The sequence below is a fragment of the Akebia trifoliata genome, chromosome 10 (assembly GCF_017979445.1).
Source record: "Akebia trifoliata isolate Shusen 1 chromosome 10, ASM1797944v1, whole genome shotgun sequence".
Taxonomy (NCBI): domain Eukaryota; kingdom Viridiplantae; phylum Streptophyta; class Magnoliopsida; order Ranunculales; family Lardizabalaceae; genus Akebia; species Akebia trifoliata.
The window spans coordinates 21,139,251-21,211,339 of NC_141384.1; the positions used below are offsets into that span (position 1 = coordinate 21,139,251).

Consider the following 72,089-nt stretch of genomic DNA (forward strand, 5'->3'; position numbering starts at 1 on the left):
AAATTAAAATGCAAAACTTTGACTCGGCTAAGTTTTCATTGACTCGATTGAGATTTTCAAAATATTTGACAAGTCATATTGGATCTCGGACAAACTTCAAAACTATATATGTTTCTAGGGCTGTCAACCAATCGGATTCCAATCTAACAACAGCAGGGTTAGGTCCTTATTGGATGACACTAGGGCTGCAACTTGGTTGGATTCGAGGGTAGACCCAAGCTCAACTCAAGTGGCAGAGTCCTCAACCAGATTTCAACTCAACTCGTGCATTAAGTTTTAGCTCATTAACCTAGCTCAACCTTAGCTTGAACTTCTAAACTTGAGTTGAGTTCGGGTTAGTCGTAGTTAGATAATTTTGAAAGAGTTCACTCGTTGAATAAGAAATAAAATCCATATGAATAAAACTTTTATATCTTAAACAATAATTATAAAACACTTTAAAAATGGGTTGCCACAACTCTCAACATGAGCTCAACTCTAATTAAGATTAGTTTAGTTATTCTTACTCAAATTCAACTCATGTTCTACGTAACTCATTCCATGCTCGCCCGTCAATCAGGTTGAGTTTCAGTCAAATTGCTCAAGTTGTAGCCCTTGATGACCTCCGATGACTTATTGGGGATCATGTCCAAATGTGAACTGGTAATAATTCTTTTAGGTTGGATAGGATCAAATTGGATTACATAGAGAATATGTTTATTTAATATTTATACAAAACATATAAATATAATGAACCCAATGATTGTCTTCCCCTAATGTTAATCCCCCATAAAAAGTGGTTCAAATTCAACTTCACACACATCTGAAGAAAAACTTTTGATTTTATTATTTTCTCACCTCCCTTTCCAATAATATATCTTCAACTTTATTTCCTTTCCTTTTCTACCCCTTCCGAATAGTACCCTCTCCAACTTTATTCTCTTTCGTTTTCTCCCCCTTTATTAATAATACTCTTCTCTTTTCTTTTCTCCCATTTTTCCAATAATACTTTCCAATTTTATTGCCTTTACCTTCTACCCCTTTTCTAATAATCCCCGACAACTTTATTGGCTTTTTTAATTATATCCCCTTAACCCCAAAGAAGATGACCATGCCATAGTGTCACGGTGATATTGGAACGACACTGGAGAGGCCATGCGGCATGTTAGTTCGCGGCCTGATTAACGCAAGCCTTTAGCGTGTCGAGCGTGACACAGAGCTTTGGTGCTTCTACAAAATGCACAAATGCGACATAAGCTGAGGGGTCCCCACACACAACATATTCCTCTTGGGTATTGAACCAAGAATCTCATGGCACACCCGTTTCATGTGGTACGAGATAGCCAATGTCCCCCATAGGGACTCTTGAGCATACCAAGCACATGACGCGCGTATGGCGTATATTGTGGGTATAACGATGATACGAAGGGAACCTCGAAGCCCTACAGGTCCCATAGTTTAGCTCTCTTACTAACATTGTCTCAAGGTATTCCCTAGCGCACATGAGAACTCAAGAAGACCCCTTACAGGATCTCCCTAAGCCATCCCGGGGTTTGAACCCGAGAATGCCCATGGATGGCTTGTGATGCCATGTGAAGGGGTTGGGCAAGTGCCCCTCCTTAAAGAGTATGGTAAGTCTTTTCCCTAACTCCATAAGGAAACATCAAAACATCGGGTGGATCGTACTAAGCCCTATGGAGGCCCAAGCCACTCGAAGTATGTTTGGCCATGACACTCTCCCCCACTTGATCTGTCAAAATCCTTGTCGAAACTAACTCATTTCTTGGTTAGGAAAGTTGGTGACAAGAGATCTTCTGGTCACCTAGTGGATACTCCTCCTTTATTGCACCTCTTTAAGCACTAAATAATCTTCACTCATCACCAAGGTTAAGATGCCCAAACAGTTTTTCCAAATGCAATCCGGAACACCAACTCCATTGTATTCTAGGCTTGACTAACAATCAGTTTTCCGTCTAACTGGTCACCCTTTTCCATCGGTTGTTGAGGAGTAAAATGAGTGGGCTTGAAAATGGGATGGCTCCTTAACAAAATGTGTTTCCTTATGTTGAATGCCTCTTCCTTGAGGACTCAAAGTGGTTCCTCCCTCAATTAAACCAAAGCAACTGGTTTTCATACACACCTCACAAGGCGATTGCCCATAGGTTTTAAGGATACTTCACAAGATGTGGCTTTTATCGCCTACCAAAATGGACATTCGATATTCTCGCTCATAAGGGTTGGTAGTGATCCAACTTTTAGTAACACCTATGGGGATCTCTCGCAAGAGATAGTTTGCAAGCTTAGATGATTTTCCTCAACTTGTACCCTTACCTCCACAGAGGTTTCAAGTGATGAGCTCAAACAGCTATGGCTTCCTAAGAAACACCTCATTTTAGAATCCTCACGCATGCCCTAAACTCATTCAAAGATTTCACATTCAACTTCACACACAATAACTAAACATTGATAAGAGCTGTACCACCCCCCCCCCAAAAAAAAAAAAAAAAAAAAAAGAACAAAAATTCAAATTAAATTTTAAATAAATGCTTCTCATGTTATCCTATTAAAAATTACACAAAATATCACCCCAATTAAAAGCTTACGTTTTTTAGTAGGCTAATCTTTCTATGAAGACCCGTGATCTCTTCGTCCAAATCTGTGTGCATAGGATCGATCCGCAACTAGATTTCACCAGAATTAGATACTGTTCTCGTGCTAAGACCTTCTCTGAAAAGATATAAAATTGAAAAAAAAAAAGAAAAAAGAAAGAAAGAAAGGATATTTAGGGGAAAAAATTGGAAATATAATGAATTGATTTGATAATTCTTTTTCGTTTTTTCACTAAAAAAAAGAGAATTAGAATAGCTGGATCTGTATGGAGCAGCCCCATACGGAACACTGGATTTGTGAGATTTCACCATTAGATGATGATCAACAAAACTTCAAATAGGAGAAATCCTAAGTTGAAGAAGCGGACCACAAAAGGTTATTTTTAACGGAAATAAACGGACGAATTAAAATGAGAAAACCATTCGCATGAAATTTACAGAAATCGATCGACCAATCAATCAAGAGAGAGACTTGCACGGTAATGGCTCAATCTAGAGTTCAATCGAGAGAGCGACTAAGAGAGAGAGATGAGTTTGATCGAAGGAGCGACTGAGATAGAGAAAGAAATTCGATCGAGGGAGTGCGAGAGAGAGAGGTGTTTGAACGAATTCATTCCAATAGAAAGAGATGGATATTGCGACGTTTAAAATAGGATTAAAACGGTTTTGAAAAGTAAAATGGTTTAATACCGTTTTTAAATAAAAACAGCTTAATGTTGTTTTAAACGTCTGTTTTTCTTTTGCAATTTTTTTGGTAATGAAATCTTATTCAGATAGGACAATCCAAATCTCAAACCCAGGAAAAGCAAATATTCAATTGTGTCAGGCTATCGGGTTAACCATAACCTATTTTTATCGCTACACCAATGATTATAGTGTTCTAAACCTGAATTCCATTAAGTATCCATGTCATTTTTATTTTTTTTCCTTGCTTCTTCATGATTTGTTTCTTTTGTAATATGTATGGTAATGGAGTTGGTTATTGAATTTCAGGTTATAGGCCATGGGATCCCAAGTGCTTTACTGGATGAATTGCATAATATTGCAAAGGAGTTCTTTGATCTTCCAATGGAAGAGAAGCAAAGGTACTCAAGATTTAGTGGTGATGGCACATGGGATGGCTTGGAAGGATATGGGAATGATAGAATTGTTTCAGAAGATCAAGTTCTTGATTGGACTGATCGCCTATATCTCTTAGTAAAACCAGTAGACCAGAGGAAGCTCAAAGTTTGGCCTGAAAATCCGAATAGCTTCAGGTATCTCTATCTTAACATTAGTTGATTAATACAACAAAGCCTTACGTTAAACAAATCATGTTCTTCAATTCTAATCTGTTCAAATCCAAGTCTTTTTGTTATTGAGAGAATGTATATGCTTTCACCACATCCATCGAAGTTATTTTGTGTCTTCCTCATGTTCTTTTAGGACTTTCAACACTAATATTTCTTCAAACTGGAGTTTTCATCAGTCTCCATTGAACATATGACCCAATCATTTCGACTGACTTGCACTTAGTTTATCTATCACCTATTGGAGTTACTCCTACATTTTCATGGATGCATTTGTTTCTAATTTCCTTTCCTAGTCTTTCCACTTTTGGGTCTTTCTCATTGACTATTCTAAACAAATAGCAATTTAATGAAATGAATTTTATCCAATATATTGAGGTGTGCGTGATGGCTATTATTAGATATTGTGGTTGTTCACATGGTATTCATGCTGGGGTGAGGGAGGTACCATTCTATCGCCAAGGGCGGAGCCAAGATTTTCTTCCAGGGTGGGCAAACTATAGTAGTTAACTCAATTGATAATATCGGTAATAACCTTACTAATTTTTTTCAGCGAGAATAACCAAAGGAAGTGAAAATATATTGATTTTTTGTATAGTACAATCGAGAAGGGAATTAAGGATCTCAATAAACAAAATAAATAACAAAAAAAAAAAAAAAAACTCTTCACATGATTCGTTAGAGAAAATAATGTGAAATCATGAACCCCTTTTTGTAGTTAATTGAAAAAGCATAAACCCTCAATGGTAAATAGCTAAAACATCATCTTTCTTTTTTTTTCTTTTTTCAAAACTAGATTTGGTTTCGGATAGGCTAATTAATAAGGGCAACCCACACTATAGCCGAATTGTTTTGTCTTATATGGGTTAAAAGTTTTGGAATGAGCTGATTTTTTGTGAGGATGATCTCTATGATGAGGAGATCATCCTCACCAAAAATCAGCACATTCCAAAATTTCTAATCCCATCAAAACAAGTTCAAGAATTATAAATTGTCTATTTTTTTCGTAAACCAATTTTGATGGGGTTTGAAGTTTTGGGATGGATTGATTTTTGGTGAGGATAATATCCAGACCATAGAGATCATCCTCACAAAAAATCAGCTCAATCCAAAACTTTTAACCCATATGAGACAAAAAACAATTGGCTATGGTGTGGGTTCACTTATTAATTTGTGGGGTGCTTTTATAATTACCCTTCTCATATTACCCACTACCTCTCTCTTATAATTCCAGTGAAGGCTGTCAAATGTTGCATGTCATTAGACATAGGAGTATTTTGAATATTTACAAAAATATGGAGTGTTAGTATATTTCAAGCTCGTTTGGTGAGCCCAATTGATGATTGGACTGAATTATTTTTCAAAATTTAAATTGGTTGGATTGATTTCTATTCCCTACAATAATGAACCCATTCTGTTACAAAATCTGGTTTGACCAAGCAGGGTCATGGATGATACCCTTAGTAATAAAAAAACAAAAAAATTAAAATTCAGGACGGGCAAGTGCCCACCCTGCCTCTCTGGCTCATACTTGCATGGTCTCCTATGACAAGAACTGATAGTTCGATGTTCCTAACAATTCATTATGTCTAGGAAGAATATGATTGGCAGAAAAGGCATGTAGATCACTTGTGATCAATCCCTCATGAGTCATGACGATTTTGTGTTGAAGGTCTCTTAGGAAGGACTTACCAAACAGTAGACATGAACACATACATGTACGCTATATAGAAGTCTCTTTTTGATAGTTATTTACATGGAAAACTTACAACACAGGGACAAAATATGTTGTATACACACCATGCACACAAAATAGATTTTTTTTTGAAAGATCAACAGTATTAAGGTAGACCCAGACTGGCTACAACCTCAGGAAGAGAGAACCACTCATGTCCTGAGCTAAACAAGAAACAAAATTCGAAGGAAAGGAACCACTCTCAATCGCAAAATAGATGGTTTATATATAGGTGATGGAATGATTATCTCCTCCTTTTGCTCTTTGGATCGTAATCCAAACAAAACTTCTTCTCATAATACCAACAAACAAATAACAACACAGCCTCATCCCTAAGATTTGGGATTAGCTAAGTGATTAATCATGTTCCTCCATACCACTATGTCCAAACCCACAAGTCTTATGTTGAGAGTAAGTACATATCTGCTTTAACTCTCTCCGTTCACGTTCTTTGGGTCTTCCTCTCGCTGTTGTAGGACCTTCATCAGCTTGAATATTTCTTCCAATTGGGATTGTAATCGACCTTTGTTGAACAAAATTTCTAATCTTAATCTGTAGGAAAAATTCTTCGACTCTTTAACTTTGGTGAAATAATAGTTGTGTATATATATACTACTACATTTGGATGAAATCCCATCAGATTCAGAAAAAATTCCTTACGACCAACAACAATAATGTTATTGCAGGGATATCTTGCATGAATATACCACTAGTTCAAGTCTAATAGCTGAGGTTATTCTTAAAGCCATGGCAAAGTCGGTAGGTTTAGAGGAAAATTCCTTCATTAGCCAATTTGGGGAACAATCTCCTATGTATGCAAGGTTTAATTACTATCCTCCTTGTTCAAGGCCTAATCTAGTTTATGGAATCAAAGCCCATTCTGATGGAGCAGGAATTACCATCCTCTTGCAAGATAAAGAAGTGGAAGGTCTTCAAGTTTTCAAGGATGGTAAATGGATCAAGGTTCCAATCATTCCTCATGCTCTACTCGTCAATGTTGCAGATCAAATGGAGGTATATATATATATATATATTATTTATTTATTTTTATTCTTAAATTCTTGGTTAAAAAGGGTATTTTGTGGGTATTAATATTTGAGAAAATATCATAAATGATACTGGCAGATAATGAGCAATGGGATATTCAAGAGCCCGGTGCATAGGGTGGTAACGAATTCGAGAAAGGAGAGGTTTTCTTTGGCTATGTTCTATTCAGCAGAATTTGATAACGAGATTGAACCTGTAGTTGAGTTGATCGATGAAACCAGGCCAAGGTTGTTCAGGAAGGTGAAGGTGAAGGACTATCTTGCTGTCTTTTTCCCAAGTTACTTGCAAGGAAAAAGATCAATCAATTGGGCTAAAGCTTAATTTTTTGTCTGATCGATTCGGCTAAAGCTACTTGTTTGTAGAGATATTATGAAAAACCATATGGAGCATACATGGAGATAATTTCTTCATGGTGAACACCATCTTTATAAAAAATCAAGTCATTCTGCCAGATTGGACTATATAATTTTACCATCAACTATCCTTATTAAACGAGAATGGAAAATTCAAGTAATTTGACTTTATGTTTAATGTTATTTTGATCTCCACATTTGATGTAATCCATGTGCTTTTATTGTGGATTGTTTATTTTGATTCTTAACTTGAATTCCACAGTTGATACACTTAAAGATATTTTAGAAAATGTGTAAATGAAATGTTTGTTATGCTTAATATCTTTTATTTGATATGTATTGTTGGGAAAAATAAATTCTACAAACATAATATTCATGGATCTAGGATTTGATCTTGATCAAAATATAATAATCGAATCGAAAAGCAATAAATATTAAAATACTTAGATTCGCTTTTCCGATAATCCGCAAAGAATATTTTGATCTTGATCTGCGAAGAATAAATGTATTACCCCAACTCTGCCTACACCTTTGGTGATGGGAACTTTTATCTCAATAAATAGAATAATTTGTGTAGAAAGAGGGGGGGACGACCACCTATTTATACCCATCATAGAATTCTAGTATTAGGTAAATACCACTTCAGATTTGATAGGATGTTCACTAACCCATCATATTTGATGTTGGTAACCAATGTCAAATCACAAGCATGATTTACAATTTTACCCTTAATGTTTTGAACAAATTACAATCCAGTATTTATATAAAAATTTATATATGTGAAAGGGCCACAAAATAATTTTATTAATGAAAATAATAATAATAATATTCCAACAATCTCCTACTTGGTCTTCACATATACCTTTTGTTTAAAACGACTCTCCGGATTGTTACCTTTTGAATAATCGAGTACACTCTTTTAAAAAACAGTTGTTCAAAACAATTCAGCTAATCTTTAACTGTCACCTTCATTCAAAGATATCACTAATGATGAATCATAGATGTAACAAAGTGTTCATTTGTTAGTCCTAAGATAGTTCAATGGTCTTAAAACTAGTACCATCAATAAATTCAGGAGTTTACCTTTATGTGAACTTTCTTTGTGGTATTAGGGCAATGTGCACTCCTCAATGTAGCATGTATGTACATTCCCGAAGTGTCCAGCTTTATATTCATCGTATGTCATTTTGATATCTTACTAGCAACCAGCCATGTGATATTCCATCACCTTTCTATCCAGAATGAAGACTTCATCAACGTGATGCCAAGTATTGATAGAGTATAAATAAATCAAAACAAGCATAAAATAAACTTAATACTTAAATAACTTGAACAAATGACTGATAACTCCCATACGAGTTTCATGTTCCTTGAAAATCTTTTACGGGAGTCCTTTTGTTAGAGGGTCAGCTATTATATTACTAGAATCTATCTTGACAATTTTGATCAATCCTCCATAAATCTTTTCATATACTAAAAGGTACTTTATTTCAATGTGCTTGTTTCTTCTGGTCACTCTTTCATTCTTTGCAAAATCAGTAATAACTTTATTATCACAATAGATAACAATAGGTCTATCAATGGAATTCACAATCTTTAATTCACCGATAAAATTCTTCAACCAAACTGCTTAACAGGTTGCTTCATAACATCCAATAAACTATAAATACATAGTCGAATTTGTCAGAATGGTCTGTTTTGAGCTTCTCCATGCGATAATTCCTTGCCCAAGCAAAAAATATAACTTGAAGTAGACTTCAAGCTATCACGACATCCAACATGATCTGCATCAGAATTACCAACAACTCGAAGCTCACTCGATCTTCTATATACTAACATAAAGTTTTGTGTTCTCTACAAATATCGAAGTACTTTCTTTATTGCTCTCTAATAAGCAATACCGGGGTTCTGCTGATATCTTCCAAGCATACTAACGATGTAACTGATATCAAGTCGGATACAAATCATTGCATACATAAGACTATCGACTACTGAGGCATATTCTGATGCATCAAACTATATCTTCTCAAACTTGTTCTTGGGACTCTGATCTTGGTTGAATACATCTCCTTTTACCACAGGAGCCTCACCAGTGGCATATTTATCCATACCAAATCTTTTGAGCACATTTTCAATGTATACCCTTTATGACAAACCCAAAAACCCAGCTTATTTATATTTATGAATTTTAATCCCTAGAACATATTGAGCATCCTCCATATCTTTCATGTCAAAATTTTTTGACAAAAAATATTTTGTGTCACACAAGAGATGAACATCATTGCTTGCCGACAATATATCATCAACGTAAAGCACAAGTACGATGAATCAATTCCCACTCATCTTGAGATATATGTACTTGTCGACGATATTTTCTTTAAATCCGTTACCGATACCACTTGATCAAATTTCAAGTACCATTGTCTTGATGCTTGTTTCAATCCATAGATTGATCTTTTCAACTTGTAAACAAGATGTTTTTTTTATCAAATTTAAAACCATAAGGTTGTGCCATGTAAATCTCTCCATCCAGTTCACTATTCAGAAAAGTAGTTTTTAAATCCATCTAATGTAAATTTAAATCATAGCGTGCCACTATCGCTAAGATAATCCTCAGTGAATCTTTAGAAGAAACTAGAGAATAAGTTTCACTGAAATCAATACCTAACTTTTGCTTGAAACCCTTTATCACAAATCTTGCTTTATACCTCTCAACCTTACCTTCTGAATCTCTTTTAGTTTTGAAAATCCATTTGCATTCTACTATCTTACAACCTTCTGGAAGTATCGTTAGTTCCCATACTTCATTCTTTTTCATAGATTTCAATTCTTCTTTCATTGCTTTCTGCCAGAATTGAGATTCATTTGAATCCATCGCTTCTTTGAATATAGAATGATCATCTACATCACCTTTGATAACATCTCCTTCCTGAAAGTACACCTCATAATCATCTGTAATAGTGGGTCTGCGTTCTCAGGTAGATCTCTTAATGAGAATGATTGGTTGTGGAACTAAGACCACCACCACTTGAAGATTGGGTTCTGGTTGGATTGTTACATCTTCTTCTACAACGATTGTATGAACAGGTGAAACCACCAAATGAGGTAAATGTTGCGGAATAAAACATATTGGTGGATCTAGGGCTGTCAACAAATAGTGTTATATCCGATCGGATGGTGCTATATCTAAATTCGAATCCGATCGGATATCACTAATAACTATTCGAATTTGCATCCGAAAGAATTATCAGATATCCGAAAATATTCGATTCGAATTTAAATAATAAAAAATCTTTGATTTTTTACAATTAATTTACAGGCAAAATAAAGTTAAATAAAGTAAAAATTACTTGAAAAAATAAGATTTTTTCTGGCAAGGAACACCCAATTCATTGCTAATTGTATCAATGCATCCTTTAAAGTTATACCATTGATGGCATTATTTGGGAAGTGCTTGGTATACTGAAGTGAAAGTATACCAACACAGACGACGAGCTCCCAAACCTTCTTCCCTCTAATATCTACCATTGGTCTTGAATCTCAAGCTTATGGTTTCTAATTCTAGTTGGATTGAAGCTCAGGCTTGCCATGGAAATTATTTGCAGAGTATTTGAGCAGTTTGAGTTGAGAGAAGGAGAGGGGAAGAAAGGTTATCCACCACATGTCTTGCCTTGTCTCGTCTTACAGAGAGAGAGAGAGAGAGAGAATAAAAAAAAGAAAAGAGATGTCTTGTCTTTATTAGAAAGAGAGAGAGGGGGGATATGTCTTGTCTTTATTTAAGAGAGAGAGAGTGTGTGTGTAAGTGAGTTGTTTTGATGTCTCGTCTTTATGAGTGAGAGAGAGAGAGTGAGTGAGAGAGTGAGAGAGGGAGAGGGGGAAGAGGGGGATATGTCTTGTCTTTATTTAAGAGAAAGAGAGTGTAAGTGAGTTGTCTTTATTATAGAGAGAGAGAGGGATTGTCTTTATATATATATATATATATATATATATATATATATCAACACGTGGCACTTTATTTTTCATATTTTATACTCGAAATGACCGAGTTGAGTTGAGGTTACCACCACATGGTGGGGAGAAAAGGGTGTCTAACACCTTCCCTTTTCTCCAACCAAGTCGCTTACCCCGAATCTCAAGGTTTGATTAGTACCTTATCTATCGCGAGTCACTAAAATGCCAAAATGTTACTTTTCCGAAAAATGTACATCGGGTGACCATTCACACCCTCTTACAATATGAATGATGACGACTCCTAAACTTAGTAGATATGGCAATCGTAATCGCGAAACCACGTATCTACAGCGCCGCTAAAGGTATTACCTATAGCAGTAAAACAAGTTATCCGTCGTTACATTTAGCGATCGAGGAAACAACGTCGGATCTCAGTTCTACTACTCATTCGCCACAATAACTTTTACCGACGGAAAATGTACCCTGTAACGACAGAAAAATCTGTCTCTATATCTCAAAAATGTTGTTGTGACACTAAATTAAATACTCTTGGAATTCACATGGAGATGATTCAAGAATTGATTTCTACCGAGAATAATCTCGATATTCATAATAAATCAATTCACTCCAGCATTTCTAATGTTATCAAAAGAACATTGTTCTCTGATTTTTATTCAAGTAAAGTTTATGAGCTGCCCAATTTAATTTTACTAGTAAATTGAACTATATATTTAATGCGTTTAAATGTTCTAAGGAAAAGAATAAGTTACACCAATGAACTCATGAACCTAAATGAAGTTTGCAATCAATTTTAGATGGCTTGAAGGTTTTAATATAGAAAATTCATTATATGGGAAAGAGGTTATATGATCAATGTTTATCAATAATTGATAGATTATTTTGAATGCATTAATGTATCAATCTAGCTAGAGGTATTTTTATAATTTAAAATTTTATTTAACATGAATTTCGATCAACAATACACACATTTTTTCATTATAGTAGCATACATATGATAAGGACATAACCAATAAACTAAAATAGGAGAGTGTTTCTAATGTCCCCAAATCCTAATATGAATCCCCATAATCCTGTGCTAAAATCCAAGGCACTAAATAACATTATTTATAGATGATAATAACATAACTAGTCTAACATAACTAGTCAACACATGGTTAAGATGATAATATAGTAAAACTGAACTTTAAATGTGACAACATACTCACAAAATATCTGAGTGCATGAGTACTCAAATTTTAAACTCAAACTATAATAATAGAAAGAAATAGCATAACATCACCAATATATGAGAATCCTCTCACTAAAATCAAATAATACCCTCTCACTCAAAAATAAAGCAAAAGACCCTAAACCTAAACTACAACTAGACTAATAGAAATAGTGCTAACTCTTGCTTGGAGTGAACTTTGATTGCCCATGTGTCATACAAGCCGGAATTTCTCTAGAAGCTCCTCAACTAAGGGTAGATCTATAACTGAAATGGTATGTTGAGTAACAAAGGACTTACTCACCAAGTAAACAAATATCTCAAACTGATAATCCCCTAAGTATGAAACAATCATTCTAAAGGATTTGAAACGCATCTAGGGTTTTTCTTTGTAAACAGGAATAAAGTTATATGTAATAATGACGCAAACATAAGTAAATCCACAATTTGTAAATAATTCAATTAATCCAGATGGCATTTCTAACATAACTAAATACAAATATTGGTAGTATAGTAGATAAGAGTGTTGAGAATCACAACTGAATACCTCTCAATCAGGATTCACTTGTCCCAGACTTCACTAGGTTGGAACCCCATCGTTAATTCTTGATTTTGTAGTTGATCGCTACACTTACCACATTTAGGTAAACATTTATCCTACTAAGGTTGGCCATTTACTATGAGTATAAGGTAATAGTCCTTTCACGAACTATCAATACATTCGACTAGTCTAGACTGTTAATGATCATTGACTAGTCATCTTCATTTAAACCTATCAGACGAACATATGACTCTCATAAGGCATGTCTACTCGTCTAGAAACTACATTTACATTACATAGTTCACTGGTAAAGATAGAACAGAATCTCCCAGATCTCAATTGTGATTCTACTCTCTTATGCATCTCATACTACATATGAATTTACGATCCCAATCATACATCCTAGGAGAGCATGTTAATTCAAAAATGACATGACAGACTATCCCTTCAAGCATTCATAAACTCTTTAACAGATCTCAAAGTAGTTACGTGTATATATATAGGGTCGGGTTATTTTCACAAAATCTTAAACAAAGTTGTCTTATATGACTAAAAAAATTCGAAATATACTATTTTTTGTAAAGATGATCTCCATCCTCACTAAAAATCAGCCAATTCTGAAACTTCTAACCACATGAAAAATGGTTACAAACTAATGGTAAATAATTAACGGTTCACAATTCTTCAACTTATAAATAAGGGTTAGAAATTTTAGAATTGACTAATTTTTTGCGAAGATAATTTTCTCATCATAGAAATCTTCCTCATAAAAAATCAACCCATTCCGAAATTTGTAGCCCATACAAGACAAAATGCTTTGTCTAGAATATTGTCTAAGATTTTGTCAAAATAACATTACCCATATATATGGGAAATGTTCAGCACCCAACCATTTTTGTCTTACATGGGTTAGAAGTTTGGGAATGGGCTGATTTTTGGTGAGGATAATCTCTATGGTGAGGAGATCATCCTTACCAAAAATCAGCCCATTCCAAAACTTCTAACCCCATCACAAATGATTTACAAAAAATGGACGGTCCACGATTTTTCAACTTGTAAACATGGGGTTAGAAGTTTTGGAATGGGCTGATTTTTGGTGAGGATAATCTCCTCACCATAGAGATCATCTTCACCAAAAATCAGCCCATTCCAAAACTTCTAACCCATGTAAGACAAAAATGGTTGGGCAAATGATTGGGTAAATGGTTGGGTGCCGAACGGGACCATATATATATATATATATAGATATATAGGGAAATGTTCAGCACCCAACCATTTTTGTCCTACATGGCTTAGAAGTTTTGAAATGGGCTAATTTTTGTTGAGGATGATCTCTACGGTTAGAAGATCATCCTCTCTAAAAATCAGCTCATTCCAAAACTTCTAACCTCATGTTTACAAGTTGAAAAACCGTGGACCGTCCATTTTTTGTAAACCATTTTTTATGGGGTTAGAAGTTTTGGAATGAGCTGATTTTTGGGAGGATGATCTCCTAACCGTAGAGACCATCCTCACCAAAAATCAGCCTATTCCAAAACTTCTAACCCATGTAAGATAGAAATGGTTGGGCAAATAGTGGGTAAATGGTTGGGTGCTGAACGGACCCATATATATATGGGTCTTGTTCAGCAACAGCAACAAATATTTTGGCAAAACATTTTTCAAAACATGAGTTAGAAGTTTTGGAATGGGCTGATTTTTGGTGAGGATGATCTCCTCACCAGAGATCATCCTCACCAAAAATCAGCCCATTCCAAAACTTCTAACCCCATCACAAATGATTTACAAAAAATGGACGGTCCACGATTTTTCAACTTGTAAACATGGGGTTAGAAGTTTTGGAATGGGCTGATTTTTGGTGAGGATAATCTCCTCACCATAGAGATCATCTTCACCAAAAATCAGCCCATTCCAAAACTTCTAACCCATGTAAGACAAAAATGGTTGGGCAAATGATTGGGTAAATAGTTGGGTGCCGAACGAGACCATATATATATATATATATATATATATATGGGTCCCGTTCGGCACCCTAAGTTTTACCACACACTTTAACAAACGTGTTTTGTCCTACATGGGTAAGAAGTTTCGGAATGGGCTGATTTTTGGTGAGGATGATCTCTATTGTGAGGAGATCATCCTCACCAAAAATCAGATCATTCCAAAACTTCTAACCCCATCAAAAATGATTTACAAAAAATGGACGGTCCACGATTTTTCAACTTGTAAACATGGGGCTAAACATTTCGGAATGGGCCAATTTTTTGGGGAGGATGATCTTCTAATCATAGAGATCATCCTCACCAAAAATCAGCCCATTCCAAAACTTCTAACCCATGTAGGACAAAAAACGTTTGTTAAAGTGTGTGGTAAAACTTAGGGTGCTGAACATTTCCCTATATATATATGGGAGGCATTCGGATGCATGTGTTTTATCAGTTGTTTTAACAAAAGAAACCCGACCGTTGGATATTGTTGAATCGGACGGTCGAGATTGTTGATTTCGTTTAAGTTATAAGTTATGGGCTTTTTACAGCACCATCCCTCATGTTTGGCGTTATTCGTGCCACCTTCCTGAGTGAATTACAATGACAGTTATAAGTTATTATTTTTTATAGCGCCAACCCTCTTTTATATGATTATTAGTGCCACCTCCCCGAGTGAATTACAATGATAGAGAGCTCTCGTCTGTTCTCTCTAAACCTTCGAACCCCTCTCTCTTTCTCGCTCTCGCTCCACTGAAACCTCGAAACCCTCCTCTCTCTCGCTGCAACTCCATCGACGAAAACCTCTCTCTCTCTCTCGCTCCGCTGAAACCCTCGAACCTCCTCACTCTCACTCTCTCTCGTTGAAACCCTCCTCTCTCACGCTGCAACTCCATCGACGAAGCACGAACACGAAAGTGTTCTTGTAACACAGAAGCGATTGCGCAAGCCTACTCGAAGGTATATTGAAGAATCATCAAATCTGAAATCAAGATCATGCCGTGGAAGACTGGAAAGTCCAAGTAAAAGTTCAAGGGATAAACTCATGCGGATTAGATCTCACAATCAGCATCATAGGAAAGGATTTGGAGCAGTGCCGCTGGTTTGTAAGCAGGATTCACTTTGGGAGTCTGGTATTCAGGTACCATTTGGTGTTCGTGTACGGAAGGGGCGCCCAAAGAAACAATCTTCCATTTTGGTAAGAAATTCTCATCAAATCGCTTGCATATTGATAGTGAATCTTTTTCATCATCTTGTACCTTCTTCTCCAGCTGAATGTGGGCTGCTACTATGAATTGACTTATCATTTGGTCTTACATGGTATTTAATTATTTCTTAAATATTTTTGCTGACTTTAGACCATCATATAATGATATGGGTGTGTACACTTGTCTTTGGTTCGCATATTGGTGAGCCGCTTACCTATTAAAGATAACAGAATATGTATGTTTTATCGATGAAAAAACATAAGTTTTAAGCAAATTCCATATGTGTAATATCCTATGTGCTTATGAATGTCACGAGTGAAGTTATGGGCTTTAAAGAAAAATGTGTTATGTTCTTTTATTCCTCGGCCACTTTCATGCAATTTGGAAAGTAATGAGTCTAACAGATGAACCCAAGTCAAAAGAAGAGAGTAAAAAGAGTGAGTGCGATACAAAAGAATGTGGCCACAGTACAAGTTGTGTTGCATTTCCTTATTCTCCTTTCCACCATTTCAATGTCATCTCTAATCAAATCGCATTACTAGTTTCACTGGTTCATGCATCATTACTAGTTTAAATTTCTAAATGATAACTATTTCAAACCCAGTGGTGGCCTTCGTAAAATTGAGAAGCATGCACCATCATTGTCAATGGCTTGTTCCAGTTATTTGGTTCACCAACATGAAATCGGTTTCGTTGCCTGGAGCCACATTTAGAGCATTTTCTTACTATCTCAATCCACCCCATTTTCAGGTTACCTTTTTTCCATTTTAGACCTCTCAAATTGTGCCAAAGTACTTTTTATGTGCAATTATTATTATTATTTTTAATTGGTAAGCTTGGTTTTAATGAGTTTAATAACTTATTATTGGCAGGATTTGAACCCAAACAGTTCCGGTCCTCTTCGACCATGTGCACGAATATACTTGTGATTTTGATAATTTTCTTGTTATTGGTTTACTTGATCTGATTTGAATTTATTATTACTTCACAGAAAATTATAATTCTCACATTGATATATATCTCTGATGCACATTTTGTGAAACCACTCACAATTGATTTTGTCAGGTTTGCTATCAAGATGGGCAAGTTTTATGTTGTCTTTGTAGGGAGAAAGACCGGGATATTTTCCACCTGGGAAGAATGTCACCAATACGTGGATAGATATCCGTCAGCTTGTTACAAATCATTTTCATCGTATGAGGAAGCCACAAGACACTTTGTCGAAAATAGGCGTAATCGTGATATAGTTGAAGAGAAATTCCATGAAGTAGATGATCAATTCCATGACTTGAAGCAAGAATTCTGTGAAGTGGAACATGTGGAATTCAAGAAAAAATCATATGTATTTAAGAGATTACATGTAATTTGTATAATTATTTTCATATTATCTTTAGTCATGGGTATGTATTTTCTTTGAACTTAATAGATTTCAAGAGAATAATTGATTTTGGATCTTAATGAGTGAATGTATATTATATATTGGCTTTAATTATTTATTGCCTTTAGCCTATCTTGCATGTAATTATTTATTGCCTTTAGCCCAACCTTAACACCACCCCTTGTTTGTTTGAGACCAGCTATCCTCTAGCAGATTTCATTACTAATATGCATTCCAACACGTTGAGTCATGTGGTTTCATTACCAAATATCAAGATTACAGATGAATGTTGTAGGATATTTAATGGGTATTTCGGAAACACACTAAAAATGTTTGGAAGAACAGGTTATGATGTGGTTAGTGATTTCCACATGGTTAGTCAAAATTATTGTTAAACGAAATATTCCATGGTTAGTGATTTCCACATGGTTAGTCAAAATTATTGGTTAAATTGCCTGTCAAACCTTGTGCAACATGAGATTAATGATTTGACAAACAATTTTTGGACAATGAAGATGTCTTAGTGAGGATGACCCATTTTATGGTTGGATTGTCTCCAACATGAGATTCATGGACCTTATAGAAGAAATACACACATTGCAAAGCAACTTCGAAGTCGTTGGTTCAACTCCAGCCTACACATCCCATAAATAAATAATAAATAAATAAATAGCAATAACAAGTTTAGACCAACTCTAAACATGAACTTAGTTTTGGACCAAATGTAAAACCTCTACCTGTCCACAAAAATAAACTAGTTTAACTCAAATTCTCAATAAAGACTGGGATTTGGCAACTATTTTGCCTTAAAGGCTTGGCCCATTCATTCCTTCCCAACTCTTTGTAGTTACGTGGCTTCTTCCACACACTGTCTAGCATTTTTAAAGTGCAAATTATGTGAAAGTTGTACAGGTGATCGTAGAATTGCTTAACAGCTTGACAAAATCTCCAAGCAATCAAATGATGTACACTTTACAAATCCCACATAATTGGTTTAAATGTTTTCCAACCTCAACAATGTGCCAAACTACACATTCTCTGTTGGGTTGTGAACGTGATCACTTACAAAAAAATAAGATAAAACAGGGCATGATGATTCTGATGCTTTAAGATAAAGCAGCAGCTGCCATTGGAACCGATCTGTAGCATGCCCTCTTGGCTGCACGCTCCTCTGCAACTGACCTCTTGTTTCTCTGAAATTTGAGTTGGGTGATACCTTGGTTCTTAGGCTTCCCGTACACAATACCTTTGGGAACAGGCCTCTTGCGACCACCGCGTCTAACACGGACACGGTAGATGACATAACCCTGTGAAGGAGCTCCACAATTATTACCACGAAGTAAGTATAACAATCAAAACAAAAGACTTGTAAATTCCAAAGAAAAAAGAACAGTGTCAACTCTTATAACATAGAAAGAATTGAGATACTCATCTCCACAAAAACATTACATGAAAGAAAAGTGAACTTTACAAAAGAGAGCAAGTACAGCTTCCATTATAACATTCATATAAAAGATCAGTGTTATTCAGAATGAAGAATTGAAAGTAGACCAAGATACTGGTTTGAAAGAATGAAGCCATGGTAGAATTGTAGAAGCTCACGCTATAATAACTACCATCAAGTTTACAGCTTCCCATCTTATGGTATTTTCCATCACCTAGGGCTATTGTTCAAGAAATATCACTTCACACTCTACCAAGACAAGGCATGAAAATGAAAATAACACTTGATATGAATACAAATTGCATTTGATTTTGGTATGCAGTGGTAAGGTATTGCAGATGTACCCATAAATGATCAACATGGGGACAACAATAAAAAAAATGAGCTCTTGGAAACACAGATGGACATAACAAATACCAACTTTATTTTATAGATAACAACAAATGCCTACTAGTAGAACTGATGATTGCACCAAACAACGTCAATACAAATTGCATTTCATTGACATCTCAAATACCTTCAAATGGCTAATATCATAGGCGTCAAGTGTTAGTAACTATTGGAGGCTAAACACGAACCTAATGGGCCATGGAGTGCATTCAAGAACAGATCATCTATGACACGAGATTACTTCAAACAAGGGCTGATCTAATATGTATGATTCAAATTGTCATGAGATGAGCAAAGCTCTAGGACCAAGGCCAATTGAACATAAAGGTCCTCCAATCAGGTTTATTGGGTTTGTGAAATCAGAATTTATGTTTGAAACATCACTACGTGATTCATTGAAAAAAGTAGCTTGTGATAGACAACACTGTAAAGAATTCAGATCATACAATCCCAAGATAAGCGTTTCAAACCCAACTCCTTCACATGCATTAAGGCAACACGCCCAATTGATGGTCTCATTTATTCTTAATTACCATGCCTAGACCATTAGTTAGTGATCAAACAATGCAACTGTTTATGAAACTCAAGATGAAAAAATTCGAACAGAACAATTGCAACTGCCTGTTCTTGAAAAGTAGTTTCCTTTTGAACAAATTTAGCATAAATGGTAAAAGTAAGGTTAAGTAATAAGGACCATGGTTTAAAAAATCGGAATGTATCCACTAATATGTATCGGTATCAGTGAAGACCGATATGAAACATTGAATGTTTTGGGTATGTACCGGAATGTATCAGTTTGTATCAATGCTGTACCTTTTATTCCTTCTAAGAATATTGTTCATCATGATTTTCTGATTCAAAAACCTTCTCTCCAACACGCTTCACTATCGTCTTGTCTCTCATTTTTTATGAGTAGTGGTCCTCAAGATTCCTAGGAAAGATTAAAGGTGATGGACGTGGTTCAGGTATCATTGGGCTTTCACTTCTACACTCACTCTTTCTTGTGCTTGTTTATCATTTCACAGGTCTACTTGGTCGAGTCTGACTTGTGCTTGCTGTACACAGGGTATAGAAAAGGTGAAAACAGACAGGGCTGACAAACCATATCAAGATGTGAAAATCTTGAATGTCACTGTTCCTAAGTCTTAAAGATTCTTCCTTTTAAGGGTTGATGCATTAAGTTTATGGTCAGTGCTCCTAATAGTGGGAGGTTCTTGGTTTGAAAGCATTCATTTTTCAGGTGAAGGCAGATTTAAATGTTTTAACTACTGTACCTATGGTTTAAAGTCACTACCTCAAGGTAATAAATTTTGGATCACTTGAACGATTCTTGTTCCTCAATTAAATAGTCTAAATCGATGTCTTCTGTTAATTCAAATGAGTTAACAACCATACCCATGTTTGACAAGTTGAAACACATGGAACGAAAATTAACTGAAGTGATACCTTGGATTATAACAAATTGGTCTGCAAGATGAAGAAAACAAAAATGGTATGCCTCTCATATGCCCGAATACAAGCTTTGATAGGCTCGGGCCATCTCGACCAAACTCATCAAATAGACTGCAAAAATGGCACATAAAATGTCAACACCCATTCTGACATGGCAATAGTCATAACAATTTTATATGTCAAAACATAATATTTGGGATAACCTTTTGAACAAGGAAGGCCTGAAAATGCAATACAAGTAGCAAAAAAACAACAAATTTGAAAACTCATGTCTCTAATCAGATTTACTGAACGAAAAGCAGCAACTTGCTCCAACATGTTTGTTAACTCAATGGCCCTCATGATCGCTTTCCATGTCCTGGCCCAATTCTTGAATATCACCATTATCTATTAAAAAAAAATTATAAATAAGACTGTACAATATAAATAAATGTTTTAAAGTGATATTTTTTCTTACAAAGATAATTTCACTTACCTTGGGTTGTAAAACATGTCCGCTTTTTATATGGATTTATAGGGCATATTCGTTTGTCGTGTCCGAATGCTTTACATGATGCACACTTTCGTTTCTTCTTTTGTTGGCTCAACTCGATACTACTTTTTAATCTACCTGTACATTCAACCTTTCCTTTGCCCTTCTCATCTTTCTTCCTACCCTTTGTTTGCGAGACATTCGGGTCCAAAAGTAACAACTGTGATGCATCAATTACAGCTGGGGATGCATCAACTACAACTTCATGTTCTAACATTTCATCGCATTGAATTTCAGAAAGTTTTTTGGATAGTTCATTTAAGGTATTCGTGAAGATTTCGTATCTCTTCATTGAAGTTGATGCAAAACTAGCTAACGTAGTAGCTTGTTGACACATATTGCCAAATCTCAATGCAATTGGCGGTTCTTTCCCATCGATCATTATTTCTGAATCCATCACCCTAAATTTGTTTGCCCCTTTCCTCCATCTTCCAAGAATAAAGTGTGACGGTATACTATCAATGTCTAGACGGAAAAACACCTTTAGAAAATGCCGACATATTATTCCAACGAACTCAAATTTCTTACATTCACATGCACCCTCGTAAGTATCCAAATTTAACTTCAACACAAACTCCTCGGACTTACCAAACTTAGTTGTCATCCGATACGTATGAAATCTATCATTGATTCCCATTTCTTCAACTTTAAGTCGATTCACTTGGAGCCATTCTTTCCTGAGTTTCTCAAACATATTTTTAGTATACACTGTCGCAGCATGTTTGAGAAGTAACTCGTCATTTTTCACACATCGAAACTTGTGTTCTGATTTAAAATCTTCATCGATCTCATTTGTAACAAGCTTTTTCAATGCTTCCTCATACTTGACTACAAATTCTCTTAGATTTGTCTTCCATGTAATGAACCCATCAAAGAATGCATTAATACTCTCACTACGGCCCGTAGTATTCATGCCAGCAAAAAAACAACCCCGATTATACACAGGCACCCAAGACTCCCGCAAATAAAATAATTGTTCAAGCCATTCATTTCCTTCCAATCCATGTTCTACAATCAAGTTCTTCCAATTCTTTTCAAACTCTTCTCCCGTGTATGACAACCAAATACACCTCTCTAATTTGCTTTTGAAATCACAAGTTTCAAAGTATTTATAAGCCAACTTCTCAGGAAACTTCTTCATGATGTGCCAAATGCAAAGGCGATGACGTGTGTTAGGAAAAACTTTGGCAATCGCATTCCTCATTGCCAAATCTTGATCGGTGATCATCGATATTGGGTGACGTCCTCCCATAGCCTTAAGCCAAGTCTCAAATAACCATAAGAAGGTCGTTTTTGTCTCATCTTGTAGAAGAACACACCCAAATTGTATAGATTGAAAGTGGTGGTTTACTCTAGTAAATGGAGCGAACGGCATATCATATTTATTTGTCCGATAAGTCGTGTCGAATGTCACCACATCACCAAAATATTCATACGACAATCTAGACCTTGCATCCACCCAAAAGAAATTTGTTGCCCTCATCTCATCATCACATTGTATTGCATAAAAGAATTGTGGATTTTCAGCCTGTTTTGTTATGAAGTAATTTAATACTGACTGTGCATCCCCTACCTCCAACTCCCTATGCCTAACATTCCTCAAGTGATTATAACAATCCCTACCATCAAAGCCAATTAGATCTCCACCAAGAATGGTTGGCACTTTAGTGACTTGAATATTTTCTCTTCTGAATGTTTCCACTAAATCCTTAGCTACTGTAGGCATACAACGATTTGATCTCATCTTCATTCTCTTCGATGGTGTGACTACCTTGTGATTATGGCCATCGTCAAAATGGACACTCTCCATTTTGCGGTCCACTTGTAATCGTGTATAACACGCATCATAGCCTTACATCCACATTTAACGGTTGAAGAACTTCTTCTGATTATCTTATTTGCGCTTTCATTCACAATTGTTGCTTCAACATCTTTTTCTTTTGCCTTATATTTGCCTTGATGTGTGCAAACATATGTCATTCCAGTTATCTCATTTGAACCTCGTCGACACTTAGTAGTTGTTTGAATACGAATGGAAAATCCTTCTTGATGCCCGTAATCTTCATAATACTTCTTGGCTTCTTCAATTGAATCAAAGATCATCCCCACATACGGTACATTCAACTTTTCAACATTCTTTATAGGACTCTCGCAATCAACATGTTCTCCATTATCTAATTGGATTCTCGATGAAGATCCCATAGTTTCACCAATAGTCGCTTCCCCACACTTGTCAACGCCAATTGTATCCATGAAATATTTTCACTGATACATTAAATCACAATCAATGCATTAAAGGAAGATTCAAAGTTATGCCAATCATATGCCTTCATTGAAGGTAATGCAAAACTATCTAAAGAATCAAAGTTATTCCAAAATAAACTTGTGATTCAGAAGGCTGAACCTTTTGAACATCTTTCCAATAATACTCATAACCAACTCTACCAAAACCTCCTCCCATCTCTTGACTAATACCATAAACTACCACAACTCCCCAAACAAAACTCCAATGCATTTCCCTATAAAAGCATTCTGAACCAATCCAGGGGTGCACAACTTGAAACCCCAAAATCCCTCTTTGAGTCTCTTCTTCTCCTCAGCCCTCCAATCAAGTGGAAAGCTCTCTTCCTCCTCCACTAGAAAAATTTTCCAAAAAATAACCACCACCCAATTCAAAACTCACTGTTTTCGAAGTGGGTATCTCGATTTCTAATCGAAATTCCTCAAAAATGAGAATTTCTAAACTACCCATCAAACAAACAACTTCAGTTATTTGTGAAGTGGGTGTCTCGATTTCGATTCAATGTGTTCGAAGTGGGTATCTCGATTTCTAATCGAAATTCCTCAAAAATGAAAATTTTTGAACTACCCAACAAACAAAAAAATTCAATTATTCTTGAAGTGATTCATTGTTTTCGAAGTTGGTATCTCGATTTCTAATCGAAATTCCAGAAAAATGATAATTTCTGAACTACCCAACAAACAAAAAAATTCAGTTATACCTGAAGTTGTCTCGATTTCGATTCACTGTTTTCGAAGTGGGTATCTCGATTTCTAATTGAAATTCCTCAAAAATGGAAATTTTAACTACCCAACAAATAAAATTCAGTTATTCCTATTCCTAAAATGGGGGTCTTGATTTCGATTCAATTTGTCAGAAAAATAGGATTTTTTAACTACCCAAAAATCAAAAATCAGAATTTTCTTAAATAGGTATCTAGATTTGAAACAAATGCATCTATATTAATTAAAATAACATGACCAGAATCAAAAAATAAATAACCCAAAAAAAAAATCGAAAAAAAAACCTAAATAATTTAGGATTTTTTTGTCTTCATAAAATCGGAAATCAAATTATACAATTATTTCGCAGAATACTTTTACCACAGTGTTTGAGATTTCAAAATAATAAAAAAAAAATGAATAAAAACAAACTTACAGTTCTATCGAGAGTTCGTTATCCCCAGTGGCTTTTGATCCATCAATAGAATTTACTTTATTTTTTTAACCTATAAAGTTAAGTTAAGTGGGCCTTAGTGATTGTATTACAGTGGATTGGTTTATAGAGTGAACAATTGGGAGGAATTCCATGTTCTTGCAAATTCAATGAAATCATTTATGCTTTGCAAGCATAATAATTCTTTTTGAATTTGGAAGCAAATTCAATGAAATCATTTATGATTTCTAACAAAGCTTAAAATAGGAAAAGTAATCCAACTTTTCAAAATCAAGTATATATTATATAAAAAAAAAATTAAACACCATAATTTTGTAAAGGAAAAAAAATAATTTTGCTCGATTAAGGGCAAAAAAATCATCAAAATCGTAAAATAAACACCATAATACATGTAAATCAATAGAATGAACCAAGAAAATATAGATCCCCAAATTGATAAAGAAATCAATGTATATCAAATGCATTAACAAAAGACATGGATCATAGATGCATCAAAGTGAAGATCAAAATCAAACCTCAGTAGGAGCCGTTCGTGATAGATAACCAAAAAAAAAAATTATCGGAAAAAAAACCTAAATAATTCTGGATTTTTTTGTCTTCATAAAATCAGAAATCAAATTATACAAATAATTTTACCACAGTGTTTGAGATTTCAAAATATAAAAAAAATAAATAAAAACAAACTTATAGTTCTATCGAGAGATCGTTCGTGTTCGTGAAACGAAGTTGCAGCGAGAGTGAGAGAGTGCAACTTAGTAGAAGTCGTTCGTGTTCGTGCTTCGTTGGAGCGAGAGTGAGGAGGTTCGAGGGTTTTAGCGGAGCGAGAGAGAGAGAGAGAGGTTTTTGTCGATGGAGTTGCAGCGAGAGAGAAGAGGGTTTCGAGGGTTTCAACTAAGCTAGAGCGAGAGAGAGAGAGAGAGAGAGGTGTTCGAGGGTTTAGATCGAACAGACGAGTTCTGTGTTCGAGGGTTTGGAGAGAACAGTTCGAGTGTTTAGTGAGAACAGACGAGAGCTGATTGCTGTTTTTCACTCAGGGAGGTGGCACGAATAACGCCAAACATGAGGGATGGCGCTGTAAAAAGCCCATAACTTATAACTTAAACGAAATCAACAATCTCGACCGTCCGATTCAACAATATCCAACGGTCGGGTTTCTTTTGTTAAAACAACTGATAAAACACATGCATCCGAACGCCTCCCTATATATATATATATGGGAAATGTTCAGCACCCTAAGTTTTACCACACACTTTAACAAACGTTTTTTGTCCTACATGGGTTAGAAGTTTTGGAATGGGCTGATTTTTGATGAGGATGATCTCTATGATTAGAAGATCATCCTCCCCAAAAATCAGCCCATTCCGAGATGTTTAGCCCCATGTTTACACGTTAAAAAATCGTGGACCGTCCATTTTTTGTAAATCATTTTTGATGGGGTTAGAAGTTTTGAAATGAGCTGATTTTTGGTGAGGATGATCTCCTCACCATAGCGATCATCCTCACCAAAAATCAGCCCATTCCAAAACTTCTAACCCATGTAAGACAAAACACATTTGTTAAAGTGTGTGATAAAGCTTAGGGTGCTGAACGGGACCCTATATATATATATATATATATGGGTCAGGTTCAAGGGCCATATGAGAAAACATATAAGAAAACTTTCGTTTTTCAAAATAAGGGTTAGAGGTTTTGGATTGAGCTGATTTTTTGCAAGGATGGTCACTATGATGAGAAGATCATCCTCACAAAAAATCAGCTCAATCAGAAACTTCTAAATCCATCAAAAGTGATTTACAAATTAGTGATAAAAATTGGTAAAATATCGACGGTCCACATTCTAAATCACTTTTAATGGGGTTAGAAGCTTCAGATTGGGCTGATTTTTTTTTTTTGGATGATCTTCCCATCATAGAGATCATCCTCACAAAAAATCAGCTCAATCCAAAATTTCTAACCCATAGTTTAAAATTTTATTTACCGTCGAAAGTTTTCTTATATGTTTTCTCATATGGCCCTTGAACCTGACCCTATATATATATATATATATATAGATATATAGGGAAATGTTCAGCACCCAACCATTTTTGTCCTACATGGCTTAGAAGTTTTGAAATGGGCTAATTTTTGTTGAGGATGATCTCTACGGTTAGAAGATCATCCTCTCTAAAAATCAGCTCATTCCAAAACTTCTATCCCCATGTTTACAAGTTGAAAAATCGTGGACCGTCCATTTTTTGTAAACCATTTTTTATGGGGTTAGAAGTTTTGGAATGAGTTGATTTTTGGTGAGGATGATCTCCTAACCGTAGAGATCATCCTCACCAAAAATCAGCCTATTCCAAAACTTCTAACCCATGTAAGATAGAAATGGTTGGGCAAATAGTTGGGTAAATGGTTGGGTGCTGAACGGACCCATATATATATATGGGTCCCGTTCAGCAACAAATATTTTGGCAAAACATTTTTCAAAACATGAGTTAGAAGTTTTGAAATGGGCTGATTTTTCGTGAGGATGATCTCCTTGTAAGGAGATCATCCTTACCAAAAATCAGCCCATTCCAAAACCTCTAACCCATGTTTTGAAAAATGTTTTGCCAAAATGTTTGTTGCTTAACATTTCCCTATATATATATATTCTTTTTGAAAATAAAATAGAAATTAATATTACAAGTATGTGGAATAAAAATCCAATTTCCTACCATGTAACCACCCAACACGACAAACATAAATAAAAATCGCATTCCCATCGCTGATACAAAAAAGTAAATAAACATACAAAATCGCCTTGCAATAACTGAAAATAAATATTAACATTGGATATCCACTAGTCAACACAGACATCCAAAAAGAATCTACACTCTCATTTATGAAACATAGGACATCCTACTTACAATGTTATTCATTGAAACTTTGGCATTCAAATCATTTTCTTTTCAATTAAAGCTTACAATCAATTTTATATATTAAAAAATTAACTTTTTTAAAAAAATTGAGAAAAATAATCAAAAATGTGTTTCTAAGGTGATTCACATAGGGTCGGGTGACCGAACCTAAGAACCACTGAATTTTACATTTTTGTACAAGGGACTCTCGATAGGTTGACCAAACTCAAGAGTTGCTCAGTTTCCATTTCTTCATAGACTGGTTGGTTGAGCGAGGTGGGTTGACTGAGTTTGTTGGATCGACCAAATCTGACAGGAGTGCATTTTGCATTTCTTCATGGGGCGATGGGTGGGTCGACTGAGGTTTGTTGATTAGTCGACCAGACTTTTTGAGTCAATCGAGCTCCTAAAAAAGATTCCTCGAGATGTGCAATAAAATTTATAGTCACTATATTATATTGTTCAACTTGGGAGGGGTTTCAGGAGTTGGTTGTTGCCAACTTAAATGACTCTCTTAATTGTTAAAAGAGTCCATGCAAATTAAATCTCTTTAATGAGAAAATTCATATTTTTCCTCTCTTAATTACACTTTTCTCTCACCTCTTTCTCCAAAGTATAGATCATTCTCTCCTGTTTTTTATATTATTGTTGTTTTGCAAGTAATTAAATACGAGTTATTAGAAAGAGTCATGAACAATTAAAAGTCTTAAAAGCTTATGTAACAAATTGTTGAAAGAGGAAGCCTTGCAAGTTGGAAACTTGGAAGAAGAATTCGTCATCTTTAAGACTCTACAAGAATTTTTATGTCATTGGGTGTGCTCTCACCATATTAGAGTTCAACTTCTTCATGAAACAACTTTAATGTTTTGATGTTACACTAGGGTATATCTCTTTCCCAATAGATGCACGATATAAGCCAGAATCGGATTTACAAGCCTAAGGTGGAAGGTGGGGTAGGTTTTCAAAGAAATGTAGATTGAAATCCAACATGGTTGATGTTATGGTTTTGGACTTCAATTTCGGATAAACAATCACTATGTAACCGTCGGTGCAGAGGAAGAAGATATGTAAAGGATGGAAGTTTGAGGGATTGCAAGATTCCATCGAAATGTTGCATGGGTTTTAAGCAAAGAAGCACATAACGAATAAAATGGACTATGGATCCTCTATTATTTTAGCAACCATATTATCAATCAATTTGATAGCTAGCCAAATGCTACAGTTAAAAGATATTTTTGGAGATGAAGAATGCATCAAATTTTAGATCATTTGATAAATCGTCCCTTTTCGATGGAGGGCTACAAAGATTGAGGCGATTTGGGGAGTTCACTCCGTCGTCGTCGGGTAATTTTTCTACGAAGATCGAGTTCATGGTAGGCCACACATTTTAAAAAGATGAAATTATCTTTGCACAAGTATATTCCTGTTATGTGTATGGAGTGGCTCTCCAAAATAAATTTCTCGCCTTAGAGAATTTGAATAATAAGGGCTTTCTTCCCTTGTATATTTTCTCTTTACCGAACATCTAGATTAATTTTTCCGAAAAATTTGATATTAGAAAGGAAGAGGTAGGGAACATGATTGAAGAGGGCAAATTTTTAGTTGAGAAGACTTGGGATAATATACCTCATCACTCATCAGGTGGCATATTCCATCTCGACTCCTTGACGTGGACACATTTGAGAATCATAGATCTATAAGCCTCGAGATACACTTTTTATGGGGAAGTGAAATCATGTATCCCGAGACGTACAAATCTACGGTTCCCAAACTTATAATGTCAGAAAGTTGATTGAGTATGTCACCTGACGAGTCATATTATGACTGTCTCTATTAATATATATGATGTTATAAAGGGAGAGATTTGATAATATGAGGAGGAAAATTGTGAAAGAAGAATATCCATCTTATACCCATTTGTATGTCTTCCTTTCCTCCCAACCTCAAATAAATAAAGAGATTTATCAGGTAGACCTTTTTATTTATTTAAAAAAAAAAAAAAAAAAACTCACTTTATCAAGTTTGTTATTCAATTGACCTTGGAGTAGTACCCACATCTTTTAAAAGGATTCATAAAGTTAAAGAGTTTTTATAATAAAATTGCAAAAAAAAAAATATATATATATATATATATATAGGTTCATAGATTCTTGTTCTCAAGATACACATACACGATCGTGTTGTAGGGAAGTCAATGTACCAGATTGATTGTAAATGGAGTTTTTTTCAACAACAGATTGTAACCGGAAACTTGTTGTTTTCTTCTTTACGAGTTCCAACATTCCCTTATCACTTTCTCTTATGAATAGAACTATAGCACCTCAACTTTTACTTATTACACCCCAATTTCTTAAATTATTAAAATTAAAACACACTCTTTAAACATTACAAAATTCTGGCTCAAATTATAGATAACACTCCGTCAAACAATTTCAGAAAAGTTGTTAACAATTATGATTAGGCTCATATAAACTCCTAAACCCAAAAATTAGAAATCTGGAGAAAAAAAAAAAGAAAAAAGAGCCTTTATTGACACCCCAACTTTTACTTATTCTCAATCATCAATTTATTTACTTTATTTTTAATTGGGGTGTAATAAGTAAAGATGTCAATAGCAGCTCTCTATTAATAATGAGATTGTAAACAAGTTAAGGATCCAAAAACGGTCTCCTGCTGTTCCTAACCAAGGTCGGGTAGCACAACATTATTTTTTCGGTGATCCACTGATCACCATATGGATATGTGGTCCATCACTGGGTGAATCTACACACAAAAGATCAGTTTGATCGGTGATTGATAATAGCATTGTCTTAAGAATGATTTCTAAAAATTGGATTTAAATTTTTTTCAAGAGTTTAGATCTACAGGATACAAGTGTGTTTATCAAACACAATGATTTTCAGTATTTGTTCACCGAGGGATGGACCTGTTGTGTAGATTGTCATATGTCCCTACTTTTCATTTCACTTGCAGTTTTTATTGTATTATATCCAACCGTCCAAGGACAAATACTAACCTTGAGATCATGTGTTTTTTCATGTGTACATAAGGAATTAGAGTCTAATTAATGTCACTTGAGCTCTGATGGGGGTAGGCAAGCAGGCCATTCCCATTCCATCCATATCGACGACTTCGACTTCCAATAATATTTGAAGAAGAAGAAGAATAAAGTCACCTTGACAGAAGATAATTCAAAAAGAAATTATTGCTGGGGACTACGGCTTATTCTTTAGGCAGATTTACCAAAACATGCACAACTTTTCATTTATTTCCCAAAACAGTACACTGTAGCAATTAATTCCGAAAACGGTAAATTTACCGTTTTCGGAATTAATTTTTTTTACCAAAACGGTAAAAACAGTAAAATGTATTTTTTTATACCAAAAATACCCTTTTTTATTTTTTGACTGAAATTACAAAAATAAAATTGATTTCGGTAAAAAAAAATTATAAATATATATGATTGATGGATTACCGAAAGAGAGTGAATCTTTTTAGTTGGATTTTCATTTTTTTAAGGTTAAAATTGTAAATATATATGTAAAACAAAAAAAAGGGTATTTTCGGTATAAAAAAAAATATTTTACTGTTTTTACCGTTTTGGTAAAAAATATTAATTCCGAAAACGGTAAATTTACCATTTTCGGAATTAATTGCTACAGTGTACCATTTTCGGAATTAATTTCGAAAACTCTACCGTTTTGGTAAATTATTCTATTCTTTTCTTCTTTATCTATCTTTTTAAAAAACAAATGCAATCATCTACAAAAAAAAAGACAAACATCAAGAAACAAACGATGCTGAGAAGGCTCGACCAACCCAACCCAACACCCCCCCACTTCAAAGGAAAAAAAGAAAAAATTCAGAAAGAAATGGAACAACTGACTTCCCAAATTTCCTTTAAAGACCTATTAAAAATATAGAATATTGTACATTGGCCGCCATTCATAGATGGCATTGGATACAACAGAAGATAAATCAAAGAATCACCTCAACTCGACCTTGACCAAGCCCCAATACATTGATCACATCTTGCAAGTTGGAAGGAAACCAATTAGAAGTAGCTTCCAAGGTTGCCCCTGTACATGTGTGTGTGCCCAACTTCATACCCCTCAAGAAACTACTTGTTCGACCGCTCGGTTCTAAACAGGTGTTCTTGGAGTATTTCTCAGATGTGGGTTATTTCCCTCTATCTTAGTATATTCCATTCATATATGTACAGAGTGGTCAGCCGTTGTTCCCTGCAACCTCTGCAGCTCGCTGTCTCATCATCTCCATAACCGCAGCCCTTCGCCGAGACTCGGACTGTGTCTGCAACCGCCTCAAATGTTCTTTCAAATCCCTGGAAAAAGATAAATATATAACATGAATGTGGTGAACAAACTTAAAATATTTTAACGAGATTGGACCGGGCCTTGAGAGAGGTATACGAACTTGCAACGTGGAACATGGCATTCTGATTCCTTGCAAGCTCGGGCATGCAATTGAAGGATGTACCACATTTTCTTGCAGAGAACACAGCCTTTAGAAGCACGGACTTTGCATTGTATCCCATGGCGGAATAGCCCCTTAACTTTACGGCAATTGGGGTACTGGCAATGTGGATATCGACATTGAGAACAGTGGACCAGAAGATCAAGCATTCTCCTAAGCTGCAATGACAAATAATCACAACATCATGCGAGTGCTCTCATAGCTAAATGCCAATATTTCCATGAAAATAACAGTTTTCAGTTTAGACTGGATGAACATTTCAGAATGATATCGAGAGAAATTATTCAAAATTATAAAAAGCAAAAGTTTTATTCTTTTTTTCCCCCTTTTTTACATGTAGGCCCTGCCTGGTACGAAGCAAATCATTTGCAAAGGCAAATGATTTGTGGGAATCTAATTTACAGCTGCTTGGTTACATCCTGAATTTTTTTTTGCATTGCAAATTATTTGCATGAATCTCTTAAACCCTTCACAAAATTCAGTAAATAGTTTGCAGCCCAAAAGGTGCTGCAAATCATTTGCATTGCAAAGCTTTTTGCATTTGCAAATGATTTGCATGGTACCAAGCAGGGCTGTAATGTAAGTTTTAGAATTAAACTAGATGATCCTCACAAAATTCAATAAATAAGAATATGATCAACAGATTAGTCGTTGGCTTTGCATAATGAGCAGAAGTTGCCTATGATGATACCACGGGAAATATGATCGACAATCAAGATCTTACATAGGATGACAGTCCATACGGAAAACAACCTTCTATGAGGTAAAGCTAGACTCCCAAATGATGAGAACGGACAAAACAAGACTTCACAAACATTGCAAGGAAACAATAAAATGACTTGACTTCAAAGACTCCATTATCACTCTTTGAGCATAATCCTACTGTCTTCTTGTAAGAGGGACAAAGGGAGACATTAGGAATATGATTGATGAGACTCGCTAAAGAATCAATCTCCCAACCATTACTATTTTTCCTAAAAAAGCATCTCAACAGCATCCTAGCATACGGATACTACAAGAATGACATGACCAAATTCCATTAATATTGAATTCTTCCAGCATTTAATGCAAACTCTGTAGTCCAATGGGCGTGATAACCACAACGAATAAAATCTATGGTTGGCAGACCAACAATGTCTATAGATCATCAAAGATGCTAAATTCTAAAACATAAACTTAAGTCAGGCTGGGCTACCCACGATTCGAAAACTCAAATCCCACATGCTTCTACTTGGTGAATCCAGCGATGACTTGGTAGAGATAAAAATAAAGATCACCGAAGATGCAGAAGAATGCCTAAAAAATGCTCGTCATTGGAACCTTAGGTCACTCTAATGGAATGCAACCAGTGTGGATCAAGGTCCGAGACTTAGCCAAATTTTATATGATGCCCATGCAGGCCACACAATAACCTGTATGTACCTCTTGTTTCCTTTTTGGTATTAGCATGAGTGCACGCACTCTTTTGTTTTTTTTTTTTTTTTGCTAGGTAAGCAAGGGGTAAGTGGTTAACGGAAGTGATGGGTTCAACGGGATTTGAATGTAAGTGTCATGGGGATCAACTCTCCTCAAGCCTTTGCCAACTTAGCTAAGTGGCACATGAAATGCACGCACACATACAACATAACATATAATACAAAAAATGATGACCAAACCAACTTCAGGTAAAGAACACAAACGGAATAGCTAATGTGCTCTTGATGACAAAGAAAAGATCTAATTCACTCTTGATCATACCAGTAGACATTGTGCACATGAAATCAAAAATGGCGTTTTTTTACTTTCCCATTCAGCTAAGTATTGTTATGAACTGCAAATAGGTACCGGATCCTAATATTTAAAGATTAATTTATAAGTCATACTAGGATAGACAAGCAATACAAACTCCTAATTTCGTGATGATGAGACCTTGAAATTGATACACTAAATGCTAGTAAGATGTGAAGTAAACAGCTTTCCAGCTTCCATTGAATGCCTACTAAAATAACATAATTATATCCTAAAGAGCCTATCCACAACTTTCAACTACAAAAGTGACGAATTATACCTGCAAAACTCGTTTTTGTCGAGCTTCTTTGTTCTGTGCATTCTGATCAGCCATGGATGGATGATTTGTCAACTTATGAACATGATCAGAACCCCCATCCCTTTGATAACAAGCATTGCAAACATCAAACTCGGGGCAGATTTCACAGCGCCAGCCCTGACCCGATTCAATGTCATGACGGCAACTATTGCATGTAGTCACAAAAGCAGGTGCAGTTGGATTATGCAAATGATAAAGGACCATCATTGAGGAATGCTTAGCCCGACGTAGAGTATCATATTGATAATGATTTCCTTGACAAAGACTTAGAAACGCCTGTCTAGTATCAAAAAATTCACTTTCAAGAATCTCATCCTTATCCTTGGTATCTCCAGGCACATCATTCACTTCAACCTGCATTGAAATTTTCACATTGCACATCTTTTATTAACTCAAATTCCAAGTAGCCTAGGAAATAGTCCTATGTTTCGGATGTAAGCATAAAAATATTTTGGTTAAGAGAACTTACAGAATGAAATGCATGTTTGTCCCTACTATTGATAGGGTGTCGATCCCTCTCTTCAATGCTTAGTTCAGCATCATAACACCTGGAATGAAGTAAAACATTAATCCCTCCTAAAGAATAATGAGAATAATACTTACTAGTATGGGAGAACACAAACACACAAAAAATCTAAAACTATGTTCCTCTTGAAAGGGAGCATTAATTGCTGTATGATTCTTCAAGGAATCCCCCATTGTGTGATTCTGATTGGAAAAATGAATGAACTGGCTTATTTCGATAGTCTATCAGGGTTCCAAAGCAAAGTGGTAGGAAGTTGTGGAGTTCACTCCCCCTTGCCCTTCATAAAATCAACACTGCAGTTTTTCCCTGTAGTCATAGATACACATGTCGATGGTGGACATATCCTGTGATTTGTATGGCAGTATCACCCTTTATTTTAGTTACTTTTTTATGAAACAAATTATTTCCAAAAGTGATTTTGTGTTTCAATTCCCATACAATACTTTAATAGATATTAAATTCAACTACAGTTGTTTGATTGCCCCTTGTGGACCTAATTATATATCTAAAGTTACTGGACAGTGATATAGTGTGTATAAAACTATAAATGTTTTCTTTCACTTCCATTATCTTTCTTCTTAATTTTTATTTTTGTATTTTTGATAAGTGGTTCTTAATTTCATTCTAATAAAAATGAAAATAGCATTATTGCTTAAATACACAGAATTGAACTGAGGAACATGATTCGTTTGGCCAACCACAAATTCATGGGACAAGACTTTGTTGTTGATGAGTGATGACAAGAAATACATTACATTTTAATTATAACTAAAATATTATATTATAATACATGCGCATGGACATGTCTCCATTGCACATTTTTCACGCAGCATGTCAAACCCCCCTCTCTCTCTCTCTCACCTTATGCTAGATTCTATCAAATAAGAGTAATAACTGAATTTCCCAAGATAAAAGAGACCAAAAGATTGTGTTTTCATAATATAAGATTAAAGATCATCAAATGGGGTTAAAGTGAAAGCAGACATTAACTAAATTTCATAACAGAAGACTTGGCTCTGAACATAGTCGAAGTAATGCCTTCGGCGTAACATGTTCCCCTTGAAGATTGTCAAAGATGGTCAACTGAATTAGTACTTTTCCCCATGACTCGACATTCTGTGATGCTTTATAAAGTGTGAAGAATGCATTGATCAATGGCCAAAAACAGATGTGCTAGATATTCTTTTTGTAATGGATGCCATTTCCTTTTCTCCTTTTAATTGTGTATACTTGTTTATTATTTATCTCAGAGAAAAGCAGATAAAAAAGAACAATAGTTCCCATTCCTAACTAGCAATATCCATATCCCCAATGGCATACTTGTCAGTCAAGAACAAATAGCTTGAGATATGAGTCAATGGCTTACAATACACACACAGAGAACCAGGAAAAAAATTCTAGAGTAAAACTAGATACTTTGGTTTAGTGGGTCTTACTTATCACAAAGCTGGAAATTTTTGCATTGGTTGCAGATCCAACGTTTTCCAGATACCATTAGATGACAGCAATGAGTACATGCATGTTGCAAATGTACCATGATAAAATCCTCCTTCATTGGGCAAATTGTTTCACCAAGCTGTGAAAATCACATACATTTGTATTAAATAAAAACGAAAACAACCAAGAAAATAAAAGCTAAATTTGAAAGAACTGAATTGAAAAAGTCGAGATTAAGTGATTCAGAAACATAAGAAAAATAATTCTAATCAGTGACAAAAGTTGAACTATGAATCATTAATGAATCTAATTCAGGTCCAATGCACTCAGCATGAAGTCACACTCATCTGTATTCATAGGACTAAATTTTCATAAATGAGGAAAGTCAACGAGGTTAACGAAAGTATCAAATCTCAAAAAGACATGAGAAATCAAATTAACCTTTTGCATCAATAGCGCATCCTTTGAGGCATTGCAAGATAGATCAGTGTGTCCAGCAGCTTTTAAAGCCCTTTTTGTTATTGTCTTTTTGGTTTTTCCTTTCTTTTGTTGTCTTCTGCCATCTTCTTCTTGACGAAGTTGGTAGATCATATCCTCAGCAGCACCAGGCCAGTAGTCACCGTCAAAATACGGAAGGTGGGCTGCAGTTACCTTGGCCTTACATTCCCCAGTAGATACAAAGAAATGATCATATAAATTAGTGAGGTCTACCACGATATTTTCCTTGGCAGCTTTCCGTAACATTGACAAATACCTGAGGGGAAAGATATTCATGCATGCCATGTATTAGAGGGGAAAAGAGGAAAAAATTTCAGTATTCTTAATCATACTAATTCTGGAAGTTATCTGACTCACCACTCCCTGAGTTTATCAGATTTCGGTGTTTTCTGGATCTCAGGATGGCAGTATAGAATATAATCTTCACCCTTCAATGGAGGGCAAGCCCATATGTAACAGCTAGAGAAACCTCGTGTCTTGCAATATTCAAGGTATCCTATCTGGAAAGAAAAGCAGAAAAAATCCCCAGTTACTTTCTCTAATCGGATATAGAAGCTCTAAGAGAGCTCAAGTATTAAGAAACCAAACAAAACAAATCATCTACCAAGACTACCGGAGATTAAAAAAAATAAGAATAGTGATGAAAAATCTAAAATAAAACTTGCAACATAGAAGGGGAATGTATCAATGTACCAGAATTTCATGATAAACAAAAGTACGAAGAGCCTCTCCAGTAATTGTTCTAATTTCGGGCCTGAAGTATTTGACAGAATCCAAATACGAAAGATACACCCGCCGTTGATTTGGAAATTGGCATTCTGAACCAAATTCTTGAACGTACATGCCGAAGAGGCATACTTCTACGCCTTCAATCTTCTGAAATAACAGAATGACCTGGAAAAAGCACTTATGAGTTCATCATACACAAAAAAAATATAAGCCTGCATGTTTTTACTTGCATCAAATGTATTCAACGACATAAGAAAATAATAACAATTTATTTTTGTACTTCACAATTAAGACAAGTGTAATCTCCTGCATACCTTGGATTTATACGGGAATTCTGTTGGGTAATTCTCTTCTTGAAAAATCTCCAGAAAACGTTGCTTCACTTCCAATTTTTTATCAACTGATGATACAACTCTAACTACCAGTGCTTCTGCTCCTGGAACCTGTTAAAATTAACTAACAATTAGATCATAAACCAAAGAAGTATTATCAAGTCACAATCTCCTACAATAAAAACCAATAAAACAAGGAATTCATAAAAATGACGCATATGAACATGTTTTGATGCCCGAGATGACTAAAAGTGTTACACCCACTGACCAATATAAAGAATATATGTAAATAAGAATATGCATTAAAATCATATAACCAATATCTACATAATAGCAGAATGAAAGATATTGAGTAAACCAAGATTTATTAAGTGTAATGTCATATGCATAACATATAGGTATAACAGGACGTCCGACGCATCAAATTCTGAGAAAATGGAGTGTGTGCCATTGATACAACATTTTTTGGAAAGTTAATCCCAAAAAACTGAGATCAGCATAACAAACAGGATGCTATATAAAAATAAAAATAAAAAAAGTAAACTAGTTGAAGAAAAGAATGGAAAATGAGCATGTGCAAAAGTAAATTTATCATCAACCTAAAGAAATGGATCTGAAACTCGTGACAGAATGGCATAGAGCATGGTTAAGGTGCAGGAAGGAGAGATCGCACAGACTGTCCAAGATCTTATGTAACATCCTAAGATTATCTCTCATATTCCTCGTCATCATGAAAACCTCATCCCAAAAAATTCATGGTTAGCAGCTTGACAATACATGTGAGTCTACTACATGTCGTGATAGAAGATAATTCTCACTACCATTTACCAGAATAAATAAGAAACTAATTAATTTTCTCATCCTTCAGAAAACATTAAGCTATATATATTCAAACTGTTCTACACTCCCAGTATGATTGGGAAAGAGAAGCTTTGGTGGTGTTTCTAGAATGAATATTTACAAAAACAAATATATCCTTTGGAGGAACATTTTGAAAAATCGTATCATCAACATTTCAGTATTAGAGTTTCCTGGGAGAACCATTGTAAACTTTTAAGGTCCTGAACTTACAGATCACTCAAGAAAGACAATTTTTCTTAGTTATTGAAGCTATATGCAAGGTTCTCGATGAACAGTCTAAGAAACATTACGTAGCAAGCAAATAAATCACCTCATCAAAATGCTTCCCTTGAAACCTCGCCCTTTCCTGTCTCTCCTGCTTCAGTCGCTTAAAAAGCCGCTGCTCGATGTGGTCACTGAGGATTGTTCTTGGCAAATCCTTTGCACCAAGAACAGCACTCTGTGGTAAGGGCTTACGATCTCCTTTTTCAACCTCTTGAATGTAGCAATTAGGGCAAGTATACTCAGCTTGCCCACCATCATTCCTTCGACCATTAAAGAGGGCACATATTTGATGTTGCCATGCTTCACATTTATCACATTGCACCCACTGTAGATGAACATAAAAGTCATAAACATGAGATTCTTTTTTCCATGGTAGATAAAAATAAGAAAACAAGATGCAATAGAATTTACCCATTCTTCAGTTTCCTCATCATTTTTCTTCTTTTCCAATCTTGCCTTCGGAATGGCAGTCCCATCAACCTCGATCATCTCCCCACGTGACTCATTATAGCATGGAATACAAAAGAAGTGTCGTGTATCACCAGTTCCCATGGTATAATATGTTGCATTTCTCTTTATGCGAGCACCGCATGGTGTGCAATATATAGGTGGAGGTTCAAAAGTGAGTTTCTCCACTGCGCATAGTTGACAAGAGTTCTCACTCATTGAGTGTTCCATTGCTTGGTTTTTTTCAGCCTTTGCTTTACTCTGTAAAATGGAAAATTGGCAACAAAAAAAATTAATCGTTATCTGAAAATACAATGTTCCAGTTATACTCGACATTCTAATTCTAAGGCAAGAAATCTTAGAAAGATGTCAATCAATTATAATATACAAATTGATGTCCATTAAAACCAAACTATTTCTTATATGAAAGACTCTATGCACCTCTTTGCCTGAACTTTGTTCTTCAAGATAACAAATAACAAAGAAAAGAAACATTTATTTGGATAAGCAAATAGGGTGGTAAAAATGGATTTCCAACCAACCATAAGGGGTCCACGTACACAACCTTGACAAACTTAGAGGAAAAAATAAATACTTGATGGCCAGGATATTAGACAATTAATTATATGTTTCAAATAGACGACCCCTTATGCTTTTTTTTTATTACTTTAAAAACCCCTACAGGCAATTGATTAAAGAACCAAAACTAACTAAATGTAGTAAAAAGTTATAAATGCCTCATGATGGAAAATGGGAAAAAAAAAAAAAGCGACAATTCAGTCAATGAGAATATATCACTAGAAAACTAGTTGGCATTTTAAGAAACATTTAATATCATACCTGGCCAACCCACCGCCTAAGACCAGAAATATGCTCTCTAACTTGCTCCGGAGTGAACAATTCAGTCAATGAAACACCCTTTATTTTTGGCTTCCCTGATTTGGTTCCAACTGCTTGTTCAGTAGGCGGCATTGCAATAGTTTCTTGGTTAGTCAGATCAATTTCTTTCTCAACTTTCACACTTTCTTGCTCAACAAGACCAACAGTCTCGTTTGGAATAGTAGGTTCAACATCAGGCCTAGGGTTGTAGACATCATCAGATTCATTTTTCTTAAAATCACTAAAACTAGGACTTATACAGGGCTCTGCCTTAACTTCTGCAGCCCGAAATTTAGCAGTCGTGGCTATGCCAACTTCTTGACATACTTGGGGCGGCTGTACATCTTGAGAAATATGAGGTCCACTGATTGAAGGAACTGATACAGGAGAACATTCACGCTTATTAGGCATAAGGGACGGGGAGGGATGTTCCAACTTCATTCGTTTCCACGAGGATTGTAGACCTTCTGAAGTTTCAATAGTTGATGGACTAGAATTTGATGCCAAACTAGCAGCATTTCGAGGTGCACCAACAGATTTCCAAGATCCATTCGTTATATTTGGTAAACCAGTATCAGATAGAGGACGAGAATGAGCTTTACGTTGCTTCACCATGATATGACGCACAGGAACGCAAACAGGACAATCAGATGAGTGGCAACTTTTAAAATGCCGAAAAAGAGTTTTGGACTTAGAGCAGTGAAGATTTGAGCATTGACCATTGCAACTATCCATATGTTTCCACAACTCCTGCACAGCTAAGCATTTGACTTCTAGGCACTTTCCTTTTTGAGCCGAACATCCACGAGCGTGAATCAAGAATAGTAGCCACCTCTGTTGATTAATATAGTTCTGTTCTGGGGTTACATTTCCCCGTCTACATGATGCACCACCATTTGAAGTGGGTGGCACTGAAATATTCCTCGAAACACCAATTTGACTTTGACCAGTGATAGATACTTCTGAAGTTTGATGAGGTCTTTGAGCTTCATCTTGCCCCTTTAAACGTTGACGGAACTGCTCTTGAATATGTTGCTCATGTGGTATGTGTTGCAGTGGTGGTGGTGCTTCTAGTTCTGCTCCAGCAGAGAGAGAACTAAAATTGTTTTGAGATCTTGAAGCTTGTTGGTGTGGATTTAACATTTTTGGGGTATGCTGAGAGTTTTGTTGTAGTGAAGAGCAAACATCCCGAGCACCAGATTGATTCTGAATCTCAGAAAGTTGGAATTGTTCAGGAACTTGTGAGTGCAGAACTTCATTATGGGATTTCACTCCATGGTCAGGCAGTACTTGAGACTGCTTCAAAGCATCATTTTTAAACATAAGTTGCTGCTGCTGCTGCTTTTGCTGGTGTTGATATTGAACAAATTGTTGATGAGGATTTTGCAACAATGGCTGTTGTTGAAATTTCTGAAATTGTTGCTGAGAAGTATGGGGTGATTGGAAATTCATACTTGGTGAAGGATCAAGTGTCTGAGGTTTTATATGTGCAGCCTGTTTCATTGTCGACAAATTTGGCTGATTTGAAGTAAAGGAAGAGTTGGTCTTAGAAACAGACTGCATAGTCATAGGATTAATATTTGGATTATTAATCAACGATCCAACAGATGTTCCAGTGCCAAATAAATTCCCAGACCCAGACAGATCAGCAATATTCATCCCATATCCATCACCTGCCATCGGAATTATTTGCTGGGACAATGCTGCTATACAGAAACAAAAAAAAAAAAAACAGATCCTCTCTTAGGTTCCTTAGGAAGTACTAGGCCTCATATCTTTACTATTATAATGAAAGAAGGCAGAGTAGAAGTTGTTTGACACCAAAATTTGAATAGTCAAAAATGCCCTCACTTTTACATTTAAAATTAGAGATTCTATTGCCACACCAACTTTTGCTAACGACGCCCCAATTCATATGTAAATCACCAAAGAAGTAACACACATATTGGGGTGGCATTAGCAAAAGTTGGTGTGGCAATAGCAGCTCTCTAAAATTAATATAACCAGGGTCATTTTCGTCAAAAACTAAGAAAATTGCAACCGACGACACATTAATCAATATTTTAAATTACAAATAAGCCCTTGATAATGTGCATTTTCATGAAATGAATGAGAGAGAGAAAGAGAGAGATTACTCTGCATTAGCTGTTGCTGATCGAAGTGCTGATTTAAAGGCTTAGATGCATTTCCATAGGGTGATGCAGACATGTAGCCCTCGGATGCTGCAGGCCCATTGACAACTGGCATGTTGTTCCCAATCAATCCTAACCCACCATTATTAAGGGCCCTATTGGAAAAGCCGTAAGAGGAAGGGTTCTGTTGCAAGCTAGATCTCATTCCAATGTTAGTTTGGCCTCTGAGGCCGTGCAACATATGGTTGTTATTATGACCACCAATGTACTGCTTTGGTTGTAGCTGTGAAACTGTTGTTGATTCAACACCAGAAAACCCACCATTAGTAGCAGATTCAGAATTCATGGAAGACTGGGCATTATTCAATCCTGGTGTAGGAATCATTTGGCTTCCAAGCCTTTGCACGGCCACTGACGACATCATATTGTTTCCACCAGAGCCAATAGAGACATGGGCAGGTGACTGCTGATATCCATTAGGTAGGGGCCCTGCATCACTAGATATTGTTACTTTGAGAAGCAACAAAACTAATATAATTGATTATTGAAATTGTTGAGTTGGAATTACCATCAGATCCATTGAAGGAACCATCATGCATTCCAACAGTTGACCCATTCACAGTTGGTAACAAGCTTCCTGTGTTGTTGACAGTATTGGGTGCCAGAGTACTACAAACATTTGTAGCAACCAAAGCATTCTCCATAGAGGATGCCATTGTAGAGTTTAAGTTCCCACTATGTTGCATACCAGGAGTCGGTATCATTGTACCAATGGATGAGGAAGAAGAAACAAGATGGGGTAATTGTTGGCTGTGATTAGAAGATGATATACGTCTGGTCAAAATATTTAAACGGCGTTCCAATGTACTCATGTCCATGTACTCCTCCTAAGGATACATAAGAGTGCAAGAGTTATGAAAGATAGCAAGGGATGAGCATGTACATATAAAAGATTAACAGTTGCCTGGACACAGGGAAGCCTAAGAAACTCTAAACAAAAGGTAAAACAGTTTTATATACAAAAGTCAGCTCTCTGGGCTGTTAGTTCTCTATTCCGAGATAATGAAAAAACAAAAAATGAATCCAACAAAACAAGGTAGCAATCTAAATGATCCCCAACACAAGCTCAATCAACCCAATCCAAGAAATGTTAGCAGTAGCATACCTCTGAGGTAGCATTCTTGAATAGACACTCCTCCAAGCGCTTCACAATATCTCTCATCCTTGCTTGCATTTCGCGAGTTGTCCCTGGCCGCTGCAGTAAAATTTGGTGGCTGGAGAAACAGCAAAGAAATTGAGAAAAAAAGGTTCCTTAGTATCACATACTAATAGACAAATAAATGAATAGAAAAGCCTGAATTTTAGTCATACTCCCAAAAAATCAAAGTAATGCTAATTTTTAGATGCAAAAAAAAAAAAAAAAAAAAAAATTTATGAAAAAAAAATGTTTGCAACTCAGTCCTTGGCAAAAAAAATATATAGCTCTGGATTGAGTTAAGTGGAGAAAAAGGAGGAATTTTGCTAGTCGGAAAAAAAAAAGGCTCACGTTGCCGACCCAGGTATTTAGGATAACAAATAGATGATGGTAACGACAATGGGTGTCAGTTTACAGTCAAAGCATATTAGATTTATTATCTTAAGAAGGATCTGACACAAAGAGAAAATAGAAGCAGGGTTTCGGGGCGGTAGCTCCATGCTCAGTTGAAGATTCCTGCTACTAGGATATAGATCCATAAGCATATTCAAAGGCTTTTGGTTCAAGACAAAAATGAAATAGATGGCATTCTACCACAATAGTCCATAGAAGTGAGTCATCCCATTGCAATGACTTGTTCATTTATTGCTAAATAAATCAATGTCAATACATGCTAACAGAGTCCTCAAATGCACATAGGCAATGTAAAAAAGTCACATGCATGTGTATAAGTGCCTCAAATTGTTACAAAGTGTGGGACAAACTGACACCCAGAAACCCAGTACACTCATTTGCCAAGAAAGTCTACTCCATATATCAGGAGATATTGTTAAATACTGTACTTCATTAAATATTAACCACCCTGGATTCAAAGTAATCCTTCACCTACCAACTAATAACCACTGACCTGTTTGTCTATCAAAAAAATAAACGAATAAAATACCATAAATTAGTCCATGGTCAGTGTGCAATATAGAAAGAATGCATATACATAATCTGATATTCATTAAATAATATAAATTATAGAATATATGAGTTAGTTAAGATTTATTTATGAAGTATGTTGATGTGTATCCAATGCATGAGTATGCACGGTATCCGATATGGAAGATTCTTCAAAAAATGGCGTGTCCCGGATGCATAACACATGAGTATTTGATTATAACCATACTCACAGGATAAGGGATTAAGCTACTCAAAAATTTAAATAGACAAAACAAAATAGCAATTAAAAACCTTACATTCTATCTCGTACACGTGAGCGTGTCATCTCAAAATCAGGATCCATACTCCAGGTACCACGTAGACGAACTAAATTTGGTATATGTGGAGGTAGAGAACTGCCATTCTGCTGAGTTAAGCCAGGCAACTGGGAGCTAGCTTGATTAGGTACTTGCCCCGAAATCTGTCCTGACATATGTGCCTGCAAATTTATCTTTACCCCGTGTCCTCCTAAATACAAAGAACCAAAAAGGCACAGATTTTCACAATCCCACCAACAAGACCTCCAACAACAACTAAAACTTGGAAGACTACCAAAACAAAGAAGAAGAAGAACTGAACCAATGAAGCTATGGGTCTCATTTTATATCACAAACAACGCCTTTTCTGAAGTCTTCATTAAGAGATGCTGTGGGATATATCCAAATTCTTGAACTTCTACACAATCTAGCCAACGGCACAGTAGGGAGAATATAACAAGAGTCAACACGTATCCAGTGGTGTATCCAACCCCTTGAACTGGTAAACAATCTGGCTAATGAACCCTGTAGAGAGAACACGCCATGAATCAACACAAATTTCAAACTATTTGGAGCAGATGTTAAGATGCTATGATCAAACCATTTCAAATGCACAGTTCGAACCAGCTTGCATATCTCTTGACAGTGCCAAATATTGATCAAGCACATGAAGATTCAACTTTCCAAAGGAGGCGATTTCCATGAATATAGATATGTCAAACCAATGTTTAAAAAACCAAACCAATGATTGGACCAAATATTTTTCAAATTGATCAAACCCTAGTTAAATTCAATTGAACCGATGTATGTTTATTAAAAACTTGAAATATGTATCCATTTTTCCTAAAATAACTTAATTTGTATTCGTAAAGGATAATACTAACAAGAACTAACAGTTCATTAGCCTGAACGATTTTGTTATAAAATCCAATCAACCAGTTTGGTCCGGTTTTTAAAGCATTGTGTCAAACTTAAAAATAATTTACCGATATCATCCCCCAATGCACCCACCCCTTCCTTTTAGAGGAAATGATCAGAAAGACCCCAACTTTCCAATTGACGAGCATGCATGTGAATATTACACATTTTACTATATTTGCTTCATTAATCCATTTGAGAATGGGAATTGCCAATTGATAAAGTCTCAAATGTTAGAAGAAAAGCAAAGCCAGCAAATGGAGGACAGTACATTCTACATTTTTCAAAGTGTTTGGAGAGTGGGGATAGAAGAGCTCTCACGGTTGTGGTGTTTTTTTATAGGTAAAGATAATTTCATTAGAACGAACGGAGGTCGAGATGACCAACCGGAAAACAAAGAACACAACCTATCAAAAGAGGCAAGATAACCCCAAAAACGGCCCAACCAACCGGGACTGCCCCAATTCTAAATTACAAACCCTCTCCACCTAACAAGGAAATCTTCAGAAAAAATACCCCTAATTTCTTTAAACCGTTTACACCAAACAAAAAGAAATAATAGTAAGGCTAAGATCTCCACTAGCACCTCCTGATTATCCCTTTCTTTATCGTCGAACACACGTTGATTCATTTCCTTCTAAATGCTCCAACACACCACAAAAGGTAAAAAAACCCCCAACGAGTTCATTTTGCCTTGATAAAATACCTACCCCAATGTAGCCAACTCTCCAACCACCCTTGCAAAGAGTATGGAATGCAACCGACCACGCCAAACAAAGCTAGAAAGTGACACAAATCTTTGCGGCAAAACTACAATGAATGAGCATCTAGCGGCCCCCTTGGTCCGTGCTAGAATCAGGTTCAAGGTTGGTGAGGGTAGTAGAGTAAGTTTTTGGGAGGATTAGTGGTGTGGCCATATTCTGCTCATGGATCATTTTTCTCGTCTTCTCAGATTTTCTTCTAAGAAAGGGTTCTCTATTTCAAGTTTTGCAATTCAATCGACTTCTTCGTTGAATTGGAATTTTGGATTTACAAGAACATCTAATGATTGGGAGATGGGGGAGTTGTCGAAGTTGATTGACAAGATCGCCAGTGTGAATATACTACATGGGACTCATGATAAACAGGTATGGGAGAGATCCAAGGACGGGCTATTTTCTTTGTGTGCTTTCTATCAATATATGTGTCATGGAGATGGTAGGATCTTCCCAAGGGGTATAGTGTGGGGGGCGAAAGTTCCATTGAAGATTGTTTTCTTTTTGTGGATTGTGAGCTTGAGTAAAATTTTAACAACTTATATGTTTATCTACAAAGGTTTTTGCTTTCCAAATTTATATTGCACATGTAAGAATAAAGGAGAATTGGTGAATTATCTTCTTCTCCATTGTATGTTCACTTGCGAATTATGGAAGTATTTTTTAGAGCTCTTTGGCATTTTGTGCAGCTTTCCAGACTTCATGATCTCCTTGCTAGAGTTGTAGGGGTCGTTGGGGGCAACCTTTTCATGGTCCAAGAGGGCTCTTTGGCTCTTCCTTCCATTTGTGATTTGTTGGGGCATTTGGAAATAAGGGAATCAGGGTATATTTGAGGGCAAGGAGTGCTCTCTTGGTATTGTTCGCATTTTGATCATTGGTTTCTTGTTTTTGTAGTGTAAAATTTATAACGAGTTTAGAGAAATTTCTTTTTTAGGACTATGGGTCAATGTGTATGGATTTGTAGCTTAGTTCCTTCGTATGTTGGGTTTCAGATTTTACTCTCTATTGTGTATTTAGAGGTCATCTCGGCCGTGCTAATACAATATGCTTTTACTGATGAAAAAAGAATTATATCATGATATATATAGGGAATGCTAACGTCCAAGACCTCATGGGGACGTTAGCATTCTCCAACACTTTTTTTCCAATAATACCCCTACTCATTCTTTTATTTAGTAAAAAAGACAAGGGTATATTAGTCTTTTTTACATAATAAATACTTATTTATGTAATTAATACTTGTCTCTTTCATAATAAATGTTAAGAAACATTTAATCTTTAGAATTAAATGTCTTGTTGCAATAAATGATTTGGCAATCAATACAAACAAGCATTTATTGTGTAAAAGACCAACATACCCCTATTTGTCTTCACTAAAAAACAAAATGAATAGGGGTATTATGGGAAAAATAAAGTGTTGGAAAATGCTAATGTCCCCATAAGGTCTTGGACGTTAGCATTCCCCATATACATATATATATCTTGTGACATAATTACTAGCTCTTACAAATTTGAAATGCACATCATTCCGAAAAGGAAGCCCCTTCCTACCAGTGACATGTGACATCCTCACCCCACTAATGCAATATGCCATTGACGGATCAATGTCATAGATAACTGGATCAGGTGCTACCCAACAGTGTAGAGTCTGAAGGTTGGAGGTTGTTAAAATATTATGTATGCCACCCCACCCCCCACCATAATAATAATAATAACCTTCCCGCTCCTAAAGCAGTGAAGCCCAATTGATTGCTATAGTAGGTGCAACCAGCTAGACAAGAAAAAAAATTATCCAAACAGAAATTAGAATTTTATTCAACTTAATTGAGGTGGAGGATCCATATATTAACTGGATTTTTCCTGCCCAAAAAAATTTAAAAAAAAAAATGCAAAAGTTGACTAAGTTATTGTTTCAAATTAGTAGATAGAGTTGTAATTCAAGATTCAAGTGAGTGCAGATCTATGTTACGTTTATTGTCACCATGACTTCAGCAAAAATGCTATATTGAATCTCAAGATGTCTGTTTCAGATTAACAAATAGATCAACCTGCAATTGGGTACTTGGATAATTAAAGAAACATATGATTTAAAATTAATAGAAGGTTCCGTGGATTAGACAAGTGTTTAGGCCTTCTCAGCTAGCTCAAGAGGAGGTCTAGTCTTCTACAATCCAGCTCCTTCAATAAATTTGTAGTGGAAAGATTCACAACATGTGACATTCAAATATGGAATTAATCATATAAAGTGGGAATTAAATAAATGACAATGCAACAGACAATTGAATAGTTAGCAGATAATGATCAATTCATGTAAAACAAGCATTATGAATTGCACCAAAGAATCTCATAAAAATCACAACAATTGAAAATGTAATTATAACATAAACCTTTAGATAAATCAATTTCACAAACATGAACTCATAGCATCAAATGCCACAACACAGAGTGATCCTCAAGACTAATTGAAAGATAAAAGTAGAATTAGTAATTGATTGGTATTTTAGTAAGAGTGGAATTAGTAAGTTGGTAAGAGTAGGACTCTTTATTTATATATAGATGTAATTCCATCACTAAAATAATAAGTGCATTTTTCTTTTAATCATGTATTTACACAATCCTTGGTATGCTGAGCACTCGAGATCGTCCTTTCTCTTTGAGTGGGCACGTTAGGAACTAGGTTCCTAACAATTGGTATCAGAGCATTGTTTTAGGCATGCCAACAAGGAAGAAAAATTCAACAAAGATGAGTCTCGATTGACCATTTGGAAGAAGCAATCACCACTAATGCAAGTTACCTTGGTGTCAATCCAACAAACTATGGAGAAATTGGCAGTTCAACAGCCACCCCCATTACCAAACCTTCAAGTACAAGTCATTGAGGTAGTTAGTGGAAACTCAAAGGTAGGAGATCAAGTTGGTGATCTTGTTAATCGAACGGTTCAAAGACTTCATGGATATCAAACTGATGATGATTGTTGCCACACTTTGCTCAAATCAATTTCCCTCGTTTTGATAGGAATGATCCATTGGAATTTATATACAAAGTAGAACAATTTTTCTATTACCATCAAACTGCTGAAAATGAATAGGCTTTTCTTTCCTCGTTCCACATGAAGGGAGTTGCGTCAAATTGGTTGCAATGGTGTAGTAGTACAAATTCAAATCTTATATGAGAAAGAATGATTCATTTTGGATCAACTAATTACAAGAATCTTGATGGAATACTGGCAAAGCTACAACAAGGGTCCGGATCTATACAAAATTACCAAGAAGAGTTTGAACAGCTTTCCAATCGAACTGATGGTTGGTCAAATAGAACCTTGATGGATCCTTCACTCAAGGCCTTCAAGACAAGATCGGCAAGAGGTGTCGATGTTTCAACCTTCAACATTACAAGAGGCAATTATGTTGGCTCGACGACGACAAGAAGCTAAATTGTTTCAACTTCGATGGATTGGTTACCAACGGCCAAGCACACACCAAAAATCGATATGAGATGATCACGGCATCCGCACTTTCAAGTGATGAAAGTGGACAAAAGATTGTGTTACACTTCAAGCCATCCATGCAACATGGATCTTCATATTTAGTAGAAGGACGGGATGAAGTGGATGATAAAAATATTCCAATTGAAGTTACTTTTCCGCACATAGTCAGTTTTTAGAGTGGGCATTGTTAGGAATCTACGTTATTAGATCTAGTTTTCTATCAATTGGAATTTTAGGCGTATGTTGGTATTTTGGTATAAGTAGAATTGATTTGTATTTTAGTAAGTGTGAAATTAGTAAGTTGTTAGGAGTATGGCTCTTTATATATATATATAGATGTAACTCTGTTTGAGTGGGAACTAGGTTCCTAACAGATAATTGAATCCCCTCTAAGCACACAGTTGACCATGACCAACACTTCAACAAACGAATACAATTGGTTGGTCCATAAAATCAGTGAAATATATAAAAATAAACAAAGGGGAAAATAATATCAAAAGCTAAACTTTTTTAGGGGGAATCTCCAAGAAGTCAATCGATGGATTGAGAAATCAAAATTACAGATAAACTTTCTTAATTTTGAGAAGAATGAGGAACAAAACAATAAGTAATTTTTAATTCTTTATCAAAATTGGATCGAAACTTATGAAACCCTAGGGTTTCAAAACATCAAATTATAAACCCAAACAAATAGTAGAAAGCGAAAACAAGACACGAACCTGTAATTAGAAGCAACGCCCGCGATTGAAGAGAGAAATATAGAGCTTCGGATCGAATCTTTGATTATTGATAGATTTTAATCAATTCGATTGCAGTGAGAAGTACAGGCAGAGAGACAGAGAGAAAAGAGCACGACAACCAAATTCGCGCGAAATGATGGAATCAATCGATCGAAAGTTTAGGGGATTTGGGGGAAAGAGAATTTTTAGTGAAATTAAAATGAGAAAATAAAAATTAGAATTTATAGTAAGGTTGAAGACTTAGAAGAGTTAGAAGGAATTAGGGGCAGAGAAAAGAAAGTTGAACTCGTTTGATATTATAACACCGCCGTTATAAGATCCCCGTACTGTCTTGTAAGAAATTTACAATTTTACCTGTTAAATAGTGCCATGTGTTATCTCCTCTATAATAGTGTAAGTGGGGACATATAATCTATCCATCAAAAATTTATACATAACTGAGTATTAAGGTCTTAAATTGCATGTTATCATATGTGCATCTAGATAAGTCATATCAAATAGATTTAGATCGATGATCTTGAAATAAAATTTGTTTGGTTAGTGAATCATTGATTTTTCTTTTTTTTGTTTTAATGTTATTTTTCTGTGAAAATTAGCGAAAGCGATATAAGAAAAATATGTACTTAAATATACATTTTTTTAAGATCTTTTTTGATAAATCTAGATTTGTCCGATATAATTGAACTAGGTTTGGACGATGCTCAAAGTAATTTGATAAAGAAGAAAAAAAATCAATCATCAAATTTGGTTTTTTAAAACATTACTCAAATTACTATGAAAATTGTTACGTAGCATATTGTAAAAAAGATAATATGAATGATAGTCTTCATCCTTGTTCGAATTGATTACATGACATGAAATTGAAAATGTCATGCACATTGGCTTCTATGTTATGGGAGTCAACTAAGAGGATTAGATTTTGTGGTTTGGGAGAAGACACACTACGAGTATCCATCTATTAGTCTTGTTTTGGAATACGTTTTGTTGTAGGCAAACATCTCTCTCTCTCTCTCTCTTATTATTATTATTAGTTGTTTTCTTCTTACTCCATCCCTCCACCTCCACCCTCTGTTGTTGTACCACCCTCTACCACCACTGTTGTTGTCTCTAATGTCATTGCCGACTCGACTCATCTTTATCTCTCTTTTTTGTTCTTTTATTCTCCTCTCAAACATTGGCTTCCAACCTCTGTCCCTATCCTTCCGCATAGAGCTAACAATGATCTGAAAACATACCTGATGTTTAAATCATTTGATCTGAAAAATATGGAAAAAAAATAAATCGAATTTTCGGATCAGATTCATATTGTAATTTTAAATCTGAAACAATTTTAGATCGGATTTGGATTTACCTCAATCCTATCTAAAAAAAATCAAATCCGAACATATTTTAATAATATATTTTATTATCTTAATTTCATATAAATACATATAGATAAAACGTTTTTAAGTCTTTTTGGATTCCCTCTATATTTGTAGTCAGAAAGTAGATTTTTTTTAAATTGTATATCATTTCATGTTTAAAATTTTTGAATATTGATCATTTGAAAATAAAGCATGTGTTCAGATTGATTTCGAAATAAGGATGAAATGAAATGAATGGGATTCGGTTCACATATTCATTAAATCTGCTCAGATCGGACACATGTTTAAAAAAAATTGGATCAATATTGGAGTAGTATTGATCCAGTACCGAACCGATCCGTTGCCAGCCCTACTCCCACACACCTCTTTATCTTTCTTCTTTTTCCTCTTCTATTTTTTTCTCATGCTATTTTCTCAAGTGCAATCAAATGGTGGATTTCAATTTTCCATGGTACCTATTCCCACCACCATTTTCATAAGGACTTTGAAATTCATGGAATTTCATTTTTCCATGCAATCAAACAGACCCTTAGGAAAAAAAAAATCAATATCTTTATGAACATTGAAAGAAATCTAAATGTAATAAAGAAAAAAATTTGGATTGGAAGAAACAAGCCTCAACAATACTTGATGGCTAGCAAGCTTTACTTTGAGTGTATTATGCCTTCAATTTCTAGCATTCATATTCCTATTCTTATTTGTTATTACAATTGTGATATCATTGGCGGGCTTGAAGCTTGATATATTGCGATAGAACACAACACGCACTACTTATTCTGCAACTTGAGTTGCCCTCTTTCTATTACAACTACTATAGATGAAGAATTCGGATCTCAAAATTCATCATATTTGATAGTCCAGTAACTCACTCATTCAACCAGGAATCTTCTATGAATAACGACACTTCGTTGTCAAGGCTCGAGCAAACGATTATGTATACCATTACTCTACTCCACTATGCTATTGCATTGCCTCCATCTACTCAAAGTGTACATATATACATGTACGCACTAAAATATACTTAAGTTAAGTTGGGCCATGTACCTATATATATATACACACATGCATATTTATATGGGAAGATGGAGCTTGCCATGAGTATGAAGTTTCACTGGGCAACATGAGAATGCCTTAAATTCAACAAAAAAAAACAATCTTCCCATGGTTTTAAAACATAATAACATACTCTCTATCAACTTTTTTAATGCAAATATGAACATTTGAACGAACTTATATCTTTGAGAATGATCATCATGGTGAGAATGATTCAACGTCTTGTTAGATCCTCTAAATTATTATTCATATTCCCCACAAATAAGGGTAAAAAATTATATAATCAACTTTACCTAACCCAAAACCTAGCAACTTGTCCCAAGCCCATCAAGGTCGGGTCAGGGCTTTGTTACTTTAGATCAGATAGAGTTTAAGACTAGGCAAATTCACACGTTTTAAATCTCAGTTTGACATCATCCATGAGTTAATTTGAAGAACTCAAGTATAAAATTTGAAGAACTGATCACTACAATTGTAGAAGCACTAATCATGAAAGTAAAACACCATGATGACATGAGATGAAATACAAACCAATAGAGTATGTGCCTACTAACCTACAAAGGGCATTTTGAACACACACAAAAAAAATATAAATGGTTGACTAGATAGATTTGATGAAAAGTAGAAAGATTAACAAGTCAATATCACATGTACATCTTATAGATATATACATTTACTATTTGCAATTATAAGAGTAACTTTATATCAACCTATTATTCATATTCCCTGTAGTACGGATGAGATCGATAGTCCCCAGAGAAGAAAAAAAAACTACTGATGCCAGTTGTGGTATCACTTCTGCTGGTAAGGCTATACTCTCATTGATCATAACTTGTCCATGGTAAAAATAAAGAGGGTATGTACCCATACACACCATGTAATGCCCTAAAAGTAAATAACAGTATAAGTGTGAATTTTATAGTTAGTTAGAGTGTTGGGAGAATTAAGAAGTTTGAATTATCTTTTTACACAATTATTCATTTTTTCTTTTTATAGGGCCAACAATAATTTTCACCACATGGGTATTTTGATAATTTTGAAAATTTTGACTTCAGTATTTGAATTAGGATACATGACAGTGTGAATTACTTCATTGAGTGCTCAAACGATGTCTATGATGCTTTGATTTCCAAAAGAGAGCCACCTAGATATGCCATGTGTTGAGCGATAGGTATTTCTTTAATCCCAGAGTGTGTTTGAGTTGATTTCAAGGCTTGAAACATCGAAAATATTGGAAAAATAAAAGTTTGTGAAAACGTCCTCGATCCGCCGGGTGCGCGGATCCGCTTTTGACCGTTGAGGTTTGGGAGTCGTCACCAAATTATTACGGTCTAGGAACCGAACTTGACTCTAAACAGATAAAAAAACAACTAATCTACTAAAAAATACTAAATTCGATGATCACATTACGGGGTTGGAAGGTGTTAGGCACCAACCCCGCCTGACAAATGTCAGTCTCTACTTATTCCCAAATAGAATTACATTATTAAAAAGACCTAATAAATAAATAATTAATTAAACATTTACCTTTGCGAAGACAACGGTCTTGTTCCCTCAGATCTGGTAGAATAGTTCTTCGTACAACACTCATCGCTTCATTCTGTCATCGAATTCGTTTCGGATCTCTAAAGCAAAGTATCTTCTTATAAATTTTTCTAATTTTTTTATGGATTTTTAGGGTGTTTTAAAAGGGTTTCTAGGTGTTTTTTGAGCTAAAATTGGGGTATGGATGTTAGGTAAGGAGTTGGGATTTCAAAATCAAGGTTTATGGGAGGCTAGGGGAGCTTTTTGACCTACTTCTCTTAGGGTTTATTTTTTCATACTAAAATAGGTTGTGAGTACCCCTATTTATAGATTTTTTTTAAGTGATTATTTTGATAGAGTTAGTGTTTAATTATAATTATTTTGGAAAGAGTTATTGTTTAATTATAATTGTTTTAGGTAGTGTTATATTTTAATTAGAATTGTTTTAAATGGAGTTATTATCTAATTAGGATTGTTTTAAATAGAGTTATTATTTAATTAGAATTCTATTAAGGTTTTGACTTTTAGTCTCACTTGATTGACTTGACTTTAGTCTTACTTGATTGAATTTAATATCTTGACTTTGGTCTTACTTGATTGACTTTAAGATATTGACTTTAGTCTTACTTGATTGACTTTAAGATTGACTTTAGTTTTACTTAATTGACTTTAATTTTAGTTAGGATTTCACTTTACATTAATTAATATTTTAATTATTAATTTCAGAATTTTTAATTATTAAAATTATAAAATTACCGTTTTATCCTCAGAGAGGACTTTTTGCGTTTTAAGTCGGTTTTTGATATTATAGGATGTTTTGGAATCGATTTTTCATAAGGAATTCAATGGGAATGTTAGTTTTTATCATTTATAAAAAAATTTATGCGAAATGATCATGAACTTTATGAGGGGCATTTTCGTAATTTTGTTGAATTCTGTGAAAATTGGCGAAATGACTTATTTAATTTCGATTTGTTATTTTATGTGTTTGAAAGGATTTTTCTAAACGTAATATAGGCTCTAGGGATGTTTTTAGGTTAGGGGTATTTTAGTAATTTGGTCATTTTTTAATGATTTTTATCATAAAGTTTGTTTTTATCTGCAAGATGATGATTTCTATATTTTTGAGGTTATATTTTCCTAGCGTAGCATGGTTTCTAAGGTTTTGTTAGCTCAAGATACCTTATCCGGATTTCTGAAACATATCTGGTAACAAAATAAAGCATTGGAATGATCACCATCATTAGGAACCGTTGCAATCGGGTTGACGAGTTGATTAATCAGGCGAATGCAAAAATGGGACGTCTACAGATGCCCCTCTTTGGCAGAGGGTTGAAGGAAACTAGATAGCAAATCTATTTCGGTAGATAGTACGATATCCGAATACCAAAGCTAGTGACAGTTCATTTTGCAGCCTGATTTGGCAATTCGTCAAGACGTTCGGATCCTTGAGGGTAAGACTCTCCCCGAACTAAAAAGTGTCCGGTCCTTGAGCACGAGCTCTTACTGACGACGTCAGATCCTTGAATTTTAGAGAATTCTCACTGACTAAAAAGTGCAAGTGTAAGTGTGTGTACTGTGTGAAACTAAGTAAAAATTAAAAAAACTAAGCATAAACTGAGCATAATCTGAGTAAAGCTGAGCATAATTTGAGCAAAATCCAAGATAACTCTTGGTGGCAACTGAGCAAAATTCTGAAAAATCATCAACGGTAACTAAGCATAATTCCGAGAAACCCTCAGCGGTATCTTAGCATAATTCCGAGAAAAACCTCAACGGTAACTAAGCATAATTTTGAGAAACCCTCGGCAGTATCTGAGTATAATTCCGAGAAAACCCTCGGCGGTAACTGAGCATAATTCCGAGAAACCCTCGGCGGTAACTGAGTATAATTCTGAGAAAACCCTCGTGGTAACTAAGCATAATTCTGAGAAACCTTCGACGATATCTGAGCATAATTTCGAGAAAACCCTCGACGGTAACTGGGCATAATTCCGAGAAAACCCTCGGCGGTAACTGAGCATAATTCCGAGAAACCCTCGGTGGTAACTGAGCATAATTTCTAGAAAACCCTCGACGGTAACTGAGCATAATTCTGAGAAAACCCTCGGCGGTAACTGGGCATAATTCCGAGAAAACCCTTGGCGGTAACTGAGCATAATTTTGAGAAAACCCTCGGCGATAACTGGGCATAATTCCGAGAAAACCCTCAGCGGTAACTAAGCATAATTTCTAGAAACCCTCGGCGGAAACTGAGCATAATTCCGAGAAACCCTCGGCGGTATCTGAGCATAATTCTGAGAAAATTCTCGACGGTAACTGAGCATAATTTCGAGAAAATCCTCGACGGTAACTGAGCATAATTCTGAGAAATCCTCAGCGGTATCTTGCTGAGTAAAACTGAGAATAAAGGAATGCATCTGGGAAAGAAAAGAGTGATTGAATCTGAGAATGAATAGATCTGGAAAGAATGAATGCCCTATTTTCTATTCTAAGTGAAAGGGTTATGAGTTATTCTCTAGACACAAGCAAATGTGTTATCCGAAGTGCTTGAACTTCAAGGTTTTATCCAAAAGTTTTATGGATTTAAAACCTGAGTTTTTATTTCTTGAACCCCAAGGGTTTTTTGAAAAACTGTTATCGAGAGGGTAACCTTAAGTTTGGGATTCCCATTATCTTTTAGGATTAACATTGCTCAAAAACAAAATGCCCCTAGTTTAATAACAAATATGGCATTGGAGATAATTGAATACATCATAAAAAAATGTCTCTAGTATAAGAGGGAAACTACATATTTAGAGGAAAAAGAAAATGCCCCTTATATGAAGGTTTGAAATATTTAATTACCACAAGCGCAATAAAGATCTAACTTTTAATTTTGGTTAATTTTATAGAAGATTTTAAATCAGGCTCAAGAAAACAAAATTATTTCCTTTTGAGACTCATCATAAAATTCATCATTCTCTCATTTGGTTCACTTGGGGAAGTAAAAATTTTCAGATCAATCGTAGACAAGATACTTGTGGTTTCTGAGTCTTTGCTTGGTTTAAGCTAAGTGTTAAACTTGATTATTCGGACTTCTGATATCTTGGCTTGAACCTCCTTAGATTTTCTTCTATTTTTCTTTGTTGCTCTAACTTTTGCCTAGATCGCCTTTTCAGATTTTCGATCTAGTGAGCTTGCTCTAACTTTTGCCTAGATCGTCTTTTTAGGTTTTCGATCTAGTGAGTTTTTTTTTTCTTTGCTCTGATTGTTGCCAAGACCGTCCTTTTTGATTTTCAACCTTGCGAGCTTGCCTTAATTTTTGCCTAAGTCGTCATTTTCAGGTTTTCAACGCAGCATGTTTTTTTCTCTTTTTCTTCCATTTTGAACTTCTAGAGTTACTGTCTAATCATACTTTGTTATCTTCCTTGACTTTTTCACACAGTACTTAGGAGGACTTTTATGGGTAGGCTTAGGATTAAGTATAAAAAGAAAGGAATTTTGATGCTCAAAAACTCAAATTGTGTGGCATTTTCTTTCAAATTATTTTCTTTTTCCTTGAATTTTCTTCCCCATTTTAGATGATATTTCTTTTTTTTTTTTCAATTTTTTCTTTTTAGATTTTTTTTTTGTCGGGAGATCTATTTTTTTTATTTTCATGTGGTCGGGCCTGAAGTAACTTCTCAGGTTGCCTACGTACCCCATAATTTTGGGATCAGACCAAGACGTAGTTTGAATTTTCCTTCCCCTAGGTTAGGTGATCAGGCTGAGAAAGAAAAAATGTATTTTTTTTAAAAAAATGCTGCAAAGAGTTGAGAAATGAGATATTGAATTGGACAATAGGAAATTGATTCGGCCAAAGATGGCCTCCTTAAATATAGTACCGCTTGATCTGGTCAAGGTTGGTTGGTTCCAGTAGTTGTTTAATTCCATCATGATCTTGAAGTCTGATGGCTTTTCTAGACAGTATTTCCTTAATGAATGAATATTTCCAATTAGGTTCAGACCTCCTCCTGTCGTTGAGGAGGGGTGTTCCATTTTATTTAAAGTATGATGGTTAAATCCTTGACTTGTAAGTGACAAACTTTGATCTTCTTGTCAAGCGCGTGAGCAACTCTTCTCTGATAAGCTTGCATGTGGTATTGAGCTCTAAGTAATTTTTCTTTGATCAGGTTTACTTTTTCATACCGTTGACGAACACAATCTGCTTCTAACAACTAACTTTCCAACAAAACTATGAAAGACAGAATTTCCATTTCAACTAGCAAAACTTCTTCCATACCACACACTATAGAGTAAGGAGTGGTTCCAGCGACAGATCAAAATGAAGTGTGATATGTCCATAGCGTGAATGATAACTTCTCTGACCAATCTTGGTGTGATTGACACACTTTCACGATGATTAGTTTGATACTCTTATTAGCTATTTTAACTGCTCCATTGGTCTGAGGACGGTAAGAAAATGATTTGTGATGTCGAATCTCGAACTTTGAATACATAGTTATAGACACCCCAATTTGAACTAGCCCATACTCGAAAGGGCCCAAAATACAAATTTTTCAAAAAAAATTGTCAACGGGCCTTAAAGGCCCAAATCAATCGAAATATGGCATTTTGATTGAATCGAGGCCCCTGAGACATTCTAATGGTTTGGTGGGCCCACCAAAAGGATTTAACATACCCTACACCTTCCCAACTTTCACCGCTCCTCTCTTATATCCCGAAATACCCAATTTTCAATGAAATTCTCCAACGGGCCTAAAAAGCCCGATTTGCTAACACATGGCATTTTAGTCAAACCAATGATTTCAAAAATCACAAAAAAATAAATAAAATTAAAAAACGAGACTTAAGACGCCTACTACCTCCTATACCCTCCACCTTTCCACTTCCAAATCCGAAAATACCCTTAGCCCACCTAAGGCCCATAAACCCTCAATCCTTCAAAATCAATCTCTCACATTTCCCCCTTAACTTAAACTTGATCGCACATCACCTAAAATCTAAAACCAACCTAAACCCTCATAACCATTTCCAAGACAACTCCCAACCAATTCCTAAAATCCAAAACCATTCCATAACCCAAGCTCAATACACTAAAAAGCCCACAAACCTTTATCCATATACAATTCACATCCAACCCATAATCTTAACCTACAAATCACTACCCACATCAACCAATCACCATCTTGATAATCAAATATGACACATGTCATCACCCCATATCACCTCCCTCATCCAACTACCTACCCCCATTAAACCTCATCTACCCACACATCAACCCATCACATTTTCTCTAAAAAATCACATCAACCCACACCCTCCCATAACCTATCCTCATTACTCCTTATAAACCTTCATTCTTTCAAATCAAACACATCAACCTACACCCTCCCCTAACCTACTCTCATAATTTCCTAACCCCTATTATCTCAAATCAAACACATCAACCCACACCTCCCCCTAACCTATCATCATCATACCTCCTCCTAATCTACCATCATCATTTCATATAAATCCATTTCTACAACCTAAACTTACACCCATCCTCTCAAATCAAACATTCATTCTCTCCCATCAATTAAATCTAAACCCTTAACCTCCATACATCTTGCCACATGTCACTATCTCCCTCACCCTCCCAACCACCCTCTTACATCCTTCATTCTCTTAAACCAAACACCACTCAATCAATCAACTATCCTCTTAAACACCCATCATCTCACCTCACCAAACACTCCACCCAAATGGTCTGGGTAAGATCCAAACCATTTGGATCAAAACACAATCCATTTACCCTCATTACATAATTACCCCTCTCCCAACTCCTAATTTCATACCCCTACCTCTAAAACATATGTCATTCTCTACTCTCATACACTTCACCCCATTATACCCATAAAATACCCTTCCAACATCTATAAAAACCCCTTCCTCTTCCAAAAAAGGGGTCCCAACTCTCACTACCAACCACTATTCCCAATTCTCACTATAAAAAATATACTACCAATTCTCTTCTTCAAGTCTCACAAAAAAATTATTATACTCTACTCATCTCTCTTATCATCTTTTCTCTACTCCTTCAATTATACAAAAAGTTACATTTCCCTAAATCACTAAGAACTCAAGATAACTCAAGAAGACTCGAAAAAGAAGAAGGAAAGAAAGAAAAGAAAAGAAAATATTGAAGCATCAAGGTGGGTTCAAAGTATACTACCCCCCTCTCTTCTTCTCTACTCTCCGTTCTCCCTCTTCTATTATCCCCTTCCTTCTCTTTAATTTTATTTTAGATGGACTTGGGATGAATGGTCCTTAAAGCATAGGTTTATAAGGATCATCATCTTTAATGGGATGATCCTATAATCAAGCCGAAAGCAAATCCCTATTTAGGGTACAAACGCACGTCACATGGCACTTTATTTTTCTCATTTTTTTAAATCAAAATAATCGAGTTGAGTTGAGGTTACCACTATTTAGTGGGGAGAAAAGGGTGTCTAACACCTTTTATTTTCTTCAACCGAGCCGCTTACCCGAATCTCAAGATTCGATTAGTTCCTTTTCATCGTAAGTCACTAAATGTCATTTTTTTTAAAAATGTACATCGGGTGACCATTCACACCCACTTACAATATGAATGGTGGCGACTCCTAACCTTAGTAGATGTTCTCATTATAATCGAAAATCACGTATCTACAGCTTGGCGATTCCACTAGGGAAAGAAGGCTCTCAACTCGGTCATTTTGAAAAAAATACAAAATATTCTTATTTGCAAGTTAACATTATTTGTTGTATTTGTTGTTTAGGTAGGTTTCTCTTTCTTTATTAATTCCCTTTAGTTAAAAAAAAATTAGTTTTTTTCTTTAATTAGCCGATTATGTTTCTTTTAAGCATATATATCATCAAAACAAACAAAAAAAAATGAAAAAAATGTTTCTTTTTTTTGCCCACACCAAAAACCAGAGGCAATGTGCCTCAAAATGATTTTAAAAAAAATTAGTTTTTTCTTTAGTTATCCGATTATGTCTTTTTTAAGCATGTATATCATAAAAAAAATAAAAAAAAAATGAATTTTTTTTTCTTTGGCCCAAGCCAAAAACCAGAGGCAATGTGCCTCAAAATGAGTAAAAAAAAAATCATTTTTCTTTTTTTTGCTGAATGGACAGTCGAACTTAAACTGATTGTAACTTTCTCATCCGATCTCCAATTAACTATTAGTGCATATCGATTTGGGGTATAACAAATTTTTTTCTCCAAATGTGACAAAGTCAGCAAGATTTTGACAAGTCGGAATCGATTTTTAAGTTCATTTACTATCGTTTACGCTAACATTTTTGATTGATGTCTTGTAGGGATACAAAATGAGTTTAAAAAAAAACATAAGAAAATTTTTGGCCCAAGCCAAAAATCAGAGGCAATGTGCTTCAAAATGAGCACACACAAAAAAATATCAAAAAAAAAAATTATTAATTTTTTTTTTACTCAGTTTGTTCCTTACGTCAGTCTTGACAACTTTTCTCTTGGACTTTATTTTTGTTTTGAGTTTTAAAATTTTAAAAGATTAAACGGATCACTTTTCGTTAAACTTAAGGCGTACCGCTCACCACTTTTTGATTGATCAAAATGAAAATTCAAAGCGATAATCGATTAGACCATAAAAAAATAAAAATAAAAAGCGAAGTCCTTTTATGATTAGTTCATCCGTAAAAAAAAATAATGAAAAAAATCGATTAGTTAATGCTTAACTATGAATGTGCTACCTTTGTGGACTAATTATCTAAAAAATAATGGTCTCTATAGGTATATTTTAATGTGCCTACATGATCTTAATGTGGATGTAATGGATTTGGTAGTCTTTGATCTTTGTATGAACGGTTTGATTTGACCCACGGGCCTACTCATCTGGAAAATGCCCTGGGCACACCATATCCTATTTGTACACACCACTAACACGTTTACTTTACTGTATTGCAAGCTTGCATGTCCCTAATAGCCAACGTGGCACTAGTGCGTGGCCCGGTCTCTTCAGAGATGCGACGTCATTCATGAAAATCAAAACTTCAATCACGTACCGTAAGGAATATAAAACTGGGGCATCAATACCGTTTGATCGGGTGATTCTGAAAGGTATATTGATACACCCTTGTTGGAGTGACCTGAGCCTTTGTCCTATTGTAAGTCACACGGTCACATATCCCGATTGCCAACGTAGTACTAGTACGTGGTCGGTCCCCTCGCGGGATGCGAAAACCATTTATGAAAGCTACAACCCTAAACTCGTACCTATATGGTATATCAAAGTAATCTAATTGCATTTCTTGGTCAAAATCAGTGCCTAAGCGAGATCCTGCCCCGTCGTACTACGGTACTAGAAGGATAGACGACGTTTATTCTAGAAGAGAGGTGACTTAAGAGTGCCCTTACTCAGCATCGTGCGCCACCTCTCAACTGGGGATTAAACTGGCTATTTTTGACTTCAGAGATTGTGAGTTGGATTATTAGATTATCACCTATACGGTATATCAAACCTAGTCACCACATACCGTCTGATTGAGTACGCTCGAGGGGTATATAGGTATACTTGGGAAAATGTGGCCAGATAAATTGCATTGCACGTAGTAAACCTGGAGTCTAGAAACCTTCCCATAAGTCACTACTCGAACTTATAGTAGGTGTTCTCGGGTTGCTTTTCGAAAATGGACATTACAAATTGTTGAGATCAGGAAGTTATGGTTTTGTCGTCAGGATAATCAAACTATTTGTTTTACCTGATTCAAAACTATTATATCAATAGGTGTACCAACTCAATAAAGAATCCATTTTAAATTTGGTAGTGATGCACAATGAACCGGTTCATCTCAATTTAACGATCACGATGGGTTGGACCATTTAAGTCAAAATGACGTTCAAGTCCTTTTTTCTCTAATTCGGGTCCTAACCCATTTCAAGAGAAGAAAAATATTTTCCAAAAGAAAATAAAAGAAAAAATGATTTGCAAAAGATTCATTGTTTGTACACAAAAAATGTCTTACAAAGATATGTTTTGCATAGACCTTGGAAATGTACTAAACTATTCTTTTGTGTCAACTCAGGATGCTAGCTGCAAGCAATAACCCAATCGACCAATTGGTCAAAACAACCATCACGGGGATGCCACCGTAAAGAAATTTAACTTTGGAAAATTTATGTTAAGATGCGCCCTGTACTTCCACAAGTTTGAGATAGCTTGGAACCTTTTGCACGCCATGGCTAAGCGTTGGAACCCTTATCTTCACATCTTCTACATTGGGCATATGCATTTGTGTCCTACTCATGAAGATTATTATGATATCATGGGGATATCTACTTCAGGTCCTTTAGTCAAGCCTTCATTGAAGACAAGATATTCCGGTAACCTCACCACAGGCCTAAACATTTCAAAAGAAAAAGTCAAGGCCTTAGTCCGTAACGGAAGATTGGATTTACTACCCTTATTGAGTCCATACTACTCCTGTAGTCATCCCATCAATGTAAAACCAGAAGCCTGACGAGCCACTAGAGACTATCGGTTGTGTTTAGGAATCTTAGCCCAATATATACTGACCTCCAAAAGTGATGGTCAAACTGTCCCTAAGTCCTTTATAGACATACCTTCCCAACTCTCCAGAAAAGCCAACCCTGTACCTCTCATTCTAGTTGAAACCTCATCAGGTCTAGATGTCCTAAAAAATGGTGGGGGAAGGGGTTTCAAAGGAATCCCTCACCTACTTTATATGTGACTTTGCGATCGTCTTAAAATTGTGGACATTCCTTCAACCCTCGAGTATAGGCCAGAGCACTTTTCTAAAAGAAACATGTTAGTACGTTACAACTCAGTCAAGGCTTGGAGCAAATGGTTGGAGTCTCGCCTTGCCCGTCATATTGGTTTGAGATGCCCTTGGTGGATGGCTGACTACCCTGTTTTAGGTACTAGAGGATCCTATTATGTCCGTTTGATTGCACTGAAGGAGACATCTTTTTACCAACCTGTATTGATCCCAAAACAGTACGGAGTACCTATAGAGTTTTCACTACCTCAATACAAAAAATTCTTTCCTCCCGAATCATTGACTGAAAAGTTAGTGCATCTCATTGAGAATGCTTAGAACAAGCGCACCTTAGGATATCTAGATGGACCAGCAGAGATCAAAGAGACAGTCGTTAGAACCAAGAGAAGCAAGCCTAATTGTTCTAACAATCCTGATGACGATCAAAACAAATCCAAGCGTCCATGTAAAAAAATCTAAGTCAGAGTTATTGAAAGTTGTTATTCAATGAAAATCTTATCTGTCAAATAATTTTCAATAGTTCAATAAAATTTCTTTTAGTTTCTTTGTGAATAATCATTGCATAAATGAATTATTTAATGGGTTGATGTACAAAATTCAAAATGTAATCTTCTTTTTTAAAATGTCTTATCGAAAACGCCCTCGATCCGCGGGGTACGTGGATCCGCTTTTGACCCTTGAGGTTTGAGAGTCGCTACCTAGTTATTACGGTCTAGGAACCGAATACTGACTCTAAACGAATAAATAAACTAATCTACTAAAGAAAAACTGAATCCGAGGATCACATTACGGGGTTGGAAGGTGTTAGGCACCAACCCTGCCCGGCCAATGCCGGTCTCTACTTATCCCAAATAAGACTACATTGCTAACAAAAACCTAGATAGAAAAAATAAAAGAGATTTTACCTTCGAACGCAACGACTTTATTCCCTCAGATTTGATAAAACTACTCCTTGTACCGTACTCCTTACTTCGTTCTGTCTCTGGATCTTATTTCGGATCTCCGAGGCAAGGTATCTCTTCCTTAGATCTGGATTTTTCGAATTTTATTATCGATTTTGGGCTATTTTTTAAGGGCTTCTAGGTGTTTTTCAGGCTAAAATCGAAGTATGGGTGTTAGGTAAGGAATTGGGACTTCAAAATTAGGGTTTGTGGGAGGCTGGGGAAACTTTTTAACCTACTTCTCTTAGGGTTTTTCATTTAATACGAAAATAGGGTGTAGAGGCTCCTATTTATAAAGTTTTTTAGAAAAATTAGGGTTTCTTTAAGGGTTTTAATTAGGATTTTGACTTTAGTCTTATGAGATGGACTTAGTCTTTAGGATTTTAATTTAGGGTTTTGACTTTAGTCTTATGAGATTGACTTGATTAGTTTAGATTAGGATTTTGATTTAGGGTTTTGACTTTAATCTTATGAGATTGACTTAATTAGTTTAGATTAGGGTTTTGACTTTAGTCTTATGAGATTGACTTTAGTCTTTTTTGGTTGACTTTTAATATCTTGACTTTAGCCTTACTTGATTGACTTTAAGATTGACTTTAGTCTTACTTGATTGACTTTAATTTTTGGAGAACCCCTTTTTATTATATCTTTAATTTTTTGGGCCCCTAGATGAAGGGTCCTTGAATAAATGTCCTCACAACCATCAACAATTTTGCGTGAAAGCCTGATTGAGCGATTTTTTGGTTCAAAATTTTACATTAATTTTATTAATGTTTCACTTTACATTATTTAATGTTTTATTTATTAATTTCAAAAAATTTAAATATTAAAATTGTAAAATTACCGTTTTGCCCTCGAAGAGGATTTTTTACGTTTTAAGTCATTTTTCAATGTTCCAGGATGTTTTGGAATCAGTTTTTCATAAGGAATTCGATGGGAATATTGGTTTTTATCATTTATGAAGTTTTTTGTATGAAATGGTCGTGAACTTTATGAAGGGCATTTTCGTAATTTTGTTGAATTATGTGAAAATTGACGAAATGATTAGTTGATTTCGATTTGTTATTTTATGTGTTTGAATGAATTTTCCTAATCGTAACGTAGGCTCTAGGGTTGTTTTGATGTTAGGAGTATTTTGGTAATTTGGTCATTTTTAATCATTTTTATTGTGAATCTTCATTTTGGTCTGCAAGATGATGATTTCTATGTTTCAGGGATCGTATTTTTCTAGCATAGCGTGATTTCTAAAGTTCTGTTAATTTAAAATACCTCATCCGGATTTTTGAAACATATCTGGTAACAAAATAAAGTATTGGAATAAACATCTATTATTGGGAACCGTTGTGATCGTGTTGACGAGTTGATTAATCAGGCGAGTGCAAAAATGGGGTGTCTATAGATGCCCCTCTTTGGCAGAGGGTTGAAGCAAACTAGATAGCAAATCTATTTTGGTAGATAGTGCGATATCCGAATGCCAAAGCTAGTGACAGTTCATTTTACAGCCTGATTTAGCAATTCGTCAGGATGTTCGGATCCTTGAGCGTAAAACTCTCCTCGAACTCAAGTCATTGAGTGAGAACTCTCATTGACAATGTCGAATCCTTGAATTTTAAAGAATTCTCCTTGACTAAAAAGTGCAAGTGTGAGTGTGTGTACTGTGTGAAACTGAGTAAAAATGTGTCAGGTCCTAGAGATCTTCTCTCACTGACAATAATGATTCAAAATTGAACTGTGCTTATGCAACGAAAACAATCATGGCAAGGTTGAACAATAAGGTAATTGGAGTCATAACATTATAGGAACTTTGTTAAATCTTATTTGAAATTCTTTTTTAGAGTTCAAAAAAGTATGAGTCTCGTTTATCGGACTCGAACCTATTGTAGCCACGCTTCTCGGGCTAAAGAACTTAAACAATCCTGTTAATTCAATATGATTCAAACAAAGCTTGAGTCTCGTTTCTAGGACTCGAACTTAGGTTTATAGGTACTTCAAAAAGCCCACTCATTCTATGATTCAAAAAGTTGGAGTCTCGTTTCTCATACTTGAATTTATGTTTATAGGCATTTCAAAAAGCCTATTCATTTTATGATTCAAAAAGTTAGAGTCTCGTTTCTCATACTCGAATTTACTAAGTCACGTTTCTTAGGCTTAGATTTATAGGAACTTAAACAATCCTATTAATTCATTCTATATTTCAAAATCGAGCTCAAAGTTTGAATGATTGGGCCTTTAATGGCTTATCATGCATCTAGATTCATAATTATCATTGGACTTCATCGGACTTCTAAGTAAGATCTTTCTTATTATCATGTGATTAAGAATAAAACTTTGAAATTAAATGACTTTCAAAAATGCCCCTAGTTTCAAGGTTGGCTTTAACTAGAACTTGACTATGAGACTGATGGAGTAGATTACGCTTGAAAAATATGAACTCTGATATATGACAAATAGAAGAACTGACATTCTCTTAAATGTAAAACTCTTAAGATTATCATATGCGCAATAAGAGATTGATCATTTTCTTTCGGATTTCTTTTGAAAATGCTTGAGCTGGACTTAAAAAATCTTGATAAATATTAGAATAGAAGATTTTTCTTTTCAAAGTGGTTGATGATTCTACATCTTCCATTAGTGAACACTTGAACAAGTAAACATACTCTTGAAGATCTTACAATGTTCAAGATGACTTCTAATTTTTTTTTACTTCAACATTGTCTTCTTCGGATGTGAGCTCTTGGCTGAAAAGCGAATATTGTGACTTAAATGGTTCTGCATTTTCTAGTTTCTACACAAGCTTCCTTCTAAATTTTCCTTCTTGATGGGACCTTTCCTCCCATTTGATGATGTCATAATTTTTGCCTAGATCGCCTCTTCAGGTTTTCAATCTAGCGGGCTTTGTTTTTCTTTTTCTGATGATGCCTTGATTTTTGCTTAGGTCTCATTTTCAGGTTTTCAACCTAGCAGGCTTTCTTTTTTTATGATTATGTCCTAAATTTTGCTTAAGTCGCCTTTTCAGGTTTTTGACTTAGCGGCTTATCTTTTTTTCTTGATGATCTTGAATAACCAACTCAACAATTTCTTGGATCCCTGCACCTTAACAAATCAATTAACAATCAGGAAGAATTAATAGGTAGGCTTAGGATATGGTTTAGAAAGAAAAGATATAAGGCTCAACTTCCCAAAATACCCCTAGTTTGATATTCTTTCTTTTCTGTCAATTATTTTGATATTTTCTAAATGCCCCTAGTTTGGAATTATTTTCTTTTGAACCTTTCAATAGGGGATTTTCCTTTTAGATGACACTATTCTTAAGAGAATACATTTTTTTTGGGTGACCAGGCGTGAAGTAACTTCTCAGGTTGCCTACGTACCCTAAATATTTCTTTTTTTTCTTTTGGGATCAGGTCAAAACGTAGTTTAGACCAAGATTCTCTCCCAAGGTTGGTCGGTGTGATTTAGAAAGAAGAGGCTATTTATTTTTATTTTTTTAAAAGGTTGCGAGAGGCTAAAGAAAGTTTTTTTTTAGTAAGATAAAAGAAGGGTTCGACCAAAGAAGGCCTCATTTAGTGAAAGTTACTTGATCTGGTCAAGGTTCTGGGAACTCGATGTCTTGATTACATTGTCGAGCGAGATCTTCTTTTGAGAATAAACCGCTTTCAATCTTCTTTTATGAAATTGAATATGATTAAGTTTTCCGCATTCAACTGTTCACTTCTTCTAGAACTCCGAGAAAATCCTTTATCCTTTATGAGGAATCCCTTCTTGCAAATCTTGGCATCTTTATCGACGGTTCAATTACATCATTCTTGATGATTTTTGACTTTGAAGTTCACTCTTGACAGTAAGTTCTGATTTATTTTGGTGCAATCCATTTTGATGAAAGGTAAAATGGTGTTCATATTCAACATACCCTCATGGGACCATACGCGAACACTACTAAATTTCTTAAGTAAGTTTATCGTTTTCTTATGTTCTTTTGAGGATAATGTAGTACCAGTTTGCACTTTTTGAGTGTATTCTCCTATTCCAATATTTATCAAATTCGACTAGTGAGTTCTGAGTCATTTCTCGTGTTAGATTTTATGTTCACATTATTATTGCACGCATGATAATCAAAAGCTTCTTTACTTTATTGTAATAAAAGGATATAGACCTACCAACTTGACTAAAAGTTAACAATTAATAAATCCTAACATAATGAAACTGATCAATCGAATTTAAAGACTGATGCAACTGACACTTAAGAAAAAAAACTAAAAATAGGGATATGATTCTGAGTGGAAGGACACAGCGCTAGGGTCTATGCCACTTTGGATATCTTCACGAGAGATGATTCAGGCTCGTCCGCTTTTGTTATACCTTCATGTTCTGATTCAAGCTTGTTTGATGCTGGATAACCCATTGCTTCAATACTGTCTTTGCTTTTCTGTTCTATTATTGTCTTAGGACAGATGAGCCCATTCTGACATGATACGGATGCACTATCAATACTGTCCTTGCTTTTCTGTTCTGTCATTGTCTCAGGACAGATGAGCCCATTCTGGCATGGTAAGGATGCGCTATCAATACCAATCAAGCGGATAAATGAAGTTGGGTCAATTGATTCAGGTTAGGACATGGATATTAGATTCAGAATAGGAGGGGGTTGATTTTGAAAGGTAGGCAAAGGGTTAGTTTTGAAATTGGGCACGGTAGGAGCAGGTATGATAATTTTTCCTTATTCGATAAGGTCTTGGATATCATAGCGGAGGGTAATGCACCTATCCAGAACATGGTCGGGCATTTGATGGAATTCACAGAATTGCTCATTGTCCAAGTTTGGAGGGAGAGGATTAGGCAATGGCTTGGGTTGTAACGGTGTCAACAGTCCCCTTTTCATTAGTTTTTTATAAGCAACACTAAGGGATATCCCGAGATTGGAGAATTATCTCCTAGGCTTGGCTTGTGAGGATTGAGTGGCTTAAGGAGCTAGGGCAAAGGAGGTGTGGGCCACTTGCAAGGAATTTGTACTGGGTTTGAAGTGTTTGGGTTTTGACTCAGACGAGTTGCCAAAGAATCCTGAAGAGTAAGCGTCCTCGACTTGGTTTCCAACTTCAAGAAGGGATTGAAAGGTAGGCAAGTATTGAGGCATCAAGTACTTGGCATAATTGGGAGTAAGATTCTTAGGATAATCTTAACTTGCTCTTTTTCTTGAGGTCGGTCCCATAACTGAGCGGCTTTAGCTCTCCATCGAGCAATGAATTCTGTGAAGATTTTCCCGGACTTTTGCTCAGTCGTTTCTAGATCTCTTCTTGTGAGTTCAATGTCTATGTTAAAGGAATATCGACCAATGAACTCTTTCATCTATTCGTGCCATGTTCTTACTCGAGACGAGTCCAGTGACATTAACCAGCGTAAGGCAGGACCTGTAAGGTTCTCTGAAAAAGTTGGGCCATTTGTTCTTTACTCAGACCCTGAGACTACATGATACCGACATATATTTTTAAGTGAGTCCTAGGGCATCCAATCCCATCAAATTTATCCATATCTGGCATTACGAACTTTTCTGGCAGACGGACTGTAGGAAATAATGTCATTACCCCTAATCCAAGGGCGAGATCGTCAGGGTCTTTGATATTCTTCAATGCAATTTCTACCTGAGTTATTGGATGAGCTAATACAGGGTCAACGGGCACTTGATCATCTTCAAATCTTCAACCAGGTCAAAAACAACCTGAGGTTCTACAACTTTATCTTTTTTCTTTTCAATTTTCAGGGATTCGATTTGTGTTTGAACAGAAGCAATAATCTGTGCTTGAAAAGATTCTAAAATCTAACGGAGCGCAGCTTCATCCATAGTATTCGTTTCTTCTCGTGGCAAAGACTGACTTCTTAGCAATGGTACTCTAGAAAGACAGTTTTTTTTACGGACCCAAAGTGGTATAGATGGAGGTTTAGAACGTTTGGGACCAATTATCACCTGATTGGAAGTAAATCAAGGTTAACCATTGACTCTAAAGGTTTGACTCTTAACCACATAATTAAAGTTTCGATATAGAATTGCCCAAGTTCGATGGAAAATATCGAATTCAAATGCAATATAAGTCTATAGTAACCAAGAAAGTGATAAAGGTTAGACACGGGTCTACCCCTGATTGGGATTGAACCTTTGATCAAACAAATTAATTTGATCCTAAAATCGAATCTTCCTATACAAAGTGGTCTGAATCTTTAAAAGTGAAACTAATTAGTCCAACTGATTTGGTATTGATCAGTTTGATCCATTTGTCAATTAGGCCAACTGGTTTAAGTGGTTCAAATTAATCGGTATATTTCACTGATTGGGTCGGACCGATATTGCGGGTTTTGTTTGATTATTCTGGATCGGTCTGCCCACTTACCTATTGGTTGGATTGAATAAAGCAACCCGGGAACACCCACGATAAGTTCGAGTCATGACCTACAGGGAAGGTTTCTAGACTCTAAGCTTACTACGTGCAATGCATTTTATCTGGCCACCCTTGCCCAAATACACCTATATACCTCTTGATACGTGGTAACTTGGTTTGATATACCGTATATGTGATAATATAAAATCTCAACTCACTTCTCTAAAGCCAAAAATAGCCAGTTTGTTATCTAGTTGAGAGGTGGCACACGATGCTGAGTAAGGACCCACTTAAATACCTCTCATCTAGAATAGACATAGTCTATCCCCCTCATACAGTAGGGTACAGCGAGGCAAGATCTCGTTTAGGCATCGGTTTTGACCAAGAAGTGCAATTAATATACTTAGATTATCTTTTACATACCTATGGGTACGGGTCAAGAGTTGTAGCTTTCATAAATGGTTTGGCATCCCACGAGGGGACCGACCACGTACTAGTACTACATTGGCAATCGGGACATGTGACTGTGTGGCTCACAATAGGTCAAAGGCTCAGGTCGCTCCAGTCTGGGT

The 72,089-nt window shown here is 35.6% G+C and overlaps 2 protein-coding genes across 5 annotated transcripts in view; one reads left to right on the forward strand and one right to left on the reverse strand.

The window, feature by feature from the left end:
- LOC147393249 (protein LATERAL BRANCHING OXIDOREDUCTASE 1-like) overlaps nucleotides 1–7,190 on the forward strand; it is an 8,247-nt gene extending 1,057 nt beyond the window's left edge. Inside the window, exons 2-4 of the mRNA XM_086456732.1 lie at nucleotides 3,582–3,844; nucleotides 6,299–6,626; nucleotides 6,738–7,190. Coding sequence (XP_086312858.1) covers nucleotides 3,582–3,844; nucleotides 6,299–6,626; nucleotides 6,738–6,980 — 834 coding nt within the window. The 3' untranslated portion in view covers nucleotides 6,981–7,190. The remainder of the gene's footprint in view (nucleotides 1–3,581; nucleotides 3,845–6,298; nucleotides 6,627–6,737) is intronic.
- A 24,156-nt stretch (nucleotides 7,191–31,346) lies between these two features.
- Nucleotides 31,347–50,763, reverse strand: LOC147393250 (histone acetyltransferase HAC1-like). 4 transcript variants are annotated; one of them, XM_086457034.1, is made up of 18 exons: nucleotides 50,462–50,763; nucleotides 44,904–45,106; nucleotides 44,582–44,792; nucleotides 43,311–43,419; nucleotides 42,714–43,032; nucleotides 42,149–42,634; nucleotides 39,975–41,716; nucleotides 39,099–39,395; nucleotides 38,734–39,012; nucleotides 37,545–37,673; nucleotides 37,195–37,395; nucleotides 36,859–37,001; nucleotides 36,445–36,757; nucleotides 36,003–36,142; nucleotides 34,510–34,588; nucleotides 34,002–34,394; nucleotides 31,895–32,112; nucleotides 31,347–31,802 (listed from the first exon to the last, which is right to left on the reverse strand). In XM_086457034.1, the coding sequence occupies exons 3-18, from the start codon at nucleotides 44,755–44,757 to the stop codon at nucleotides 31,688–31,690; spliced, it is 5,139 nt and encodes a 1,712-aa protein (XP_086313160.1). In that variant the 5' UTR covers nucleotides 44,758–44,792; nucleotides 44,904–45,106; nucleotides 50,462–50,763; the 3' UTR covers nucleotides 31,347–31,687. The 4 variants fall into 4 exon arrangements, with proteins under 4 accessions (XP_086313160.1, XP_086313156.1, XP_086313157.1 ...); XM_086457030.1 differs by having other exon boundaries at nucleotides 39,975–41,719; XM_086457031.1 differs by having other exon boundaries at nucleotides 39,975–41,719; nucleotides 44,877–45,106.
- Nucleotides 50,764–72,089: the final 21,326 nt, after the last annotated feature.

Coding starts and splice junctions, on each gene's coding strand:
- LOC147393250 (XM_086457030.1), bottom strand. CDS start 44,757: ATGTCAGGACAGATTTCGGGGCAAGTACCTAATCAAGCTAGCTCCCAG. Junction 43,033..43,310: donor TCAAGAATGCTACCTCAGAG/GTATGCTACTGC, acceptor ATGTATCCTTAG/GAGGAGTACATGGACATGAG. Junction 42,635..42,713: donor TTCCTTCAATGGATCTGATG/GTAATTCCAACT, acceptor CTAGTGATGCAG/GGCCCCTACCTAATGGATAT.